Source organism: Saimiri boliviensis, chromosome 11 (assembly GCF_048565385.1).
Source record: "Saimiri boliviensis isolate mSaiBol1 chromosome 11, mSaiBol1.pri, whole genome shotgun sequence".
NCBI classification, from domain to species: Eukaryota; Metazoa; Chordata; class Mammalia; order Primates; family Cebidae; genus Saimiri; species Saimiri boliviensis.
The window spans coordinates 30,679,938-30,746,828 of record NC_133459.1 but is presented as its reverse complement, the minus strand read 5'-3'; the positions used below and the strand labels follow the sequence as shown (position 1 = coordinate 30,746,828).

At 44.3% G+C, this 66,891-nt stretch overlaps 1 protein-coding gene across 1 annotated transcript; it reads right to left on the bottom strand.

The window, feature by feature from the left end:
• Window positions 1-7,779: 7,779 nt before the first annotated feature.
• KHDRBS1 (KH RNA binding domain containing, signal transduction associated 1) lies at window positions 7,780-55,219 on the bottom strand. Its single transcript, XM_003937576.4, has 10 exons — window positions 54,672-55,219; window positions 39,904-40,028; window positions 38,704-38,820; window positions 36,592-36,738; window positions 33,554-33,687; window positions 31,921-32,122; window positions 31,345-31,412; window positions 30,085-30,143; window positions 23,885-26,749; window positions 7,780-8,457 (listed from the first exon to the last, which is right to left on the bottom strand). Exons 1-9 carry the CDS (start codon window positions 55,051-55,053, stop codon window positions 26,652-26,654), a joined length of 1,332 nt encoding a protein of 443 aa, XP_003937625.2. The 5' UTR covers window positions 55,054-55,219; the 3' UTR covers window positions 7,780-8,457; window positions 23,885-26,651.
• Window positions 55,220-66,891: the final 11,672 nt, after the last annotated feature.

The window sequence follows — 66,891 nt, the reverse complement described above, 5'->3', positions numbered from 1 at the left end:
GTGGGAGACTGAGGTGGGAGGTTCACTGAGCCCAGGAATTTGAGACCAGCCCAGGCAACATAGGGAGACTCTGTCTCTACAGAAAATTAGCCAGGAATGGTGGGTGCCTGCCTGTAGTCCTAGTTATTAGGGAGGCTAAGGAGAAATAAATCACTTGAGCCCAGGAGTTTGAGATGACAGTGAGACCATTGCACCACTGCCTTCATCTTGGGTGACAGAGTGTGACCCTGTTTCAAAAAAGAAAAAAGGTAGGGAGTAAGTCCACCTGTATGGATTACCATGAATGTGACCCACCCATTACCTGTGGCTGCAGCCCACCTGGTAGTGGTGGACTCCTGATTTTGCCTGCTCCACAGCTATTCTTCCTCCTTCTGGTAAGAACACTGATTTTTACAGACAAGTTAAAAGAAAAAAAAAAAAAGTTAAAAAAAAAAAACACTGTTTTTTTTCCCTTGAGGAACTACTCTTCCTCTGAGTCTCTCAGTCCATGTGGTTTGGTGGGGTTGCCTTATTTTGCATTTCCTTTGTGGGCAGAAGACTCAGGCTTGGCAAATCAAAGCATTCCAATATGCCTGCCTCCTCAGGCTAGTGACTGGTTTGGGTTGTTTCGGGGTAGAAGGGGTTTAGTGACCTGTCAGCTCAACTGAGATGCAATCCTAGATCTTTGATAAAACTATGGGGAAGGAAATTTTTATTCCCCTCTGGGTTTGCTAAGCAAGTAAGTTATACACTTGAAGGTCTTGGTGGCCATTTTGCCATCTTTTGGGAATAATTGAGCTGACAATGAAGGAAACGCAGAAGAATCAAGAAACGCCTGGCTGCAGTGGCTTATGCCAGCAATCCCAGTGCTTTGGGAGGTGGATGCAGGAGGATCACTTGAGCCCAGGAATTCAAGATCCATCTCTACAAAAGTTTTTAAAAATTAGCTGGGCATGGTGGTGCATACCTGTAGTCCCAACTATTCAGGAGGCTGAGGCTGGAAGATTCCTTGAGCCCAGGTGTTTGAGGCTGCACTCTGGCCTGGGCAACAGAGACTTTATCTCAAAAGGGGAAAAAAAAAGGTCAAGAGATCAGTAGACTTTTCTTTTTCAAGATAGAGTTTTGCTTTGTCACCCAAGCTAGAGTGCAGTTGTGTGTTCATGGTTTACTGCAGCCTCTACCTTTTGGGCTCAAGTGATCCTCCCACCTTAGCCCCCAGAGTTTCTGGGACTACAGGTGCACACCACGACACCCAGCTAGTTTTTTGTTTTTTTTTTTAGATGGCATTTTGCTCGTTGCCCAGGTCGAAGTGCAATGGCGTGATCTTGGCTCACCGCAACCTCGTGTCTCGCGGGTTCAAGTGATTCTTTTGCCTCAGCCTCCTGAGTAGCTGCGATTAGAGGCATGCGCCACAACACCCGGCTAATTTTGTATTTTTAGTAGAGACAGTGTTTCTCCATGTTGGTCAGGCTGGTCTCAAACTCCCGACCTCTGTTGATCTGCCTGCCTCAGCCTCCCAAACTGCTGGGATTACAGGCGTGAGCCACCGTGCCCCCCAGCCTACACCCAGCTAATTAAAAAAAAATTTTTTTTTTCTTTGTAGAGACAGGCTCTGTGTTGCCCAGGCTGATCTTGAACTCAGGCTCAAGTCATCCTTCTGCCTTGGCCTCCCAAAATGCTGAATTACAGGTGTGAGTGACCATGCCCAGCCAAGACTTTGTTGATGGCATCAGTTGAATCCTGGATCCAAACATACCTGAAGGTTTTATGAATTTTTCTGTTGCAGAAAACCAATTTGTGGCTGGTGTTTGACAACTGCAACTTACATAATCTAGAATCTACAATTCTATTCTAGAATCTACCCGAAACACCTAGGGTTTTTGTCCTTTTCAAATCTGCCTCCTACAGGTTCCCCGGAGAAAATATTTATCTTTTATTTTGTAAAAACTATTTTTATGTTCCACATACAATCATTCCCAATGCCTGGAGAAAATAATAAGATGGCAGGATTTTGTCTAGGCTGTCTTCCAGACCTGTGGCCACATGTCTGCTATTTTGTAACTTTGAAATCCTGACTTCCCCTCTCTGAGCCTTCATTTCCTGATAAACTTGCTACTATTGGCCCTTCTAGGAGTCTTAGGTTTTTGAGGAAATGCCACTGGCTCTAAGCCAATCCTGACACTGGGTGCTGGGAACTGAGATCTCCTTTTTGGTCATGTTATTCTGGGACCATGCCCAAAAGCTGGCAAATCTGTCCTGGTTTTTTTTTTTTTTTTTTTTTTTGAGACGGAGTTTCGCTCTTGTTACCCAGGCTGGAGTGCAATGGCGCGATCTCGGCTCACCGCAACCTCTGCCTCCTGGGTTCAGGCAATTCTCCTGCCTCAGCCTCCTGAGTAGCTGGGATTATAGGCACGCACCACCATGCCCGGCTAATTTTTTGTATTTTTAGTAGAGACGGGGTTTCACCATGTTGACCAAGTTGGTCTCGATCTCTCGACCTCGTGATCCACCCGTCTCGGCCTCCCAAAGTGCTGGGATTACAGGCTTGAGCCACTGCGCCCAGCTATCTGTCCTGTTTTTTAGAGAGACAGCCTCACTCTGTCACCCAGGCTGCAGTGCAGTGGTGCAATCATTGCTCACTTCAGCCTCCAACTCTTGGGCTCAAGTTATCCTCCTACCTAAGCCTCAAGAGTAGCTAGGACTATAGACAGGTACACACTACCATGCCTAGCTAAAAAAAAAAAAAAAAATTTACCAGTGCAGTGGCTCACACCTGTAATCCTAGCACTTTAAAAGGCCTAGGTGGGCGGATCATCAGTTTGAGACCAGCCTGGCCAACATAGTGAAACCCTATCTCTACTTAAAAAAAAAAAATTACCCAAGCGTGGTGGTGTGCACCTGTAATTCCAGCTACTCAGAGGGCTGAGGCAGGAGAATTGCCGTGAACCTGCGAGGCAGAGGTTATCAGTGAGCTGAGACTGCACCATTGCACTCCAGCCTGGGTGACAGTGCAAGGCTCCGTCTCAGAAAACAGAACATATGTGTTTTTTGTTTTCTTTTGTAGAGACAGGGTCTCACTACATTACCCATGCTAGTCTTTAACTCCTGAGCTCAAATGATCCTCTTGCCTGGGCTTCCCAAATCGCTTGATTTACAAAATTGAGCCATCACACCTGGCCCAAATCTGTCCTATGAATCAGCAATTTTTTTTTTTTTTTTTTTTTTTGAGACAGACTTTTGCTGGTCGCCCAGGCTGGAGTGCAATGGCACAATGTCGGCTCACTGCGGCCTCTGCCTCCCGGGTTCAAGCAATTCTCCTGCCTTAGCCTCTCGAGTAGCCGGAATTTTAGGTGCCTGCCACCACACCTGCTAATTTCCATATTTTTACTAGAGTTGGGATTTTACCATGTTGGCCAGGCTGGTCTCAAACTCCTGAACCTTAAGTGATCCACCTGCCTCGACCTCCCAAAGTCGAGGATTACAAATGCTGGGATTACACGTGTCAGCCACTGTGCCCAGCCTTAAATCAGCAGTTTTCAACCCAGACTGTGCAGACCTCTGGTGGTACACAGAAGTGATGAAACTGCAGGATAAAACACAATGCAGCTTTCTGGAATGTCAGTTTTACTCAACGGAAATATAAGGCAGAATTTTAAATATTAAAACGCAGTCATTAAGAACACCTTCTCTGGAGCTAGACTTCCTAGCTCCATCACTTATTGGCTGCATGATGTTAGCAAGTTACTTAACCTCTTTGGGTTTCACTTTCCTCTGTGTAAAGCTTTATGGGTTTGAAAGTCTATGTAAAGTATTTAGACTAGTACCTGGCATATATTCAGTGCCGTTGAAGCATTAGCTATTATCATTAAAACATGAATATATATATATATATATATAAAGATAAAACATGGATATGTTGTGAAGCACAAAATAAACTAATGTGGGCCGGGCACGGTGGCTCACATCTGTAATCCCAGCACTTTGGGAGGCCAAGGCAGACAAATCGCTTGAGGCCAGGAGTTCCAGACCAGCCTGACCAACATGGTGAAACCCCACCTTTACTAAAAATACAAAAATTCACCAGGTATGGTGTCGTACACCTGTAATCCTAGCTACTCCGGAGGCTGAGGCAGGAGAATCACGTGAACCTAGAAAGTGCAGGTTGCAGTGAGCTGAGATTGTACCACTGCACTCCATCCTGGGCAACAGAGCAAGACCCTGTGACAAAAACAAAAAACAAGCCGGGTACAGCAGCTCATGCCTATAATCCCAGCACTTTGGGAGGCTGAGGCAGGTGGATCACTTGAGGTTGGAAGTTTGAGACCAGCCTGAGTAACATGGAGAAATCCCCATCTCTACTAAAAATACAAAATTACCCAGGCGTGGTGGCACATGTCTGTAATCACAGCTACTCAGGAGGCTGAGGCAGGAGAATCACTTGAACCCGGGAGGCGGAGGTTGCGGTGAACTGAGATGGTGCCATTGCACTCCAGCCTGGGCAGTGAGGGCAAAACTCCGTCTCAACAACAAACTAATGTGAATTTTGAAGTCACCTACAGCCCTGTCCCAGCCCACCAGGGATTTGCTTTCACCTCTTGCCAGCAAGAATACTTGCATCTGATTTTCAGTACCAGAGAATTCAGGTGTCTTCATGTTCTTCAAGTTTTCTGGGCCATTCTCACTCCATGTATACATTAGTCTCCCCACACACACCTTCCCACCTCTCATGGTAATCGCCTCACCCCCATCCTCATCCAGACATTTGTCTTCCCACATCTTTTATTTATTATAAATACATGCGAACTATAGAAAACTCAGAAAGTACCGTATTTCTTTAGTTTAAAAGGATTTTGACAGGTAATGTATTTAAGGTAATTAAGATAGAGGGACTGTCAAGAAATAGGCTATGTTCCAGAAGGGTGAGTCCAGTTTGGCTTGAGAGCAACTGAAGAGGAGGTTGGAAAAATAGGCTCAATTCAGATCACTTGATGATCCTGAATGTTACACACAGTAAAGAATTTGGACTTGACAACTCTCTAAGCTTGTTTCATCTGTAAAATTAGGAAAATTAGTATTTTGTGAGCATTAATGGAGAGAAGCAAACACATGGGAGAGAGATCCTATGTGACAAATGGAGTGGATGTTACTAGAAGTTGGAGACACAGATTCTTTTCCTTGCTGTAAACTATCCCCACCTCTCAGGGTGACCTAAAATTCAGTCTCTCATTTATCTTATTTTTCTGCAATGCGCATCTTAACCACCAGAGAGAGCCTGATACAAAGGAATCTGAACTCCAAGTAAAACAGGGAAATTAAGCTGGGCATGGCTGGACAGAAGATGTGGAATCCTGGATACAATTGCAGCAATTCTCAATGGTAGGGTAGGGAATGGATCCCAGTGTGCCCTCTATGGGCCGCCTTAGACCCACCCCAAGGAGAAGAGGTGGGGCATGCTGCCATGATCAAATTTAGCAGGTAGCCAGGTGTAAGGTCTCCAGGAAGGAGGTGAGGTGGGTAAGGATGAGGGCCAGATCTAGTTTGGGGGCCTGAATTTCTATATCTCAAGCGAAAAAGACTCTTAACTCTGCGTATAGCCACCAGGCCCAACTCCTTCTGGGGCTACCCCATGCCAGGCCAGGTCATCTAGCTAGACCTGGGAACTTTAGAAAAAAGAACAGGGGAAGTATTGTGAGGAAGGAGGAAGGGGAGAATGGCGTATCTGAGCGTTGTCTTTAGGGTGACATCCACATGGCATCAAGGCCTCCTAAGCCTAAGCCAAAGTCTAGCAGAAAGGGCAGTGGGACCTAGCTTCTCCAATCATGATTCAGTAGCCTTGCATCTTAGTATTTTTACAAAATCTCCTTTGCTTTCTTGGATTTCTGTTACAGGTGTTAAAATGAAAGCCTAGGGACACTGAACAATTTACCTAAGGTTGAACAGCAGCAGCCGAAGACAAAAGTGGGCCTGTAAGCAACAGGAGTGGCTCCAAGGGGCTGAGAAAGGGAAGGCAGGTAGGCAGAGCAAACAGGCTGCTTCTCAGAGCTGCAAGCACTGGCTCTTGGCCAGGCCTCATACCTGTTCCTCCAGGGCCAGTTCTGCTGCCAGGCCCCAGGCTGCCAGCCCCACTTCCATACTCCCATCCCAGTCCTCTGAGAGCCTATCACCTTGGCAACAGCCAAAGCCCCAGCTAAAATATTTATGGCTCAAAACAGCCTAGAGGCTCGGAAGGAGGGAAGAGGGAAAGGCTGATGTCATCTCTTCTCAGCTTTCAGGGGAGGTGATGGACATACAGGGCAGCTGGGTGGGTGGGCCAAGCCCACTAGATCAGGTCTCTCAAAGGAAGAGCCCCAGGACCCTAAGTGTTAAGAGGAGGATGAAGGCTGTGACAGGTGACAGGACTGGGTAAGACTCACAAGCCTGGGAAAAACGGAGGAGGGAAACTTAAGGGTTGAGCTCGTGTCTAGACCCCTTGCCAGGCATTTCAAACACATCATTTGCTACTCAGATCCCATTCAGTAGGTAGCAATTCTTATCTTACTTAGATGGAGTAAACAGGCCCTACAGCTCTTCTTAAAGCAAAAAGCAAAAAAAAAAAAGTTAAAACAGGCTCTGGAAATACACAAGTGATGAGCTGGGATTTGAATTCAGACCTGTTTGGCTTCAGCCCTGTAAGCTGGGCGGCCCCGAGGCCATTTATCTGGCCCCCCGCCGCACTTCAGGAAGGGGCACCTCTTTCATTGGTGGTTAGTGAGAGGAGCACAGTATGTGGCAGCCCTCCAATGGTCTGAGGGACAGTGAACTGGCCCCCTGTGTAAAAAGTTTGGGAACGCCTGCTGTAAGCTTTCTTTAATTCCATGGCTCCCAAGTAGAAGTCCTAGTGGACTGAGGGTAGCTGTCTAGGAACCTAACAGTGACTCAGGTTCTGTGCCTCCATCAATCTGATTCCCTAATTCCCTACCCCAAACTCCTCCCGTGTCAGTCCTGGACTCAAGAGCATCCAACTGTAAACACAGGGTGACAAACTCATTGAGGCTGGCCTTTGACTTTACTAGTTTTAGCACTTAAAGTCCCATATCCCAGAAACTGTCTTGGGTACACACCTAGATGATCTGTCATCCTAGATGAACCCCTCATCCAAACGTAATACTTTAATATTTCAAAGCACTTGTGGCTGTGAGAAATACAAAGAGGTCAAAAGCATAGACCATGAAGTCTGATCGTATAGACCATGGAGTCTTTTTCTAACCATAGACAAGTTTTTTTTTTATCTTCCTTGAGTCTCAGTTTTTCTCATTTTCCTGGTACATATTAAGAAATCAGTAAATTATTAGCTCTTATTTATAGTAATCAACAATGAAGATAGAAACAGGCTCAGAAATTAGTTTGCCCACTTTAAATCAACTTATTTAAAGGAATCCCTTTCCATTATACTTCTGTTCCTGCTAAGGATGAATCTAAGCTCACTAGAGCCCCAGGCACAGTTAAAATGCAGATAGGCTCTTTCCTCTCTCTAAAATCAGTCTTCCCCTTGTTCCTTTGTTAGAATAAATAACCAGAAGGCATTAGGGAAGAGTACAGTATCAGAGGTCCCTAGCCTCTCAGGAAGCTGAATATATATCAACCTAGAAATAGGCCAGAGGAAACCAGAAGCCTATCAAAGGCTGACTTCCCAATCCTTCAAGAGAAAATGTTAGAACAAATAGCTGCCCTAGTATAGCTGGAAGGAAAGTGGAAGCTAGACAGGGGCGCTTTGGCTCTCTCCCAAAGCTGATAGAAGCTACCAGAATGGGACCATTCATCACTTGACCAAATCTTTATTGAGCTCCTCAGGGGTAGATACTTGTTGGGGAGAAATATGGTACAGAGGTGGAATAGAAAAAGCTCTACCCTTTATAAGCTTTTTGGAAAAGGTAAGTAATAATAAAGAGAAAAACAGGTTCAGATGTTAAATAACTTGCCCAAATTAACTGAATCTTCTCACTTGGCTTTCCTTAGCCTTTTATGCAGGAGACAGTGATCACCCTCTCTTGGGAGCCCTCTGGAAGTATTTCCAAGGACTCCCCGGCTGACACTCATAAGGCAGATGTGGTGGGGGAAAACAGAAAATGGTGGCAGGGTATTTCAGACAATACTATGGGAAGCTAAAGGGAAGCAAACAACTGGGAATGGCACAGTAGGGGTTGCCAGTTCATTCCTAGGAGGCCATGCTAGGGATACCATTAGTCCCTTCAACTCTTTAAAGTCTTGAACAGTTTAACTGTTAGCATCACAGTCCCCTGCAGCCCTGAGGACTCCATTCTGGGCCTAAAGACTCTTAGGGATCCTGACTGGCTTTCTGTGGGTAAATCAGACAGATCAAGAAGTGGAGGGAAAGAAAACTGCTGATCTCCTCTCCTGGTTTCTCTGTGTTCAGCAAATGCCCTCAGGCCAGCCTTTATACAGCAGGTAGCTCTCCAGGTTTCCGGAGTCCTCTGACAGCTGCAAAGACACAAGGTGGAAAAATTAAGAAAGCTCCCCTAACGGGGCTTCCCAGCCTCCCACCTGGCCAGGCTGCTGCCCTTACAATCTCCCCATCCCACAGCACAACTCTAGTTGTTTCATTCAGTACACAGGTTTCTTGGGTACACAGATAGGTAGAAAATAGAAGTCCACAGCCTATGAATTCTCTTTTTGCTGTCAGTCAGGTAATGAAAATGCAGTCTCACATCCAGTACCTGCTGTCCTTGGTCATACCTCAGCTAAGTGATCCAGGGAAGAATCAATAAAACCTTTTGGGGGGGCCTATCCAAGCTTTGGAGCCTCCAGCTAAACAAAGGGGAAAATGCTTTCTGCTCTCCTAGAGATGTGAAAAAGATGAACAAAAATCTTTAAAGTCTTTTGGAAGAATGGAAGTCAGAAAATAGGCATTTTCTTATCACTATTATTAGTAACTCAATGTTAGGCTCAAAGGGCCATGGATTTATGAATGGTTCATCCCAGCACCGAATACTCAGTGTGGGCTAGAGGAGACATATTTTAAATCTGGGGTACAGGGAAGGAGCTTTATCTCATGCTAAAACCTCTGGCAATGTTTTTTTTTTTTTTTTTTTTTTAAAGAGGGGGTCTTGCTTTGTCACTCAGGCTAGAGTACAGTGACACCATCATGGCTCACTTTAGCCTCGATCTCCTGGGCTGAAGTGATCCTCCAACCTCAGCCTTCAAGTAGGATCATAGGCACACAGCAACATCCCTTGCTAAGTTTTAAATTTTTGTCTCTGTATGTTGCCCAGACTGCTCTCAAACTCCTGTGATCCTCTTAATGGGCTCCCAAAGTACTGGGATTACAGGTGTGAGCCACCACGCCTGGCCAATGCTTCCTTTCTTTTTTTTTTTTTTTTTTTTTTTTGAGACAGAGTTTCACTTTTGTTACCCAGGCTGGAGTACAATGGCGTGACCTCGGCTCACCGCAACCTCCGCCTCCTGGATTCAGGCAATTCTCCTGCCTCAGCCTCCTGAGTAGCTGGGATTACAGGCATGTGCCACCATGCCCAGCTAATTTTTTGTATTTTTAGTAGAGACAGGGTTTCACCATGTTGACCAGGATGGTCTCGATCTCTTGACCTCATGATCCACCCGCCTCGGCCTCCCAAAGTGCTGGAATTACAGGCTTGAGCCACCGCGCCCAGCCGCTTCCTTTCTTTTAAATGGCACAACCATCCCCCTAGTTGTTCCAGTCAGTAACGTGGAACCTGTGTTCATCCTATTTCCTAAAAGTTTTTTTGTTTTTTTTTTTTTCCCCTGAGACGAAGTCTCATTCTTGTCACCCAGGCTGGAGTGCATGTGATCTCAGCTCACTGCAACCTCTGACTCCCAGGTTCAAGTGATTCTCCTGCTTCAGCCTCCCCAACAGCTGGGATTACAGGAGCCTGCCACCATGCCTGCTAAGAATCGCTTGAACCCGAGAGGTGGAGAATGTGGTAAACCGAGATTGAGCCATTGCACTCCAGCCTAGACGACAAAAGCAAAACTCCATCTTAAAAAAAAAAAAAAAAAAAAAAAGCCAGGTGCAGTGGCTGTCACACCTATAATCCTAGCACTTCTGGATGCCAAGGTGGAAGGACTGCTTGAGGCCAGAAGTTCAAGACCAGCCTGGGCAACACAGTGATACCCTGCCTCTACAAAAAATTAAAAAATTAGTTGGGTATGGTGGCACATGCCTACAGTCCCAGCTACTCTGGAGACTGAGGTGACAGGATGGCTTGAGGCCAGGAGGTAGAGGCTGCAGTGAGCTATGATCACACCATTGCACTCCACCCTGGGTGTCAGAGTGAGACCCCATCTCTTTAAAAAAAAAAAAAAAAAAAAAAAAAGAATAAGGCCCAGCTAGGCATGGTGGCTCACACCTATAATCCCAACGCTCTGGGAGGTTAACACAGGCGGATCAATTTTTGTATTTTTGTATTTTTAGTAGAGCTAGTGTTTCACCATGTTGGCCAGGCTGGTCTTATGACAGGTAATCCACCTGCCTCGGCCTCCCAAAGTTCTGGGATTACAGGCATGAGCCACCAAGCCTGGCCAAAAGTTCTTTTTTCTCAGATGGAGTATCACTCCGTTGTTCAGGCTGGAGTGCAGTGGTGCAATCTCGGTTCACTACACCCTCCACCTCCTCAGTTCCAGTGATTCTCCTGCCTCAGTCTCCCAAGTAGCTGGGATTACAGGCGTGTGCCACCATGCCCGGCTATGTTTGTATTTTTAGCAGAGACGGGGCTTCACCACGTTGGCTGGGCTGGTCATAAACTCCTGACCTCAGGTGATCTGCCCGCCTCAGTCTCCTTAAGTGCTAGGATTATAGGCATGAACCACCGCTCCTGGCAAAAGTTCTTGAATTCATTTACTTCTCTACATTTTCAGTATTACTCTACTATAGACCTCTTTTGTTACTGTTGAGACAGTCTCACTCTGTCACTCGGGCTGCAGTGCAGTGGCACAATCTCAGCTCACTGCAACCTCTGCCTCCTGGGCTCAAGCAATCCTCCTGCTTTTGCCTCCCAAGTAGCTGGGATTACAGGTGCATGCTACCATGCCCAGCTAGACCTTTCTTATTTCTTGTCTAGACTAGCAAGTTTCCTAACAGGTCTCCATAACCATTCTCCAAATCAGACACTGAATCATTTCATTTTGCACACCCCCCTCCTCCCATTCAATTGTCTTCAGTGAGTAGGACATCAAGACTGCCATTTTTTTTTTTTTTTTTTTTTTTTGAGACGGAGTTTCGCTCTTGTTACCCAGGCTGGAGTGCAATGGCGCAATCTCGGCTCACCGCAACCTCCACCTCCTGGGTTCAGGCAATTCTACTGCCTTAGCCTCCTGAGTAGCTGGGATTACAGGCATGCGCCACCACGCCCAGCTAGTTTTTTTGTATTTTTAGTAGAGACGGGGTTTCACCATGTTGACCAGGATGGTCTCGATCTCTCGACCTCGTGATCCACCCGCCTCGGCCTCCCAAAGTGCTGGAATTACAGGCTTGAGCCACCGCGCCCGGCGACTGCCATTTGTTAAGAGAATTTCCTCATATCCTATTCCTTTCACCTGCCCTCTTAATCAGAAACAAAAACTCTATGAAATTGCTTTTTTTTTTTTTTTTTAATCCTGATAGTTCTTAGCATGAAGAAAACTTTGCTTTTTAAGGTCAGCCAGAGGCCGGGTGTGATGGTTCATGCCTATAATCCCAGCACTTTGGGAAACCAAGACGGGCGGGTCATCTGAGGTCAGGAGTTTGATACTAGCCTGACCAACATGGAGAAACCCCTTCTCTACTAAAAATACAAAATTAGCTGGGCATGGTGGCGCATGCCTGTAGTCCCAGCTACTCAGGAGGCTGAGGCAGGAGAACCGCTTGAACCTGAGAGGTGGAGGATGTGGTAAACCGAGATTGAGCCATTGCACTCCAGCCTAGACAACAAAAGCAAAACTCCATCTTAAAAAAAAAAAAAAAAGCCAAGTGCAGTAGCTGTCACACTTATAATCCTAGCACTTTTGGATGCCAAGGTAGGAGGACTACTTGAGGCCAGAAGTTCAAGACCAGCCTGGGCAGCACAGTGATACCCTGCCTCTACAAAAAATTAAAAAATTAAGCCGGGCGCGGTGGCTCAAGCCTGTAATCCCAGCACTTTGGGAGGCTGAGGCGGGTGGATCACGAGGTCGAGAGATCGAGACTATCCTGGTCAACATGGTGAAACCCCGTCTCTACTAAAAATACAAAAAAAAAAAACTAGCTGGGCGTGGCGGTGCGTGCCTGTAATCCCAGTTACTTAGGAGGCTGAGGCAGGAGAATTGCCTGAGCCCAGGAGGTGGAGGTTGCGGTGAGCTGAGATCGCGCCATTGCACTCCAGCCTGGGTAACAAGAGCGAAACTCCGTCTCAAAAAAAAAAAAAAAAAAAAAAAATTAAAAAATTAGTTGGGCATGGTGGCACATGCCTACAGTCCCAGTTACTCTGGAGACTGAGGTGAGAGGATGGCTTGAGGCCAGGAGGTAGAGGCTGCAGTGAGCTATGATCACACCATTGCACTCTGCCCTGGATGTCAGAGTGAGAACCCATCTCTCTCTCTTTTTTTTTTTTTTTTTTGAGACGGAGTTTCGCTCTTGTTACCCAGGCTGGAGTGCAATGGCGCGATCTCGGCTCACCACAACCTCCACCTCCTGGGTTCAGGCAATTCTCCTGCCTCAGCCTCCTGAGTAGCTGGGATTACAGGCACGCGCCACCATGCCCAGCTAATGTTTTGTATTTTTAGTAGAGACGGGGTTTCACCATGTTGACCAGGATGGTCTCGATCTCTTGACCTTGTGATCCACCCGCCTCGGCCTCCCAAAGTGCTGGGATTACAGGCTTGAGCCACCGTGCCTGGCCGAGAACCCATCTCTTAAAAAAAAAAAAAGAATAAGGCCCAGCTAGGCATGGTGGCCCACACCTATAATCCCAGCACTTTGGGAGGTTAACACAGGAGGATCAATTTTGCCCAAGAGTTTGAAACCAGCCTAGGCAACAGAGTGAGATCTTGTCTCTACAAAAAAGTAGAAAAAATTAGCCACCTGCCTATAGTCCCAGTTACTCAGGAGACTGAGGTGGAGGATTGCTTGAGCCTGGGAAGTCAAGGGTATAATGAACCATCTTTTTTTTTTTTTTTTTTTTTTTTTTGAGATGGAGTCTCACTCTGTTGCCAGGCTGGAGTGCAGTGGTGCTATCTTGGCTTACCACAACCTCTGCCTCCCAGGTTCAAGTAACTCTCCTGCCTCAGCTTCCTGAGTAGCTGGGACTACAGGTGCATACCACCACGGGCAGCTAATTTTTGTATTTTTAGTAGAGACGGGGTTTCACCATGTTGGCCAGGATGGTCTCGATCTCTTGACCTTGGGATCTCCCCGCCCTGGCCTCACAAAGTGCTGGGATTACAGGCGTGAGCCACCGCGCCTGGCCAAGCCATCTTCTTGATACTGTGCTCCAGTCTGGATGACAAAAGAAGACCCTGTCTCAAAAATAAAAATAAGTAAGGTCCAGATTCTTACCTGGCCTTCAACCTGCTTCAGTCTTATCCTCTGCCTATAATGTGCTACTCTATGTCCCTTCCCCAAGCCCTCTGCGTAGCTAAGTCTTCCTTTAGATGTTAAACATCATTTCCTCAAGGAAAACCACGGTATTAGGTTACATACCCTCATAGCACCCTGTTCTTTTCTTTATAAAACTTTACACCAGGCGTCCCCAAACTACAGCCCGCGGGCCACATGCGGCCCTCTGAGGCCATTTATCCGGCCCCCCGCCGCACTTGAGGAAGGGGCACCTCTTTCACTGGTGGTCAGTGAGAGGAGCACAGTATGTGGCGGCCCTCCAACGGTCTGAGGGACAGTGAATTGGCCCCCTGTGTAAAAAGTTTGGGGACGCCTGCTTTACACAATTGAAATTTTTTATGCTATTTGAGATTATCTGTTTAGTGTCTGTTTCTAGAAATGGACTATAAGCTCCAAGAAGCCATGGACCATTTTATATTGTTCACCAGCCACTGGATCCCCAGTGTCTAGGATACAGTAGGTGTTCTAATGTACAATAAATAGTGAATGCATTTTAAAAAAGAATGAAAGGAGATATTTGTACTGATTTCTAAAGAGAAGCTTATAAAGAATCACATTGGAGGCCGGGCACGGTGGCCCACGTCTGTAATCCCAGCACTTTGGGAAGCTGAGGCGGGTGGATCACAAGGTCAAGAGATCGAGACCATTCTGGTCAACATGGTGAAACCCTGTCTCTACTAAAAATACAAAAATTAGCTGGGCATGGTGGCACGTGCCTGTAATCCCAGCTACTCAGGAGGCTGAGGCAGGAGAATTGCCTGAACTCAGGAGGCGGAGGTTGCGGCGAGCTGAGATGGCGCCATTACCTCCAGCCTGGGTAACAAGAGCGAAACTCCATCTCAAAAAAAAAAAAAGAATCACATCAGAACATGAGATATTTCTGTTTCTCAAAGGCAGATGCAGAGTTTATTCGCTACATTCCAACCCCAGATAGCCTGAGAGATGAGGAGCAACTATCTTACACCTAAAGCTAGGCCATGAATAGGAACCATGAAGGCTGCTGAAGTTAGAAGATCCCTGGAAATAATTAACCCTGTATCTGAACCCAAATTCTTCTATCTCAAGTTTTCATACCCATCACAGTGCCTAGAAGAGAGACTGACTACTCTAAGGTAAGCACCAGAGGTTGACAAGGGAATAGCCCATTCTGGCATCTTAATGCACAATATAGATCAGAAATAGCACCCAAATTTCTGGCATTGTGCCCTATTTAGCTGATTAATCTGGGCTGATAGATTGGCTGGGCCTCACACTCCATCTAGAAACATCTCAAATAATCTGTCTTTTCAGGAATCTCTTGACGACCCCCCCACCAAATTTGCCCTGGAAGTGACAAGGCCTCCTTAAAGCAAGATGCTCCCCAAGGTCTAAGGAAGCATGAGGTTAGCTTGTATACATGAGTACTCCCATCTGCCCATTCCCTGGCTGAGATGCAAAGACAATCACCACAGTACAGGCTAGCAATGAGAAGTACACTTACTGCTGAGAGGCTAGTTTGAATCTGTGATTAAGGAATGCCAAGAAGCTAAACCTCAGCAACACAGCTATGAAATTCACATTCCTTTCAGATACACGTCTCCCTCCTTTTAGAAAAGAGAGCTGTATACAAAAGCAGAAAGTACATTCAAAACAAACAGACAAAAAGCAGAGAGAGCTGCAGTTTGCAGAACAGTAGATGAGACTGCATCCTTAGCTTCAGAGCCAGAATAGACTAGAGGAGAAGACCTCCAGCCCTGGAACTGGAAAATGGATTCTACAGGTCAGTGAGCATTATTCCCCATTACCTCCCCAAAAGGGTTGAGTCTCCTGCTTGAATGTAGCCTCCTGGGGAGCCCAGGGCAGCAATCAGGCTACAATAGAATTAGGGTGCAGTGCCCACCACAGGCTTGTGCTCCTAAGGGGCCTTGAAGAGCCAGGCCTATTTTCTAGGCCAGGAAACAAAAGAACGGGTAGTTAAGGCAGTGCAGTACACTTCCTCCCCTCCCCTCCAGCAGCTGCTGTCTCAGACAGCTGTTTCCAGCCTGTCTGCTCAATGCTATTAAATATTCATCAGATGCTTGCTAGCTTTAAACATGCAACGACTATTAATCTAGGGAGCTGGAGGTCTGAAGAGAAGAGGGGAGGGCTCATAAAGATCCAAGTCTTTTTTTTTTTTTGAGACTGAATCTTGTTCTTGTCACCCAGGCTAGAGTGCAATGGCAGGATCTTGGCTCACTGCAACCTCCGCCCACTGGGTTCAAGCAATTTTTGTGCCTCAGCCTCCTGAGTAGCTGGGATTACAGATGGCCGCCACCATGACTGGCTATTTTTGTATTTTTAGCAGAGACAGGGTTTCACCATGTTGGCTAGGATAGTCTTGAACTCCTGACCTTGTGATCCACCCATCTCAGCCTCCCAAATGGATTACAGATGTTAGCCACCGTGCTCAGTCCAGGATCCAACTCTTTTTAACTTCAGGAATCTAGAAACCAAGCCAGAGGTACCAGTCCTATACACCAAATCCAGAAACTAAAGTATAAGCTGATCCTGTGGCCACCCTAGGATCAGAGGAGACCAGCAGGCAGCTAAGGAGAAACAGAAAGACTTCAGTCTAAACTCCATCTCTTGGACCCTAACTTCTAGATACAAATTTCTCACTCTGCATCATTGCTTCACAGGGTTATGAGAATTAAATGAGATGCTGTATCAGGTGTGTCCAATCTTATGGCTTCCCTGGGCCACATTGGAAGAACTATCTTGGGCCACACATAAAATACACTAATGACAGCTGATGAGCTTAAAAAAAAAAAATCGTAGAAAAATCTCATAATATTTTAAGAAAGTTTATGAATTTGTGTTAGGCAATAGTCAAAGCTGTCCTGGGCCATAGGATGGACAAGCTTGCTGTATATGATACTCCCAGCACAGAGTTAGCATGTAATTTAAGAGCTTAAAATGGAGGCAGGGACCTCATCCACTGAGGACTTCTAGTGGTAAAGCAAAGCCTTGCTTAACACTCCCTTAAGAGCAAATTTTCTTTTTTTTGTTTTTTTTCTTTTTTTTTTTGCTCTGTTGAGTGGAATGGCATAACTTCAACTCACTGCAACCTCTGCCTCCTGGATTCAAGTGATTCTCCTGCATCAGCCTCCTGAGTAGCTGTGATTATAGGTATGTGCCACGACGCCTGGCTAATTTTTGCATTTAGTAGAGACATGGTCTCACCATGTTGGTCAGGCTGGTCTCGAACTCCTGACCTCATGACCTACCTGCCTCGGCCTCCGAAAGTGCTGGGATTACCGATGTGAGCCACCGAGCCCAGCCAAGAACAAAATTTCTATTAGTGGACACTCAAGAATTTTGTTTTCCATTTCACAGGGTGGTTGAAAGGAGTATGACATGAGGACATTCCCTTAACACGGGGCAGTCCAGACATCTCATCCTCAACCCAAGTACCAGATAGGAGAGATGAGTCTCCTTCTGAAAAAGGTAGGAATTAAAAGGCCTTCAGGCAGGAGGCAAGGCAGGGGAGAGAATATCCCTTTCATTCTCCCACAAAGTAGTAGTGCCACTTTATAGAAGGCTTCCTTCCCTCATTTTCCCTACCTTGCCAGCACAATGGTAAACAGATATAAGTCACTCTCATGCTGAAGGCATTAAATAGCTCAAACTTTAGCTGAAGTCCAAATTTCTTGACTAATGCCTAGCTTCCAAAATCAGCACTAACTTATTCTTCCAATCTCTATTTATAGCTAATATTTGAGTGCTTACTAAATATCATGCTGATTTTTTTTTTTTGAGACAGTTTTGCTCTTGTTGCATGCAATGGCATGATCTTGGCTCACTGCAACCTCCCCCTCCGGGGTTCAAGCGACTTTCCTGCCTCAGTCTCCCAAGTAGCTGGGATTATAGCCATGCACGATCACACCCACCAAATTTTTTTAATTTTAGTAGAAACTGGGTTTTTCCATGTTGGTCAGGCTGGTCTTGAACTCCCAACCTCAGGTGATTCACCTGCCTTGGCTTTCCAAAGTGCTAGGATTACAGGCATGAGCCATGGCACCTGGCCTGTTGAATGTTTTATATGCATTAGCTCACTCGATCTTCCCAACAACATCGTGAAGTAAATATTATCCCCATTTTATAAATAATGAAATTGAGCCTTGAAACTGAGGCAGAATTTGAAAGTAGTCTGCTTAGGAAGGGTATGGTGGCTTATACCTGTAATCCCCACCACTCTAGGAGGATGCTTGGGGTCAGGAGTTTGAATCCAGCTTGGGCAACATAGAGACACTGTTTCTATAAAAAAATAAAGTCAGGGCCGGGCGCGGTGGCTCAAGCCTGTAATCCCAGCACTTTGGGAGGCCGAGGCGGGTGGATCACGAGGTCGAGAGATCGAGACCATCCTGGTCAACAAGGTGAAACCCTGTCTCTACTAAAAATACAAAAAGTTAGCTGGGCATGGTGGTGCGTGCCTGTAATCCCAGCTACTTAGGAGGCTGAGGCAGGAGAATTGCCTGAGCCCAGGAGGCGGAGGTTGTGGTGAGCCGAGATCACGCCATTGCACTCCAGCCTGGGTAACAAGAGCGAAACTCCGTCTCAAAAAAAAAAATAAATTAATTAATTAAATAAATAAATAAAGTCAAGTAGGCATGGTGGCCCTATAGTCCTAGCTACTTGGAAGGTTGAGGAAGGAAGACAGCTTGAGCCCAGAAGTCTACAGTGAGCTATTATCACACCACTGCACTCCAGCTTGGGTGGTAAAGCAAGACCTCACCTCTAATTAATTAATTAATTAAATTAGTCTGCTTAAAGCTATAATGAAGTATTATTATGCTAAGCTATCCATTTATCTGCCTGGCAAATTCTTGGTTATCATTTAAGATGTAACTTAAATGCTATCTGTCCCCCTTTCTCTGGCATTCCCTGAGCCTTTCCCAGGCAGCTTCTCCAAGCTCCCTGGTATTCAGTTCAGCAAGAGAATGTGATGATACATTATTGTAACTATTTTTAAATTTATTATTTTATAGATATATTATTTTTTGAGACAGAGTCTTGCTGTCACCCAGGCTGGAGTACAGTGATGTGATCACAGCTCACTGCAGCCGTGACCTCCTGGGGTGAAGTGATCTTCCTGACTCAGCCCCCTGCATAGCTGGGACTACAAGTGCGCACCACAACTGGCTTTTTTTCTCTTTTTTTGGTAAAGACGGGAGTTCCACTATGTTGCCCAGGCTGGTCCTAAACCCCTGGCCTCAAGCAATCCTCCAGCCTTGGAGTTTCAGGGGTGAGCCACCATGCCTGGCCTATTTAAAATTTTCTGGTCTCTGTTTCATCATGTGTAAAAATACGATAATAACATCTACCTTACTGGTAGAGAAAACTACATGCCACAGAATACTCAATATATATCTGAATTCACAAAATACAGTAATAACTATGACTTTTTTTTCAGTATGAATCTTGTCTTTGATGTGTAAAGAAACCGCTATGTCAGCTTAATTGGCAGCTTTTTTTTTCTTTCTTTATGGCACTTCAAGATACAACTTACAATAAGCAGTCTCTTAGGGTCAGTGAAATTTAGAATTATAGAAGCAGCAAGCTTTCAGCACAGAGAATGGATTTTGCTGTACAAAAAATGTTGATATGCACCGTCATTACTTGCTATGCAACCATGGTAAATTAACTCACCTCTTCTAGTGTCAGTTGCCTAATCCATAAAAATAGGGACACACAGCCGGGCGCGGTGGCTCAAGCCTGTAATCCCAGCACTTTGGGAGGCTGAGGCGGGTGGATCACGAGGTCGAGAGATCGAGACCATCCTGGTCAACATGGTGAAACCCCGTCTCTACTAAAAATACAAAAAATTAGCTGGGCATGGTGGCGCGTGCCTATAATCCCAGCTACTCAGGAGGCTGAGGCAGGAGAATTGCCTGAGCCCAGGAGGCGGAGGTTGCGGTGAGCCGAGATCACGCCATTGCACTCCCACCTGGGTAACAAGAGTGAAACTCCGTCTCAAAAAAAAAAAAAAAAAAAAAAAATAGGGACACACAGTAGGCATTCAAATTGAGCTCTTCTCACTTAGCCAAGCAAAGCTGCCTATTTTCCCCATCTTACTTTCCTCTTCTTTTAAATGTGGTCAAGATCAGTGGATGGGATAGATTGAGAATAAAATGAGGGAAAAATATGAAAATGACTGCTTATAGTAGCACTGCCAGCAAACAGCAGTCTCTATAGGGTCATACAAAGTATAGGAACATATCAGAAGACAGTGAGCGCATGTGTTGCCTAACACACTCTAATCTAGAAAAGATATTTGGTGGCCACAAAGTCCTAGATGGTGTTAATACCTCTCTAACTTCATTCTTAGCCTGGGACAGGAGGTGGGATTTGGTGGAAGAGTGCAAACATGGGACAAACCCTAAGCCTGTATCCATAGGTAAGGAAAGGTGGAGTATTCCCTCAGTAGTAACTGTTAGGACAAACGTCCACCCTGGTGACTCTGTGGAAACTGTGGTGGAAGAAGAGCGAGCTAGGAAGAGAGGAAGTTGATGGTGGGAGATGGGCATGCTGGAGCGCAGCCTCTGAGCTTCTGGAAAACCACCAGATTTCATGATTTGCATGAAATCATACAGTAAGTGGTCTTTTGTGACTGGCTAAACCCTTGGACTTAGCCTTCTGGAGGCTAAACCCTTGTCATCTTTAGTGCGTGTCCACAACAGGCAAATGTACAGAGACAGAAAGCAGAGTAGCAGCCTAGGGCTGGAGAGGTAAGTTGATTGGTAGGAGAGAGACAAAAGGCATGGGGTTTGTTTCTTTTTTGGATGATAATTTCAAATGGACTGTAGTGATGACTGAATGACTCTGTGTATATACTAAAAACCACTGAATTGTACACTTTAATAAAGTGAGAGAACAGTATGGTATATGAATTATATCTCAATAAAATCTTCCCCAAAACTCTAGACTTCTTTGCAACTACGACAGTTAAGTCTGCCCAAAAAGAATCACTTAAAAATACTCACATACCCTTTAATTTATACTAACAGAAGCTAACCAGAGGCTGCAAACTGGTAGGCTAAAAGCCACATTTGGGATGCAGCAAATGTATGTTACTGGGACCAATAGTATTTTTTTTAAATCTGAGCAATTCCACGATTTGAAGAAGAAAAAAAAATCTGAGGAAATATTAAATGACTGTATACATAATCCACATTTCTAGTTTCTCTTGAAAATCAGATCTTCCAAGTCCAACAAAAAAATTTTCTACACAGGCTGGAGTGCAGTGTTGTGATCATAGTTTACTGTAACCTCAAACTCCTAGACTCAAGTGATCCTCCTGCCTCTGCTTCCTGAGTAGCTAGGATTAGAGGCACAAGTCATCATGCCCAGCTAATTTTTTTACTTTTTGTAGAGATAGTCTGCTATGTTGCCCAGGATGGTCTTGAACTCCTGGTCTCAAGTGATCCTCCCACCTCAGCCTCCTCAGGTGTTGGGATTACAGGCATGAGCTTCCGTGTACAGTCAAGAAAATTTTTAAAGATGGGAAAGACACAAGAATGAAAACAATCTTCAAATATCTGAAAGGATATTGCTTCTGGGGTCCAAAGCAGAGTTAATTTAAATTACTGAGGTACAGGTCTCATTCAAAATGAGAGAGAGAATACTTAGAGCTGTCTCCAATGAAATGGGCTGGTTTTGGAAGTAATGTTTCCTATGACTAGTATCAAGTACTATGTTACATGCTATAACCTGAATGAACCTTGGAAATACTATGCAAAGTCAAAGAAACCAATTCCAAAAAGCATGTACAATTCCATTTATATGAATGCTCAGAACAGGCAAACCCACAGAAACAGAAAGATTAGTGGCTGCCAACATCTGGGGAGAGAGTGGAGTTGGGAGTGACTACTAGCAGATATAAGATTTCTTTTTAGAAAAAAAAAAAAAAAAAGATTTCTTTTTAGAGTGATGGAAATATTCTGGAATTAAATAATGGGAATGGTTGCACAGTACAAATATACTAAAAACTACTACATTGTACACTTTACAATTGTAAATTTTATGCTATGTGAATTTTCTCTCGAAATAGAAACAAAGGTAGAAAGGGACTGAATGAGATACTTATTAACTCTGTTAGGATATTATGATGCACCTAGGGATAAATGTCAGCTATTATCATCAACTTCATTTGATGATAAATGAGGCACTGAAAGAGGTTAAAGGTTTTGTTTCTGACTAAGGTAACAAAGGCTCACATGAAGCAGAGCCTGGACAGATACCCAATCTTGCCTGTCTCTAGAGCTTACAGAACTGTAATAAAAGTTCACAGGTCGGCTGGGTGCAATGGTTCATGCCTGTGATCCTAGCACTTTGGGAGGCTGATGTGGGCAGATCACTTGAAGCCTGGAGTTCAAGACTAACCTGAACATGGTGAAACTCTCTCTCTACTAAAAATATAAAAATTAGCCAGGCATGGTGTTGTGTGCCTATAATCCCAGCTACTCAGGAGGCTGACACATGAGAATTGCTTGAACCCGGGAGGAAGAGGTTGCAGTAAGCCAAAATTGCACCACGACACTCCAGCCTGGGCAACAGAGTGAGACTCTGTCTTAAAAAAAAAAAAAAAAAAAAGTTCTCAGGTAGTGAGTGATAAAACGTTACAGAAAACATTTGGATCAATGGGTGAAGCTACACGTCCAGAACAGGCACATCATCAGCAGGCCTGGATCCACAAACAACAGAACCTGCCTTTCAAAGCACAGTTCACAATTCAAATGAAAAGTTTCCCCAAACTTCTAATCCATTTTTGTTGACTACCCTAGGAAGACTTGAGACTAAATTCTCTGCATTCAGGGATTCTCCCCTCCTAATTTCCTGGCCATTCATGTGACCAGTATTAAACTTAGGGCTTGCCAGGTACCCAGAATCTTCCTCAGTACACATGCCCCTCCTTAAAACTTCCAGATCTCTGAGACTGAGAGGCAGGTTTGGGAGAAAAAAAAATTCCAAGAAACCAAATTTCACTGTGAAAGGTTCTATGTGCCTTTGGATTACCTAGTTAGGCCTTTCTCCTTAGTGTCATCCTAATCCTAACACCTCACTCAGGACAAAGAGAAATACTAGCCACTTTAGTTACTTAATGGCTTCAATTAACAGGAAAGCTCACTGTTGTCACAGCCCCCAAATTCACAAACCAGGGAATTAAACTTTAGGAAAAAGTGTTCTTTAGGCTCCATGTCCTTGATTCTATACCACAATTATCCCTATGAAGGATCTCCTAAGTATAAGAAATACCCTTTCCCTAGATTAAGGGCAGTATAGTACAGGGTTAAGATGACAGGTTTGGGCAACACAAAACTTGGGCTTGAATACCAGTCATACTCATTAGGTCTAAGTTACTTCTGTAAAATACAGATATTACTGGACACTTCTAGGCTGCCAAGCATCCACTTCTCTTTCCTAATAACTCCCCAGCTGCCTTGTGAGGAATCTGTTGCTTCTTACGCATGTGACTCAGCTAATCCAGTCTGACATTCCCTCTCTAAAATCTGAATTTTGAGTAGAGGCAGAGATTTTGAGTTGTGCCCAAGGAGCCAGTCCTTGTTTCAGGATAGTTCCTGTGGTCTATCACTGTTGTCCCAGTTCACTGCAGCTACTATGGTTCTCATACCAGATTTTCCAGGCTTAACCCTAAATGTGAGTCCCTAACATCTTTCTTTTTGAGACAGTGTTTCGCTCTCGTTACCCAGGCTGGAGTGCAATGGCGCGATCTCGGCTCACTGCAACCTCCGCCTCCTGGGCTCAGGCAATTCTCCTGCCTCAGCCTCCCAAGTAGCTGGGATTACAGGCACGCGCCACCACACCCAGCTAGTTTTTTGTATTTTTAGTAGAGACGGGGTTTCGCCATGTTGACCAGGATGGTCTCGATCTCTCGACCTCGTGATCCACCCGCCTCGGCCTCCCAAAGTGCTGGGATTACAGGCTTGAGCCACCGCGCCTGGCCTTCTTTAGTTTCTTTTACTTACATGAGCCATTTTGTTGCTTGCAACCAATGAACTCCAAGTGGAACACCGCCTCATTAGGTTATTAACAGGATAAACAGAGTGAGATTCAACAGATCTAAGTTGATACTGTCTGACCTTATCAACCATTAGAAGTAAATTCAGTATGGACATGTAAGTGTGGTCATGTTGTAAATAAAGTTCAAATGACCACAAAAAAAGATTAATCCATTGACCATCTTATGGGCCACCTCCTGGCATAACTGTTTTACAGTTACGAGAAAAGGCCCATGGTCCTTAATAGCAAGCCACCTTAACATACCTGACATGGGTCTTCACTACCCATTCTAGTCCAGGAAATGCCTCAGGAGGTTTCAATTACCTGAAAGTGGAGAAATAACAGATCAGTCTTTTGAAGAGGAATTTTTAAAGACATAAAAAATAAAAGATAGAGATCCTGCATGCAGTTTACACAATACAGGAGAAACATGCAACTTTTAAGAAATTTTTAAGTAAAGTTTCACTGTGAATATCAATATGGGGACCTACAGGGACTAATCCTTACACATTTTTAAATAGCTGAGCAGAAAGCTTTACTTTGGGGTGCAGCAGGAGGTCTAATCTACAGTCATTGAAATTTTACAATGTGTCATTTAAGATGTCAGACTTTGTGCCCAGGTTACATTACAATTCACTTGTGATGGGCAGGATTATTAAGAGTTATGGCTAATTTATGCGGCAACATATGGTTTTTCTTTTTACAGCTATTTTTATTAAACAAGTTTTGCAAAGTTTTAACATTAAAATTAACAGCTAAAGAATTGTTTATGCAAGTTGCTGTCACAGTTTATGTAAAAGAGAAATATGTGCTATTAAAATCAGACATTTAGGTTACCTTTGGTTTTTTGCGATGCATGTTAGCTTTACACATCCTGATTCTCTTGCGATAATTTTCCTTTAAAAAGGGGGGTATAGAGTGATCTCTTTTCATCAAAACAAGACATAATGCCCTGAAAGCTGACTTCAAACCATGGTTGAAAATTCAGTTATTTACACTTTATCACAATCTACAAATACATTTTTTTGTTGGTGTGTTTTAAAAAGAAAAAAAAAATGTCCATCATGCACTGCTGCAGGCAGCTTGGCACTTCAATACAAGAGGATTTTTCACCCCCGAGCAGTTTAGGTGGCTCTAAGAGGGAAGCCAGGAAAACAACCCTGAGAATCAACATAGAGTAGAAATGGGACCAACCAATTCCATCACTTCCTCTCTTGGTCTCTTAGGAGGGGGTTCAGAGCCAGCCTATCATGCCAAATCCTGCTCCAGCCCAGCTAATTTTTCAGTATTTCTGGGTTTGAAAGAGAAACCGTCAAGGGCATCCAAAGTTGGCTGAACTGTGATGCCTAAAGCAGGTGTGCGTCCCCTTCTGAGCTCACAAATTACTTGGTGTCACACTTTAGAGCCACCTAGGGGCTCTATAGAAGGTGCAAACCAGGCTGGCTTACACTTCTAAATACTGAGACCTATGTATAGAAACCAATCCAAGTTTCAGCTCAGCTGAGTTGAAAACTCTCCACAAATTAGAATTTTTGATAGGATTGGATACAACTGCTTCCAACAACTTCCAGGGGGTGAAAAAGCTTTGGTTATTTTTAAACTAAAACTTAACAACTCCATCAACTTTTTTTTTGGTAAACTTAAAATAAAATCCCCCCCACCACTTTTAAGAATGTTTCCAACTTTTAACAAGCCCATTAACTTTAGAGTTAATTTAAGTTTATTTGAAAGAGAAAACTATTTTATGGTCCACCCAAAAAAATGACAATTCATCACATTTACTTTGATTAAAAAAGGACTAAACTTTATTGACAAACTGCTGCAGACATTTTGACATAAGTTTAAGCTACCTATTTAGGCAGACTTACACATGTAGCATTTAATCTTCCGAGAACAAAATGGGAGGACGGTACAAATCCAATTAGGACTTTAACTTATGTACAAAGTGGATTTTGATTCCTTTTTCATTCAGCTGCAGTGTCCCTTTTTATATCATGCTAGTGTTGAGACATACTTGACTACCTTGGGAACAGTTCAATATTGACAACCGTCAACTTAAGAAAATCATCGGCTTTTGGCCCCAGCGTCCAAGTGAGCTTTTCATGGAGTGCAGAATCTCAAATGGACAAAATACTTTGTCTTTTTAAATACTGAAATTTTAATTATTAGTACTGTGACTGAAAGATTCTTCATGGCTAAAAAGCTCTGCATCAAACTCAATTCAGGAGGCCTACCTTCCCACCACCATCAACCTCTTCAAAACCTACTCCCACCCCTAAGTATCTCTCAACACAGTATGTCTGGGGCTAGATTTCAAAACCCACGTAATGAAAAAGTCAGTTTTACAAGCCTAATTTTGTTGTTGTTGTTGTTTTATATCAATTAACGTTAAAAATTGCATCAACTATTTAATTCATGAGGATCTTTCATATTAAAATTTAACCTTAAGATTCAACCGCCATGTGCTTTTATAAAGGAAACATTTTTTTAGAGACATCTGAGCTCACTTTTACATGGTGGTGCCTACTGCCGTTAACGTTTGTGATTTTAAATCTTAAACAGCCCTGAATTTTGAAATGTAGCCTAGTTTGGGATTCTGCAACTACAACTTTACGGGATGCCTCAAATCAAAACTAAGAGAAAGTTAACAAGCCTTTACTTCAGAACCTTTAAGCAAGCAATGTCACTTTCGAAACTAACAGGTTTGTGTGTGTTTTTTTACTCAACTTCTTTTTTTTATTATAAAAGGTACACTTCTGTTTATATTTAAACAACAAAGAAAAAAGCATCTACACACTTAAAAAATTAATTCAATATTCCTAAATCTATTTTAACTCATTTTAAAATACTACATACAGAAGCCAGAATGCAGAGTTAAGAATGGAATAAGGTGGGGAGAAGAAGGGTATCACGAAGAAAAACACTTAGACAATTACTTGTCTGTTGTGGGTAAAGCAACAGGAATCCTGGGAGATACAAGAAATCAGTAACAACTTTGCTCATAATTGATATTTTCCCCTCATGTTTGTTTTTAATAACGTCCATATGGGTGCTCTCTGTATGCTCCCTTCACTGGCCTAGCTGGAGGGGCCTTCAGTGATGGCCTGGTCCCATTCCAGTCGTCCTGGCCTGTGGGGAAAACAAACACAGTTTATAAACCATGTTCCAACAGCACTTAGGGATGAGCAGGGATAGGTCACACAGTAAAGATCACCAAAAACACTGCTTTTCTTCTAATGTCTTGACATTTTCCCTGGTGTTCCTTGCTCTCTACTGGGTTTGACCCTGTTGGACAGCCTAGGCAAATTTTCAGTTTTGAGTCGAAGGACAGAAGGGAACAAATCCAAAAGGGCTGCCGTTGACTCTGGAGTAATCTCCCACTATGAGGTTCTTCATAGACAAACATGATCTGTACTTTAGTCCCCAAACCTGGAGATACCCAACACCTTGCTTGAGATAGTGAGGAAGTCATTAATCTTAGTGAGTCTGCAATGGCCTTTCCAGTTCTCAAAACAATATGGCAGGCAGCCTCAGGTAAGGTAGGAAAACTTCTGGAAGTCTTTCAGATTGGAAGCAGGCAGCCAGCCCCACTTTGACGCAACAGCAAATCATGTTTCCTCATGGAGGAGTATCCTCTGGCTCTCTGGGAAAAGCAAGCAAGGGCCACTTTTCATGAGGCCCTCCACCAGCAGAGCTGATACTGCTCTCTCTGGTAGAGGGGTGTGCAATCAAATGTTGGACTGACAGCACTGTTTGAAATAGTTCCAAGGCTGGGCAAGGTGGCTCATGCCTGTATTCCCAGCACTTTGGGAGGCAGAGGTGGGTAGATCATGAGGTCAGGAGTTCAAGACCAGCCTGGCCTACATGGTGAAACTCCGTATCTACTAAAAATACAAAAATTAGCCGGATGTGGTGGCATGCTTGTATTGTAATCCCAGATACTTAGGAGGCATCGCTTGAACTCGGGAGGCAGAGGTTACAGTGACCTGAGACTGTGCCACTGCACTATAGCCTGAGCAACAGATCCAGACTCCATCTCAAGACAGAACAAAACAAAAGATAATTCCTGATCTGTTTTCTTTTTATTTTTTAAATATTTTCTTAGTGGTTTCATAGTATCGCCTAACCTTATCTCTTTTCTTAAGTCAACAGTTGAGAGAATCCAGATGTGGTTCACATCTTCAAATGGTTCTTTGTGACAGAGAAAAGCCTGAGGGATATGATCACGTATTTCTAGAAGTGACTTCATGAAAACAAACTGCATTTAAACTTATTCTTCCCACACCTTACACAGACCAGTTTATTCCTGAAGTATTTTTCCAGCTGCCTGTATTGACAAATATCTGCGTCTATCACTATTGGCCTCAAACTCTATATAGATCTAAGTCACACAGAACGCTAATTAAATCCCTAGTATAACACACATGTCCATCACTTTCCAAGTGGCTTCTGGGTATCAACAAGACAGTTTTTCTTTTTTTCCTGAAGTATACAGATCATCCTGGACAGTTTATTTTTCTAATTCTGTTAATCAAAGCAGAGATCAGATCAGATTAACTGTGGCAACATCATATCAGGGGCACAAAGAGAAGCCTGCCTCTTTCAGTTTGGTCTTTTCTTCAGCAAAACAGAAATGCAATTTAGTCAAACACATACAGAGGCCCCACTGTACTGCCTCAATGATGGAGGGAAATACTTGCGTGCAATCACACTGCCCTTCTAAATAGTGGTATATGAGCAGAGCAAAGCAGTGTTAGTGACTGGCAACTATCCAGTCCCATTTCGTTAAAACTGGTAGTAAGTTTCCTTGGGCAAGAAGCTGATTGGCTACTTCATACTGTGTTGAGTTGGGCTCAGCTTGTCTGTCTCTGGGAGGCCCAAAGGGGTTCCTCTTTTTCAACTAGGGATAAGAGAAGATTGTCAACCAAGTATCTCAGCATGAATTGTCAATTGCTGAGCCCCTGCCAAGGACTCTCTGGAAGTCCCTTAGGTATGCTGAAAACACCTCACACTGAAAAGGTAGCTCTTGCTGCATCCACTGCCATACAGTATTCCCACTGAGGCCTATTAATACAGGGCCACAACTGGCTGTTGAGGACACACTTGAGCAGTGTGTTTTTAACCAAACCTCGGGGAAGGCGGCCTGGTCCTGCTGCTATTGCAGGATCCATAGCTCTCTTGGGATCAATGACTGTGTTGAGATGTCTTCAAGCCAATAAGGAGCTCAGTGCCTGAACTGTCCTGAACTGGCTCTAGCCCCTATAGCCTCTAATCCGATTCTAATAGGCACTATTCTTTTTTTTTTAAGGTGGAGTTTTGTTCTTGTTGTCTAGGCAGGAGTGCAATGGTGAGGCCTTGGCTCACTGCAACCTCCACTTCCTGGGTTCAAATGATTCTCGTGCTTCAGCCTTCCAAGTACCTGGGATTATTGGAGCCTGTCACCACATCTGGCTTTTTTTTGTGTGTGTATTTTTATTTTTATGTATTATTATTATTTTTGAGATGGAGTTTTGCTCTTGTTGCCCAGGCTGGAGTGCAATGGCACAATCTTGGCTCACAGCAACCTCTGCCTCCCGGGTTCGTACAATTCTCCTGCCTCAGCCTCCCAAATAGCTGGGATTACAGGCATGCAACACCATGCCCGGCTACTTTATAAAATATTTTTAGTAGAGACGGGGTTTCTCCATGTCGGTCAGACTTACCTCGAACTCCTGACCTCAGGTGATCTACCCACCTCAGCCTCCCAAAGTGTTGGGATTACAGGTGTGAGCCACAGCATACGCCTTTTTTTGGTATTTTCAGTAGAGATGGGGTTTCACCATGTTGGCCAGGCTGGTCTCGAACTCCTGACCTCAGGTGATCTGCCCACCTTGGCCTCCAGAAGTGCTGGGATTACCGGTATAAGCTAGCATGCTTGGCCCTAATAGGCACTTTTCTTGCCCCCCAGCCTGCTCTGGCTACCAACCAGCCATCTAGGACCCTTTCAGCTGACATTTCCTTTACAATGACATTATCTTCAATGAGATTTAATTTTTTAATGAAATGGGGCAGATGAGTACAGTTGTACATGATTAAGTCCTTGTTATCTGCCAAAGTGCCCTAGATATCAGCAGCAAAGGCCCAGAAATACAACCTAGGTCTAGCTATTTCCCTGTCCGAAGTAGAAAAATAATCAACATTAGCTTATAAGTCTGCTCCAACCAGGCCAACCTTGTCTTGAGCCCTAGGGTAAGACATGTACTACCCTTCCAAGAGTAACAATACCCCATCTCACTTTAGCAGTCCCTTTCTACCATGTACCACAAAATGTAAGACCAGAACTCCTGCTGTCACATCTAGCAACATCTTGGCCTTCTAAAGGTTTATCCTTAGGTGTGTTTGTCTGACTCTCAATACTTCAGGCACCAGCATTCTCCAAGGCACTTACTTGTACATTCTGCCCCACCACAGAGATAAAGACATACCATAAGCTTCATAAGAATCTTGAACCTCCCCATGTCCATAGTCATAATATTCTGAGTCCCTGAAAGCCAAAGATAAGAATGTTAGGAAGCTACAGAGTAACTATGTTTTAGTTTCACCTTTTTTTCAAATACTTTCGTATTTCAATTATTTTACTATGTGTATTAATACAGGAAAATACTCATTCTAACCTATCTCTAGATGCCAAAATATTTCCAAAATACATATATATTTACTTATAAAATAATTATGACAACTATAGCAAAGAAAAATGGATATCACAGAATATAAAGTAAAAAAGCACAATCCTAAATTAACCCTCTTAATATAGCATACATATACATGTATTCCTAGGGCTCACCAGAAGGAAAAAAGAACTGTTTTATTACTACCATAGAACTGAGACTCTTTTTCAATCAATTCACAGGTAAGCTATATATAGGAACACAGAAGAAAATGGTCTTAAAGAGAAATACAGAAGTGGGGAAGGGCAGGGAAGAGAAATACAGAAAAGAACCTAAGTTATGGTAATGGAATTCAAGTTTCTTGTAAAATGTTATGCAACTTCAATGTGGTTTTGATATTTTAAAACAGGCGTCCCCAAACTTTTTACACAGGGGGCCAGTTCACTGTCCCTCAGACCGTTGGAGGGCCGCCACATACTGTGGTCCTCTCACTGATCACCAATGAAAGAGGTGCCCCTTCCTGAAGTGCGGCGGAGGGCGGGATAAATGGCCTCAGGGGGCCAGATAAATGGCCTCAGGGGGCCGCATGCGGCCCGCAGGCCGTAGTTTGAGGATGCTTGTTTTAAAACAATAAATCAAAATAATGTAAAGGTATTTCTCCTTGTTTCCATGTAGTCATAGCTCGGAAATTTTTCTTATTTTTATTTATTTATTTTTTATTTTTTATTTTTATTTTTTGTGTAGCTCGGAAATTTTTCATCTGCTACTCTCAGGTTCTAAATTATAACTGAAGTTTTAGAGTTACACAAATTTACAAATCCAAGTGTGTGCTTCACAGATGTCAAAAGCAGAGGAAAGCCTTGCATGGTGGCATGTGCCTGTAATACCAACTATTAGAGAGGGCTAAAGTGGTAGGATTGCTTGAGCTCAAGATCAAGACTAGTCGGGTTTGGGTGGGGAGTACAGAGGCGATACCCTCAAAATGTGAATAATTCTGCTCCTTAGGGTTGTGCTGTCTAAATCTCTCTGTTCCTCCATCCTTAGGACACAAAACAGTGCTTATATTGCCTGACTCACCCTTGACTCTGGCTATAATAGCCTTCATAGCCTTCGTAACTTTGTTCTGCATATGTATCATCATATCCCTAGAAGAGAAAAATAAATAAATAAAAGATCAAAATCATAGAGAGTAGGAAAGGTAATTATATCCCATGGGAGTAGGTAGTCTTCTGGATTAAAAAAGGACATAACATTTCCCTCCAAAATGTTAATGCCTACTGTAGAATAGTCAAAAGACAAAAGGATTACTAAACAAAGAAAACCCAAACAAATATATGCCGTAGAACAAGTGTGGTCAGGAAAAGTTACAAAAATCAAGCTTTAGTATTATCGGTACTAGTGGTTAAGAAATTTGTTATCAAACATTACATTAAGGTATATTTTATTTCCTGTTTAATCTACAGACATATAGAATATCAAGCCTAAAATGGAAAAATCTTCTAATAGTTCAGCATGCACTGCAAGAGAAGAGGTCAGCTTCCAAATCTTACAGGTAGCCCATGACACCTACATAAAGGACCGAGGCCCTATCATTTTACTTCCTTTGGCAACCTTCTAGGTATTGGGAAATGGCACACTGTTCAAATTTCTTACATATTCTTCATATGTTTCTGGTGCAGGAGGTGGAGGCAAAGGTATCCTCTGGATGCCCGCTGTCCGTGCTCTTGGTGCTGGAGCTCCCCTCACAGTAGGTGGGGGTGGCACGCCTCGAGTCACAGTGGCACCTCTGGTAATGGCTCCCCTTACTGGTGTACCACGTACCAAAGCCCCCCGAGGTGGTCCAACACCACGGCCCCTACAAAATGAAAGTTTACTTTAAATGGAGCTTTTTATAAACAGGCTACTTTTATGTTCTGATTTGTTTTCAAATTCTGGAGTTAGGCAGATTTTATGAAGCCTTAACTAGGCTATTATTAAAGCACAGAGGAATGCAAAGGGCAAAGAACCCACACTCAAAGACTCCCCGGGTCCTACAGTGGACCAATTCATCACAGCACTGCCTTGGGTAGGTCTGGAGAGTCTGAACACTCCATAAAGGTCAGTCACAAAAGGTAGAACTTTAAAGTTAGACCATTAAAAAAATGCTAGGACTGGCTGGGCGCAGTGGCTCATACCTGTAATCCCAGCACTTTGGGAGGCTGAGGTGGGTGGGAGGTCAGGAGTTCAAGACTAGCCTGATCAACAAGGAGAAGAGAAACCCCATCTCTACTAAAAATACAAAATTAGCCAGGCATGGTGGCACATGCCTGTGATCCCAGCTACTCGAAGGCTGAGGCAGGAGAATTGCTTAAACCTGGGAGGCAGAGATTGTAGTGGGCCAAGATCACGCCATTGCACTCCAGCCTGGGCAACAAGAGCAAAAACTCCATCTCAAAAAAAAAAAAAAATGCTAGGCCTGTCCAAAATTAGAAAACCAAAAGTCTCAGTGAGACTATAGCACTTGGCTATGGTCAAAGTGCCCAAGATCAAGAATTATATATATATATATATATTTTTAGACTTAGTCTCGCTCTGTTACCAGGCTGGGGTGCAGTGGCGCAATCTCAGCTCACTGCAACCTCTGCCTCCTGGGTTCAAGTGATTCTCCTGCCTCAGCCTCCCGAGTAGCTGGGAATAGAGGCACACACCGCCATGCCCAGCTAATTTTTGTATTTTTTTTAGTGGAGACAGGGTTTCACTATGTTGGCCAGGATGGTCTTGATCTCCTGACCTTGTGATCCACCCACCTCAGCTTCCCAACGTGCTGGAATTACAGGTGTGAAACACTGAACCCGGCCAAGAATTTTTTGTGTGTGTGTGTGTGTGTGTGTGGAAATGGAATCTTGCTCTGTCACCCAGGATGGGAGTACAGTGGCATGATCTCAGCTCACTGCAACCTCCGTCTCCTGGGTTCAAGCAATTCTCCTGCCTTGGCCTCCCAAGTAGCTGGGATTATAGGTGTGTGCCATCACACAGGGCTAAGTTTTGTATTTTTAGTAGAAACAGGGTTTTGCCACGTTGGCCAGGCTGGTCTCGAACTCCTGATCTCAGGTGATCCACCCACCTCAGCCTCCCAAAGTGCTGGGATTATAGGCATGAGCCACCACGCCTGGCTTGAGAATTCTATTGTTGATGCAATATATAAATCCTGAGACCCTTCCTATGCTAGACATAAGAGCACCAGCAAAAGAGATGATACTAGTAATCAAATTTACACCCTATTTCTGGGTGTCTCCATTATTTTTACCTGGGAACAGGTGGTGGAGGAGGTGCAGCTCCCCGGCCTCTCACTGGCACCCCACGTCCACGAGAGGGTTCAGGTACTCCATTCAAGTAGGACAGCTCTAGAAATTGCTCCTGGCAGATATCATCCATCATATCCTGGGAATGAAAGATACAGGGAGTACTGTGTGATATCTACACTTTCAACTGAGAAACCATCTGGCTCACAGGAGTCTTGAATTCTAAGAACAGCTTTGAGAGCTCAGATGAGGTCTCAGGTCATTCATTCTCTGAAGTCAAATGGCACCATACCTGTCACCTCTTTGAAAAAGTCTTGATGGCAGACCCCTCATTATTCATAATGTGATCCCTGCCTAGCTTTCTGGATCACTTCCATTCTCTCTCTATATAACCTCCTCATGAGCTAGGCTGAACAACTTGTAGTTCAGAGCCTGGCATACTCTTACACATCCATTCTTTGCAAATAGTTCCTTTTCCTGGAGTAATAAAAGCCACTACCATTAACAGAGCTGTATGTACTTGGCTGTATATAATAAGCTTTATATAAATTTTTCAGTTTAATCCTCAAAATGACCTTGAAGTAGGCAGATCACATTTTACAGTTAGGAAAACAGACTGAAGAAGTATACATCAACCAGCCTAAGAACATAGAGCTAATAAATGGCAGACTCTAGATGTGAATTCAGAATTACCTGTTTCAAAATCTAGGTGTTGCATCAACAGGCTACATTTTCTTTTTTGTCCACCTGAGGGACTCTTAACTCATCCTTACAAGACTTGTCTAAATAAGTGTCTCTTAAAAAAACTTTCTCTTTTTTTTTCTTTTGAGACGGAGTTTCACTCTTGTTACCCAGGCTGGAGTGCAATGGCGCGATCCTGGCTCACCGCAACCTCTGCCTCCTGGGTTCAGGCAATTCTGCCTCAGCCTCCTGAGTAGCTGGGATTACAGGCACGCACCACCATGCCCAGCTAAGTTTTTGTATTTTTAGTAGAGACGGGGTTTCACCATGTTGACCAGGATGGTCTCGATCTCTTGACCTCGTGATCCACCCGCCTCGGCCTCCCAAAGTGCTGGGATGACAGGCGTGAGCCACTGTGCCCGGCCTGAAAAACTATCTCTTGATGCCACCCCTACAACACCTCTTCTCCCAAAGTGCCATGTAATTCCCTGTACCCAAGCACTTACCATATCATTTTAGAATTGTCTGTCACACATTGTAAGCTCTTCAGGAGCCATTTTTGTACCTTTATACCCAGGCATAGTATCAGACATCTGCCAGATATTTAACAAATGTTTGGGATGAATAAGGAACCTGAAGCTCAGAAAAGTAAAATAATAACCTGTCCAGGAAGACACAGAAAGAGAGACATATGTAGTCCTGTGTTCTTCCTACTGCACTGTGAAGCATTCCTGGTGCAATTAATGGTTCTAAGGAGAAAATGGAGGGCTCTGGTTACAGATGCAAAAATAGCCTCACTTTTTTTCTCCACGAGAAGGAAGAATTAAGCCAAATGCCATTTGTAAATCTTTTCACTATTCCTCTTGAGAGCCAGTCTTAACACTTTATGCATTATCATATATCCCAGGCGTATACAGCTTCAATAGATGATTCTAGTCTCTGATGGCTCCCTCAACTCTCCAACTCCTCCTACTTTACACTCTACCTCCTCCTACCTTACACTGTGCATCTCAAATCAAGCATTACTGCTGCTTGAGATGCACACCTTGGAGACTCAAGTAACTATTGCCAGACCACTGCTCACACTCCTCCAACTACCACATCAACACTGAGGAAACCCAGATCTCCCCAGCAGGCATCTTTTTCAAAGGACTGACTTACACGGAAGCCTCATAAACCTAACACTTCTGAGGAATATGCTGGAGACTAACAGTAAAGAGGAGATGGGCATTCTGTCTGCAGTCCTTTGGAAATTGAATGGCTTGGGTGTTCAGTAGAACACCCCAAAAAGAGTAAAAAGAATTCCCCTGAGGAAAGATTAACCAGCTGTGTTTTTCTCTAGGATATTTTCAATAGTCTGTTTCATGTTGAACATTCTAATGAAGATGAGGTACTTGAAAATAAAGCAGCTGCTAAGACATTTGAAACTACTGGACTCGGAGTTCGGCATAAATTTTTGCTCTGTCAACTTTCATATCCTCTGACACCACATTTAGTTGCAACTCCCTCATTTAACATTCAGGAAGGACTGTATCTTATCTCCTCTTAGTTTAATGATGAACACATGATACTTAATTCTAGTTGAGTAATATTCTAAATCCTTCATAAGGTTCCAGATTCATCCTTGTCATTAAATATTCAACAGTAGTATGTTAACTGGCAACAACCAAGCCTTGCTAAAAGGCAAAAATAGTACCATTTCCTATTTATTCAAAGTAATATTCTGACCAGGTGGTAATAAGCAAGATAAACTGGCCTGTCCCATCTCTATCTAGTCCTCAGTTACAGTCTGAAAAAAGCTGCACAACAATCTGTTAAACATCGACAGTCAAGCCTACAACAATCATGCCTCTTCCAAAGCAAACTCCTCCAGGAGAGAAATCCCTGAGTGTGCTCAGGTCACAATTTAATCCAATAACACTAAATGCTATAAGCTTCTCGTTGCTAGCCTATACTCTCTACAGCATAAATTTATTGAGTACAGGGACCCACCTTAGTCATGTTTTTAACACAATCTCCTTGTTCCACACTACTACCAAAATACTCAGCTAGGTAAAGACCCTGTTAAACCTTAGTTAACCAAATATCAGAAAGCAGACACACTGTGGACCCAAGATACTGACAACAGATACTGGTACACAATGAAAACCACATTAGACAAGGAGGGATAGAGTGGCCTTGGAGCATAATGCTTTGAGAACTAGGTACAAGTAATGAACTACCTCAGGAAAATGAACATAAACGAAGAATTTGGTATACATACAGGTTATACAGAGATCTTAGTTAAGAACCCCTACCTTCACAACAGCCTAAAATTCCAGTTCTCTTTTGCTCAGAAGACACAGAATATGGATTTCCTTACCGGTACCAGAAATTTCTTGACTTCCTCCATGGCATGGGCCATAAGAGCATAAGCCTCACATGGAGGTCCAAAGACTTCAATGAAGACATGCAGATCCATATTCAAGTGGGCATATTTGGGGTCTCCACCTTTGCGCAGCTCTTCCTCCTATGGAAAAATGCAGAGAAATGTCATATCACATGGACTAGGGAGAAAACAACACTTCTACCTCTAACCCAAAGGAACAGAAAGAAATAACCCTAATGCAGGTGTCCCCAAACTGCGGCCCCCTGAGGCCATTTATCCGGCCCCCCGCCGCACTTCAGGAAGGGGCACCTCTTTCATTGGTGGTCAGTGAGAAGAGCACAGTATGTGGCAGCCCTCCAACGGTCTGAGGGACAGTGAACTGGCCCCCTGTGTAAAAAGTTTGGGGACGCCTGCCCTAATGTCTAAGAAAAACAGCAAAGTTTAATTGGTATGAGCTGAGAAGAGTTAAAAAAAAAAAACAACAAAAAACAAAAAACAGAAAAACAGAAAAGTTTAAGAAAGTGAAACAAGAGGCCAGGTGCAGTGGCTCACATCTCTAATCCCAGCACTTCGGGAGGCCGAGGTGGGTGGATCGTGAAGTCAGGAGTTTTGAGACCAGCCTGACCAACATGGTAAAACCCCATCTCTACTAAAAATACAAAAATTAGCCGAGTGTGATGGGTGTGGTGGCGTGCGCTTATAATCCCAGATATTCAGGAGGCTGAGGCACGAGAATTGCTTGAGCCCAGGAGGCAGAGGTTGCAGTGAGCCGAGATTGCACCACTTCACTCCAGCTGGGGCAACAGAGCAAGACTCTGTCTCAAAAAAACAAACAAAAAAAAGAGTAAAACAAGCTCTGAAAGTAAAATAAGTGCTAAAGAACAGTAATTTGCACAACCTGCTAAATGTGCTGGTGGTCTGCTGCTAACAGTTAATTGTTGTCTTAAATCACTGAGATATCCACTGGAGCTCTTATTAAAAGCATAAAGAAGAAAAACTTAACTCTGGTCTCTATTAAGAGAATAGCTGTTTGCCAAGCATTTGTTTTTAAACCTCAGGTAGAGCTGTTAATCAGCACAAGCTCTGCTTATCTGCTTATATCAGGCGTCCCCAAACTTTTTACACAGGGGGCCAGTTCACTGTCCCTCAGACCGTTGGGAGGGCCGCCACATACTGTGCTCCTCTCACTGACCACCAATGAAAGAGGTGCCCCTTCCTGAAGTGCAGCGGGGGGCCGGATAAATGGCCTCACGGGGCCGCATGCGGGCTGTAGTTTGGGGACTTCTTTCCTGAAAGAAGTCAGGATAGAGAGAATAAAAGCTCAAGTAAATCTCATTAGCTAGAACAACATACTGCAGCCCTAACTATATTCATCTGGTTAGGAACAGCTTGAGAAAACAAAACACGTTTCCATTAGGCTATATAAAAGGAGGATTGAAAGAACAGGTTTTCGGACTGTAGCAGGTATATTTCATCTAATAAGGTGACCCCGGAAGGCTAAGACTATTCTGTTTTGGTGGGAAGTTTCTTGGCATTTACAGAGTACACAGCATATGTGGCTATGGCATGGGGAAAAAAAGACGCATTAGATTCTGTAGTCAGGATTACTCATGGTTCCTTTCGGAATACATTCTTTTAGTGAGCCTCACATTCCAGCTGGCTGTAAAACAAAACCAACTAATCCTCAAACTCATCTGCTCTCACAACACTATTGTTCTCACTTTTCCAGGTTACAAGAAAGGGGGTGTGCTGTTTGCATTTTAGTGTCTTTTGTCTGCTTAGACTAAGTTTTCGTATATCCAGCTCCCCTTTGAAGTTTTGAAATTTTCACAGATAATCCTACCAATGTGCAAGATGCTACTGCTGTTTCCATTACTATGCAGTCAAAAGTCCAAAAGAAAATTATCACTAGGTCACACCTAGGCTCTTCCAGGGTTGCCAAGCAAGTAAATTAACTTGGTGTACAATCTCTTGTATCCAATGCAAACTTAAAGGAGCTACATTCTGTATATATACAAAATTCTTGCTTCCATAAGGCATTCATACTGGATTCTGGGCAAGTAGAAGGCATTAGGATGTCCTCTTGCCTCACTAATGTGAGCTTACCTTGGCTTTGTCTCTCATTGAGCCCTTTCCCAACACAGAGATCTTTGCACCAGTCTCTTCCTGTAGTCTTTTGATTGTATTCCCTTGCGGTCCAAGAATCTTCCCCACAAAATTGAACTGACAGAAAATAAAGAATTTCTAAATATACTTGCTACTATATAAAAACATTTCCACGTAAATTACCTCATTTGATTTTAAACAACTCTGCAAAGGTAGAGTATTACCATTCCCATTTTACTGAAGGACACTGGAGCCATATTAATAAAGCGATTAGCTTAAGGTTATGAAACTAGAAAGTGGTAGTTCCTAGATTTGAATTCGGCTTTTCTGATGTATTCTGGCGCTCTTCCATAGTACACTAAGACCTTTACTATTTTATTTTTTACTTTATTTTGAGACAGGCTCTTACTCTGTTGCCCAGATCAAAGTATAATGACACAATCACAGCTCACTGCAGCCTTGACTTCCTGGGCTCAAGGGATCCTCCTGCCTCAGCCTCCCAAGTAGCTGGGATTACAGGTGCATACCACCACACCAGGCTAATTTTTGTATTTTTTGTAGAGATGAGGTTTCACTATGTTGCTCAAGCTGTAACTGAACTTCTGGGCTCAAGTGATCTGCCTGTATTGGCCTCCCAAAGTGCTGGCATTACAGGCATGAGCCACTGTGCCTGGTCTAGCACTTATCATACATAAACATTTTTAAGGCAGTGACCTCAGAAGAGACTATAGCACCCCTCTTTGATAGCACGCTTGATAAACTAAATGTAACTAATTGCTTTCCTTAAAGAAGAAAAAAAGCATTTACTTAAAAGTAAACTTTTAATAAGAAAAAATTAACTTCATCCACTGAGGATTTGTGTTATATTTCCTTTTATTTAGATTTCATATTAGTCTTTTGACAGAGAGCAACTCTTCAGTTTTTAATTTTTTTCTTTGAACTTGGAGCCTGAACAATCATTTGAGAAGTAAACTTTTTGATAATAAAAATATGATTCTATTTCCTTCCTGGCTACAGCTATGTTATTAGTTAAGGACTTAGATATTTCAATTACTACAAACAGGTACTGCAACCATGAAAGAGAAGCTTCACAGGCTGAAGTTTCTAAAGCATCACAATCCCCAGGAGTCTTTATTATAGCCCATGACTCTCTCATAACTATAAAGGTAACTCAAAGATGCAAGGTACTCTCTGCCTTACCTTGGGATACTGCTTGACAGGTATCAGCACTCGTTCTTTCAGTTTCATGTTCTTATGAGAAAATAAATCCAAGTAATTCTCCTCATCATCCTTTTTTGAGTCTCCTTTCTGAATCTTTTCAATTTCTGAATAGGAAAAACAATTTATTTTTGCTCTGGTAAATAAATGGAAATTTTGAAGTCTGTTTAAAGCAATAACATGGAGTACCATATAGTGAGGCCAAACAGTTCACATGAATGTGCCAATTTCAGAAATAAACTAGCTGTAAGCACTAGAGTTATATGAGGTTGACTAAAAAACCCAAAGCCTGCATCTAATAAAAGCAGTGGGCTCTTCCACCCTCACCTGAAGCCTTGACAACAGAGACATTTAAATGTTTCTTAAATCACTTTAACAAAATTAATTGGGTAAGATGGGAAGAAAAAAAAACAAAGAAACAAAAAATCAAAATCTACATCAAGACAAAGTATAATCTTATCTTGATGAAAAAAACAAGTCAATAATCTAAACATACAATGTATAATTCCATTAAATTTCACAGTGACATTTGTGCTCTAGATACTAGTCCTTAAGAGTCTGAAAGACCTTGTTCTTACTCTGCTACTTACCAGTCGTGTGACCTAAGACAAGCTAATAAAATAACATGTAGATATGCCTAATTAAAGCAACTTTTTCATAAAGTACCTAATATACAGTCACCATTATCTAACCCAAATTCAGCCAATGCCTAAATGATACAAAAAATGCACCAAATACTTTTTTTGTTGCGACAGAGTTTCTCTCTTGTTGCCCAGGCTGAAGTGCAATGGCACGATCTCGGCTCACCGCAACCTCCGCCTCCTGGCTTCAAGCAACTCTCCTGCCTCAACTTCCTGAGTAGCTGGGGCATGTGCCACCATGCCTGACTAATTTTGTGTTTTTAGTAGAAACAGGGTTTCTCCATGTTGGTCAGGCTGGTCTTGAACTCGCAACCTCAGGTGATCCGCCACCTCAGCCTCCCAAAGTGCTGGGATTACGGGCATGAGCCACTGTGCCTGGCCACCAGATATTTTTTTAAAAACTATTTTATTGAGGTACAAATGACATGTAAAAAGCTGTACATAATTAATGTATACAATGATGAGTTTGGAAATAAGTATACACCCAATGAAACCATCACCACCATCATGGCCACAGACATATCCATTATCACCCCAAAGTACTCTCAATTCACAGGTTAAGACAGTTTCATTAGATAAAAACTTGGCATATAAAAAGATTTCTTATCATTAAGGAACTTCATTCACTGAGTGACTGCAAGTGTTTGAGTGCTTCCTATGGCATGAAGAGGCAAATGAAAGGAGAACTATAATAGGTACGATCATTAACCAATGTGGAGGACTTACGAAGAGCGAGGCATCTATCTTGCAAAGCACAGGCACAGGAGATACAACAGAGCAGGTTAGACAGGTCTCTGTCTTCACTGTTTATATACTGGAGTTCCCAGACTACAGGGGTTGCAATGAAGTATACAATTGAGTGCTATCACAGGAGTTCTAATAGAGATGAGGGCAGAGTGCCCAAGGAATGAGGAGCAACTGAAAGCTTATGTGGTCCACTGAGAATAGTAAAAAAAAAAAAAAAAAAAAAAAAAAGTTATACTCCCTAAAATCTGTGGAATATTCTAAACATCAGAGATTACACCGTAACAGAACATTACATAGTATTCCCATATTGTATTCCTATCTTCTATAATTTTAACACAGGGGTTCTCAAAATTGTTCATGCATCAGAATCACCTAGAAAAGGGCTTACTATGGGCCCTAAACCCAGTGTGGGATTTGTGTTAAGAATTTGCATTTCCAACAAGTTCCCAGGTGATGCTGATATTGCTGGTCCAGAAACTATACTGTGAGAACTATTGGCTTCAAGTATCTCTGCTCACTGGAACCTCCGCCTCCCAGGTTCAAGTGATTCTCCTGCCTCAACTTTCCGAGTAGCTGGGGCTACAGGCATGCACCATCACGGCTGGCTAATTTTTTTTTTTTTTTTTTAGTAGAGATTGGGTTTCACCATATTGGCCAGGCTGGTCTTGAACTCCTGACCTCAGGTGAGCCACCCGCCTTGGCCTCTTAAAGTGCCGGGATTACAGGTGTGAGCCACTGTACCAACCTAACAGTTTTTAATATGTTTTGAAAAAACGAAAAAAAAAAAGTTTTGAGAGGTGCAACTGTGAAATATATAGATGAAGGGAAGTAACTTTGACTCTGACATGCTTTATAGAACTTAGAATTTCACACTGAAGGCTTGCTTGCTAAAAAGCCTAACTTCAGATGCTATACTATACCATGAACAGCACATACTCACTGGCTTTCTGACAATTAAAATTGCTAACAATTGTAAATATCCTTAATTAAAACCTTTACTCCTATGAGAAAAGCTGTAAATGACAGTGCTCTTCACAATCCTATGTTTCACTGCCTCATATAGAAAACAAACATGACCTCACAATTAATGGACTAATGCTTCATTCAACACTACTTGTGAGGGTAACCCTAACCTTTACTGTTTGGGAGCAGATCCTGACTTCTACACCTTTCGCCCTACTGCTATTATTAACTTCTTCTGATCACTCTTTTGGAGCCTAATGTACCTGACTACACTACTTTCTAAATTCTCAGACTGGAAAACTTAGGCACTCAATTCTCAAAGTCCTAGAAGAACAAAGATGTCACAATTCTAATCTGAGAACATCACCAAGGAACTTTTAAGAATGTGGAACAGGCTGGGAGCGGTGGCTCACATCTGTAATCCCAGCACTTTGGGAGGTCGAGGCAGGTGGATCACCTGCAGTCAGGAGTTTGAGACCAGCCTGGCCAACATGGTGAAACCCTCTATCTACTAAAAACACAAAAATTAGCCAGTCGCGGTGGTGGGCACCTGTAATCCCAGATACTGGGAAGGCTGAAGCACAGGAATGGCTTGAACCCGGGTGGCGGAGGTTGCAGTGGGCTGAGATTGTGCCATTGCACTCCAGCCTGGGCAACAGAGCACGGCTCTGTCACACACACACTAAAAAAGAATGTGAAACAAATTACATACTTTGTTTTATCTATGTTGCTTTGTGCTTCCTAGGGCTACCATCTAGGTCAGACCTTTCAGCTGTATTTTATACCACCTTGCAGAAACTTTGGTCAGTGCAAGACTCAAAGTCTGTTAATCTATTATACTCCTACAAGAAAGTGTGTTTATATGCAATGTAATGCACTCTGTGAATTTAAGGTCTTTCATTTTCTCTTTTTATTTATTTTTTTTCTGAGACGGAGTTTCACTCTTGTTACCCAGGCTGGAGTGCAATGGCGCGATCTCGGCTCACCGCAACCTCCGCCTCCTGGGTTCAGGCAATTCTCCTGTCTCAGCCTCCTGAGTAGCTGGGATTACAGGCATGCACAACCATGCCCAGCTAATTTTTTGTATTTTTAGTAGAGACGGGGTTTCACCTCGTTGACCAGGATGGTCTCGATCTCTTGACCTTGTGATCCACCCGCCTCGGCCTCCCAAAGTGCTGGGATTACAGGATTGAGCCACCGCGCCCGGCTCTCTTTTTATTTCTTAAAGACCAGTGTGATAGTATAAGGCCTTTCTGTAACATTGATTCTTCTATTTTTTAAACTAATCAGATCTTAGAATCCTTTTGTCCAACTATTTCACAACTTTTTAAAGAATAGCAGTGGCCAGACATGGTGGCTCACATCTGTAATCTCGGCATTTGGGGAAGCTAAGGCAGGAGGATCACTGGAGCCCAGGAGTTTGGGACCAGATTGAGCAACACAGTGAGACCCCTTCTCTACAAAAAATAACATTAGTCGGGCATGCCGGTATGTGTCTGTGGTCCCAGCTACTTGGGATACTGAGTCAAGAGGACTTGGAGGCTGTAGTGAGCCATGATCATGCTACTGCACTCCAGCCTGAGTAACAGAGTAAGACCATCCAAAAAAAGAAAAGAAAAGCATTTTTAGATAATTCAGAGAAGAATTATTTAAATAAAACAGAGTTGAAAAGACAAAGAGAATCAGAATTTTAAACTAGAAAGCAAAAGACTGGTTGGGCACAGTGACACATGTGCTTGCAATCCCAGTGCTTTGGGAGGCCGAGGCAGGATGATTCTTTTGGACCCAGAAGCTTGAGACCAGCCTGAGTAACAGTGAAAAAAAGAAAATGTTTTGGGGAATAGAAGGGAAGGGGAGGGAGAAGCGGGGAGGGAGAAATGAGGGAGAGGGAGAGGAAGAGGTGGAGGGAGGGAGAGGTGGAGGGAGAAGGCGGGAGGGAAATGAAGGGAAGGAGACGGAGAAGAGAGAGGGAAGAAAAGCAAGCAAGCAGACTGAGAAGCTACTTGAGCTTTCAAGAAGGGTGGAGGGAGCTGGGTGTTGTGGCTCATGACTATAATCCCAGCCCTTTGAGAAGCTGAGGTGGGCGGATCACCTGAGGTCAGGAGTTAAGAGACCAGCCTGATCAATATGGTGAAACCCTGTATCTACTAAAAGTACAAAAATGAGCTGGGCATGGTGGTGTGCGCCTGAAGTCCCAACTACTCAGAAGGCTTAGGCAGGAGAACTGCTTGAACCAAGGAGGTGGGGATCACAGTGAGCTGAGATCACAACATTGCACTACAGCCTGGGTGACAAAGTGAGACCCCCTCTCAAAAAAAAAAAAAAAAAAAAAAAAAGTGGAAGGACTTAGAATTTATAGATACACGTATTTTTTATTGAGACAGGGTCTCACCTTGTCACCCAATCTCGAGTGACTGGAACAATCATGGCTCACTGCAGTCTCAACCTCCTGGGTTCAGGCGATCCTCCCACCTTAGCCCCTCTCCCCGAATAGCTCGGACCATCGGCATGTGCCACTATGCCTGGCTATTTCTTTTGTAGAGATGGGGGTCTCCCTATTTTCGCCAGGCTGGTCTCGAACTCCTGGGCTCAAGCGATCCTTCCACTTCTGCCTTCCAAACTGCTAGGATTATAGGTGTGAACTACCGTACCCAGCCCCCCTACCCCCGCCTTTTTTTTTTTTAAAAGAGATGGGTTCTCTACTGCCCAGCTAAAGTACAGTGGTACCATCTTAGTTCACTGCAGCCTCCAACACCTGAGCTCAAGGGAACTGCCCACCTTAGCCTCCCCAGTAGCTAGGACCACAGGTGCGTGCCACCTTACCCAGCTGGGGCTAAAAATATTTATTTGGTGCCTACTATACATCAGATAGTATACAACTATTACTTCATTAATCTTCAAAAATAACTCAGTGAACTGAGTTACTTAAACCTGAGGAAATGAAAACTCAAAGACGTTGAATAACTATCTTCAGGTCATAAAATTGTTAAAGTAACAGAATAAGAATTAAAATCCCAGGCCTGGCTGGGCACAGGGGCTCATGCCTATAATCCCAGAACTTTGGAAGGCCAAAGTGGGAGGACTGCTCGAGCCCAGGAACTTGGGACCTGCCTGGGCAACAGAGTGAGACCCTATCTCTACTAAAATGTAAAAATAAATAAATAAATTATATTAACTCAGTACGGTGGTATATACCTGTTGTCCCAGTTATTAGAGACGCTGAGGCAGAAAGATCACTTGAGCCCAGGAGCTGAAGGCTGCAGTGAGCTATAATGGCGTCACTGCATTCCAGCCTGGGTGACAGAGAGACCCTGCCTCTAAAAAAAAAAAAAAAAAAAAAATCTTAATCCCCAAAACCTAGCCTTCAGGTCTTCTCTGACTTTTTTTTTTTTTTTTGTGGAAACTTTTCTAACTCTGTCACCCAGGCTGGAGGGCAGTGGTGCCATCTCAGCTCACTGCAACCTCTACCTCCCAAATTCAAGCAATTCTCCCTGCCTTAGCCTATGGAGTAGCTGGGATTAATGCCACCATGTCCAGCTTGGCTAACTTTTTATTTTTAGTAGAGATGGGGTTTCACAATGTTGGCCAGGATGGTCCTTAACTCCTGATCTCAGGTGATCTGCCTACCTTGGCCTCCCAAAGTACTGGGATTACAGGTGTGAGCCACTGTGCCAGGCCTTTAACTTCTAATTTCATGCTTTTACTATTGCCTCTCGATGGATGTGTGTCTGTGGGAAGCACACTTTACACAAGGAAGAGCTGATTTTTATGAAATTTGGAAAGTACAGTTTATACCCTCAGATTCTGGCATACGACCTAAAGGTAATGAAAGGGCTTTATGGGCGTCTCAGATGTTCAGTTGCCTGATGATCTTTCCTTCTTCTTTTTTTCTTTTAATAACTTTTTTTTTCTTTTTTATAGACGAGGTTTCACCATGTTGGTCAGGCTGGTCTTGAACTCCTGACCTCAGGTGATCCGCCTGCCTTGGTCTCCAAAGTGCTTGGATTATAGGCGTGAGCCACCACGCTCGGCCCCTTCTTTTTCTTTTTCAACTCTGTATTTCTTTCCTTGTCCTTGCTTTCCCTGGAGAGCTAGAGTAGACTGAAACAGGAAGAAAAAAAAATCGAAGAGCTTCCTAAAAATGGCTTCACCTCAGGCAGAAGTACTTTCTAGACAACCCTTTTGGAACTGACTCCTTTAAATAATCTTTGCTTGGGTCTCTGGAGATCCTGGACGTCACAAGAGCCAAAGAAAACAAAGCTGAGGTATAAACAACACAAGAGATGACCCATTTGTTTCCTGGCCAGACACTTAGAATAATCATGTCTTATATCCAATGCCTTCTATGTGTCAGGAATTTTGTATTTATTGTTTCACTTTGTCTTTGTAACCACTATTATCTTCATTCGACATATGAAGAAATCTGGGCTCAGAAAAGTTATATAACTTGTCCAAGATCTCAAAACTAATTAGTGACATAGCAGATATTTAAACCCAAGTCACTACTTATACCAAAGAGAGTAAATTCAATTAACCTTTTGACAGTTCCTTCATTTTTTACTATAACTTAACCTTCCCCACCTCCTACTTTATTTTCTTTCTTTCTTTTTTTTTTTTTTTTCCTGGTAGATTGTATCCCAACCAGATTATAAGCTTCCATGTTTCTTAATATGTCTTAGAGGAGAAAACATGGGTTTTTTTTTTTTTTTTTTTTTGAGACGGAGTTTTCGCTCTTGTTACCCAGGCTGGAGTGAAATGGCGCGATCTCGGCTCACCGCAACCTCCGCCTCCTGGGCTCAGGCAATTCTCCTGTCTCAGCCTCTTAAGTAGCTGGGATTACAGGCACGCGCCACCATGCCCAGCTAGTTTTTTGTATTTTTAGTAGAGACGGCGTTTCACCATGTTGACCAGGATGGTCTCGATCTCTCGACCTCGTGATCCACCTGCCTCGGCCTCCCAAAGTGCTGGGATTACAGGCTTGAGCCACCGCGCCCGGCCTGAAAACATGGGTTTTGAAGCTAGACAAAATGGGTCTGATTCCTAGCCCTCCTATATGCTTGGTATATGACTTCAGGGGCTCAATTTTTATATTCCAGGACAGTAGAAAACTCTGTCATATTGACTATAGTCTCCCAAATCTCTTCCTTAGTACACAATTTAGAGCATAGAGCTTTGCATCTTTGAAAAAAATTTTTTTAATGTTAAGGCAATTGTAGATTTATATGCAGTTGTAAGAAATAACAGAGATCCTATATACTTCACCCAGTTTTCCCCATAACATCTTGCATATCTATATCAAAATCAGAAAATTAACATTAAAAGAAATAAGAAAATTTGTTGTATAGTCCAAAAAGTGCAGAATTGACAATTCGTTGACTTTATTCCGATTTCACCAGCTTTACATGCCCTTATTTGTTTGCTTAGTTCTATGGAATTTATTTATTTATTTATTTAATTTTTTATTTTTTTTTATTTTTTTGAGACAGAGTTTCGCTCTTGTTACCCAGGCTGGAGTGCAATGGCTCGATCTCGGCTCACCGCAACCTCCGCCTCCTGGGTTCAGGCAATTCTCCTGCCTCAGCCTCCTGAGTAGCTGGGATTACAAGTATGTGCCACCATGCCCAGCTAATTTTTTTGTATTTTTAGTAGAGACGGGGTTTCACCATGTTGACCAGGATGGTCTCGATCTCTTGACCTCGTGATCCACCTGCCTCGGCCTCCCAAAGTGCTGGGATTACAGGCATGAGCCACCGCGCCCAGCCAGTTCTATGGAATTTAATCAGATTCATGTGACCACCACAGTCAAGATACAGAACAATTCCATCATGAGGATCCTTACCTTACCCTCTGATGGCCAGTCACCTTCTTCCCTCATCCCTCACCACTGGCAACCACCAACCTGTTCTTCATCTCCACTATTGTTTCTTCAAGAATGTTATATTAATGAAATTATATAGTATATAACCTTTAGAGATTAGCTTTTTACTTTTTTTTTTTTGAGACGGAGTTTCGCTCTTGTTATCCAGGCTGGAGTGCAATGGCGCGAGCTCGGCTCACCCAACCTCCACCTCCTGGGTTCAGGCAATTCTCCTGCCTCAGCCTCCTGAGTAGCTGGGATTACAGGCACGCGCCACCATACCCAGCTAATTTTTTGTATTTTTAGTAGAGACGGGGTTTCACCATGTTGACCAGGATGGTCTCAATCTCTTGACCTCGTGATCCACCCGCCTCGGCCTCCCAAAGTGCTGGGATTACAGGCTTGAGCCACCACGCCTGGCTAGATTAGCTTTTTTCACTCATCTTAATTCTCTTGTGATCAATCAAGCTGCTGCATTTATCAACAGTTCATTTTTTAAAACTACAAAATACTGTTCCATGGTATGGGTACGCCAGTTTATTTGCCTATTGGAGGCATTTGGTCTGTTTCCAGTTTTGGCCATTATGAATAAAGCTGCCGTGAACACTCATGTACAGGTTTTGTGTTGACTTGAGTTTTAATTTCCCTGAAACACCCAAGAATGCAACTGGTGAACTGAATGGTAAGCACATTTATTCATTTTTTTGAGACAGGGTGTCACTATTGCCCAGGCTGAAGTGCAGTTGTACGATCTCAGCTCAAGGCAGCCTTGACCTCCTGGGTTCAAGAAATTCTTCCACCTCAGCCTAAGACCAATCTCCTGAGCTCAAGCGATCCTTCTGCCTCAGGCTCTGGAGTAGGTGGGACTATGGGTGTATACTGCCATTCTCAGCTAATTTTTAAACTTTCTGTAGAGACAAGATCTCACTAGGGCTGAAACAGTCCTCCCACCTTGGCCTCCCAAAGTTCTGGGATTACAGTCATGAGGCACCAAGCCCAGCCAATAAGCACATTTAGTTTTGTAAAACAAAAGCAAAAACCTTCATTATCACAGAAAATGCATAATGATATTCTGCTTAATCTTGCTAGGCTTTGTTTTATAGAAATAGTATTATACTGTAGTCTTATGGGACATACTTTCTTCATATAACATTAGTTTTCGAGATTTCTCCATGTTGTTGCCTGTAGCTGTAGATGTAGATTACCCATTTTCACTGTTATATAAATCTTTTCTTTTCTTTCTTTTTTTTTTTTTTTTTTTTGAGAGAGCTTCACTTGTTGCCCAGGCTGGAGTGCAATGGCTCGATCTAGGCTCACCGCAACCTCTGGTTCCCAGGTTCCAGCAATTCTCCTGCCGCAGCCTCCCAAGTAGCTGAGATTACAGGCACCTACCACCACGTCCAGCTGATTTTTGTATTTCTAGTAGAGACGGAGGTTCGTCATGTTGGTCAGGCTGGTCTCGAACCCCTGACCTCAGGTGATCCACCTGCCTCAGCCTCCCAAAATGCTGGTATTACAGGCGTGAGCCACCGTGCCCAGCCAAATATGTTCTGTTGTAAATCTATCACATTATCCAATGGATGGTGAAACAAGTTGCAACATTTTGTAAACATGGCACACCATTTTATGAATCAGGTGCTCATATGCAAGTTTCTTTGAGCACATTCCTAGGAAAGGTGTTGCTGAGTTTTAAGGAATCTGAATGTTCAGCTTTCAGATGAAATACCAAACTGCTATCCAAAAGGTGATTGTATAATTCACACTTCCAGCAGCAATGTGTAACAATTCCTTCTAACTCATATTCTCTCAAACCCTACTTCTTGAGTCAATTTTTGTCAAGGTACCACGTTTGCATTATTTTCCTCCCTCTAAAAAAACCATTTTTTTAAAACGACTTCAATCCTTTTAGCTACTTTATATTAAACTTGTCGTCGAAAAAATAAATCCAGTTGGAAACAGTTTGGAAAATGCAAAAGTCCAGCAGGTTAAGAGTACTGTCCTCTTTATACTGTTAGTTTCCCCTCCCCTGCAAGGACAGGCATAAGATAGCCAGGAGGATAAACAGTGACTATAAAATGAGTAGCATACCTCATGGTACATGTTACATGCTCTGCAAAGGTTAAATATTGTTATTGTTGTTGCTTATGATTACTCACATACATTTTTAATTAATTTTTATTGCTTATCCCAAGGCATTTTATTTTATTCTAAGAATGAGGGGCCAGGAGCAGCCACAAAATGAATGAGGTCATTTTGCCAATTCTTTTCTAACTGGCAATACTGCTTGCCTATCAGAAACCTAGCAATTTGAACATCTTTTTTTTCTTTTTTTTTTGAGACGGGGTTTCACTATGTTGGTCAGGCTAGTCTCGAACTCCTGACCTCACGTGATCCACCTGCCTCAGCCTCCCAAAGTGTGGGATTACAGGTGTGAGCCACTGCACCTGGCTTTTTGTTTTTTTTTTTTTTTCAGATGGAGTTTTGCTCTGGTTGCCCAAGCTAGAGTGCAATGGCACAATCTCGGCTCACCGCAACCTCCACCTCCTGGGTTCAGGCAATTCTCCTGCCTCAGCCTCCTGAGTAGCTGGGATTACAGGCATACACCACCATGCCCAGCTAATTTTTTTTGTATTTTTAGTATAGACACGGTTTCACCATGTTGACCAGGATGGTCTCGATCTCTTGACCTCATGATCCACCAGCCTCGGCCTCCCAAAGTGCTGGGATTACAGGCTTGAGCCACCGCGCCCTGCCCACTGTATGCTTCTGAAGGATGGATTTCTGAGTATCTTTTCAAGATCTTTTGCAGATTGCTAATCTATTGAAAATGTTTATTCTTGAGTAATTTATACTAACGTATATTTTCCTAATTGTAGAAAGCAGAAAAAGAACACTGACATACGTAATAGTATTTTACTTAGTATATATTAACATAATAAGGTAAATTATTTCTCTTCCAGAAAACAAACATAGATGATTGAATCCATATGTCTGCAAATACATTCAATTGTCAACACACCTGAATATCAATCTGGCTAATATAGAAATCTATATTCAAAATTTTTATCCCTCAAAATTTTGTCATTTTTCTTTTCTTTGAGACGGAGTCTTGCTTCTTTGCCCAGGCTGGAGTGCAATGGCATGATCTTGGTTCACTGGAACCTCTGCCTCCCAGGTTCAAGTGATTCTCCTGCCTCAGCCTCCCCAGTACCTGGGATTACAGGTGTGTGCCACCACGCCCGGCAAATTTTTGTATTTTTAATAGAGACAGGGTTTCACCATGTGGGCCAGACTGGTCTCAAACTCCCAACCTCAAGTAATCGGCCTGCCTCAGCCTCCCAAAGTGTCAGGATTACAGGCGTGAGCCACTGTGTCCGCTGTCATCATTTTTTCATCACTCCCATCTTCAATGAAGACAAATACGTATTATTTCATGAAATATTTAGTAGGAGGCCACTCTGCGCAGCACTCTTCAAGGCACCGGAGATAAAGCGGTCAACAAAGCAGACAAAAGATTCCTACGCTCTGGTGGAGGTGACATTCTAGCCATGAAGGAGAATGGGTGATCAACAAACAAATACTGTACATAATGACAATATATAGTGCAAGACACTGGTAAGTGCAAAGTAAAGTGAACCCAGGAAAAGAAGAGGGGAGCTGCATGGGTGGTATAGAAGAGTGCTTAGGGTCTTATGGTACTTTACAGGGAATGGGCAAGTTACAGTTCTACAGTTCTAAGCAGTAGACTCTGCTCTCTGGTTTCCTTCTTCTGTATCTCATTTATCTTCACCACCCTGTTAACATTGTGATACTTTCAGACTTTTCTTTTCTTTTTTTTTGAGACGGAGTTTCGCTCTTGTTACCCAGGCTGGAGTGCAATGGCGGCGTGATCTCGGCTCACCGCAACCTCCGCCTCCTGGGTTCAGGCAATTCTCCTGCCTCAGCCTCCTGAGTAGCTGGGATTATAGGCACGCACCACCACGCCCAGCTAATTTTTTTGTATTTTTAGTAGAGACGGGGTTTCACCATGTTGACCAGGATGGTCTCGATCTCTCGACCTTGTGATCCACCTGCCTCGGCCTCCCAAAGTGCTGGGATTACAGGCTTGAGCCACCGCGCCCGGCCTCAGACTTTTCTTTTTTGTCCTTTATTATCTCAGGTGGACTTTAATATTTTGTCCAATTATAGCTAATTTTTAAAGTACAATTTGCAGCAGGCACTATGGTGAGGGAAGTGGGGAGGTATGTAGACTGACCAAAAAATCCTGGTTATGCTGCTTACTAATTTGGTTATCTCAGGCAAATTATTAAACTCTGGGTGCCTTGGTTTCCTCATCTGTAAAAATGAGAATAAAAGCAAGTTCTCATTTCATTTCATTCTAAAGGTTAAATATTTAATGTAAAGTGCTCAGACGCCAAACATTAAAGTTTACCTATATTTTTCTTCCATGTTTTTATTTTATTTTTTTGAGATAGGGTTTCACTTTTGTTGCCCAGGTGGTGTGCAATGGCAAGATCTGGGCTCACCGCAACCTCCATTTCCCAGGTTCAAGTGATTCTCTTGCCTCGGCCTCCCAAGTAGCTGGGATTACAGGTGTGTGTCACCATGCCTGGCTAATTTTGTATTTTTAATTTTTAATATAGACGGGGTTTCACCATGTTGGTCAGGTTGGTCTCAAACTTCTGACCTCAAGTGATCCACCCTCCTCAGCCTCCCAAAGTAAGCTACCGGCGCCTGGCCCTTCCATATGTTCTTACCAGAGCTTAAATATTACTATTCTACCTTCCCGTAGTCTCACTTCTTCACAGTGGGTTGTGACTTCGCTGCAATTCCTTTGCAAGATAATTCAGAAATACCTTAAAAGCCAGTGAGCGGATCATCTGAGGTCAGGAGTTCGAGACCAGCCTGAGCAAGAGGTGAAACCCGGTGTCTACTAAAAATACAAAAACTAGGCAGGCATGGTGGCACTCGCCTGTAACCCCAGCTACTCCGGAGGCTGAGGCAGGAGAATCCCTTGAACCCTGGAGGTGGAGGTTACAGTGAGTTGAGCTCGTGCCACTACATTCCAGCCTGGGTGACAGTGAAACTCTGTCTCAGAAAAAATAAAAAAATAAAAAGCCAGGCTCAATATATATTAACACTTACCAATGCTACAAAGAATCCATACATCCCGATTTCATTCTTTCAATGAACCAACATTACCTCAATCACACTTCCCAATTTGTTTGGTTTAAAGAAAAAAAAAAAAATCTAGAAAGCTGAAGTTAAAAATAAAGAGCACTCTCTTAGTTAAGCAGTGAGGGGAGACTGAAAATCACAGGGAACTTTTAAGGATCAATAGTTTTTGACAGTTATCCTAAAAAAAAGCATAAAAGATGAGCACCACATTGGTAAAGAGCCCTTAACTTACAGTGTTGGGAGACAGAGAACAAAAGGAAGGAGGTAATATTTTCATAACGAATTGTTCATTATATTAACGTTGCCAAAGAGTCCAACTACTCATTCAGTGTTGAATGACAGGAATTTTTACTTGCTTACTAAAATTTAGGTATCATAAGAAATATTTATTAAAATAATTTTTTAACTGGAGGTCAGACAGCTTTAGGGAAAAATTAGGGCGACTAGGTGATCAGAAAAAGAGCGCTAATCTACAGAACAAAGACTCATTTCTTTTTCACTACTGAATAAAAAATGTAAAACAAAGCAACAAAAAGACCAAGACTTTCAGTACAAGCATCATGCAACGTCTCTTCCATTTCTGTCCATCTCGTTGGGGAACGTCATGCGAACTACGCGGCAGTCCCTATCGTCCCATTTCAATGTCTCTAGGGTTATTTCACTCCTTCTTCAATGATGGTGAACCCACGGTGTAAAATGAAAAGACAACCTTCAAGCTCAGTATAGCAATTCTTATTTTATCAGCCTTAGTCGGAAATCTGATTCGAAAACCTCAAGCTCCGATCCCCATAAATCGCTCCTTCCTCCCAGCAACTTAAGCTGCCGTTACCGCTAAGTCCGGCTCGGCCCCAGAGACAGCGACGCGCTGGACAGGGCATTCCAGCCTCACCCCACATCACCTCGGCCTCTCCTCCCACGGCCCCTCCCCGCTCTGGCTGTCTTCACCTCCCACACCTCGGTCGAGGCGCTCACTGCCACCCGCGATCAAAAAGGCTTTCCCTTTGGGGAAAGGAGGAGATACAGGTTTATTTCTGGAAGAATCTGCGCGCCCGGAGCGCGGGGCAGCCGCAGGAGGAGGGAGGAGAGAAGAGTCGGGAAAGGGGCGGGGAGCTCAGCACTATCCATCAAGATGTTAGCGCTAGGAGATCGCAAAGTCGCCTTTGGGCCTGCACTGCAGCCTAGAAATTCTCTCGCACTCCGGACTGAGGTGGGAACGTGGACTCCAGGGTCCCAATGATGAGGATGAGACCGGAGCTCCCGACTGCCTCGGTCCCGAGGGGGCGGGAAGTGAGAGGAACAAAGCCAGGGCCACTCATGCCCTGGGATGGCCGGGCGACCCAGAGGGACCCGGGAGGCCCCCTTACCTGCCGTCAGCAGCTGCATGGCGTGAGTGAAGGACGGGTCGAGTGAGTCCTTCTCGGCCATGAGTTCGGGCAGGTACTTGTTCTCCGGCTCCATCTTGACCGAGGCTGTGGCTGAGGGGGGCAGCAGCGGGGTCGGAGCTGGCCCGCCCACTGTCGCGTCGGGACCCGTGGCCGAAGGCGGCAGCAGCGGTGGTGGCTGCGTGGCGGGCGAAGCGCGGGCGCCCCCGCGGGATCCCCCTCCGCCTCCCCGGGACCGGTGAGGCAGCGGCGGCTGCCGAGACGGCGTCTGACGCACCGAGGGGTGGGCACCTGAGGGGTCCATGGAGCCGCTGCGGCCCGAGGACCGGCTCATGCGCGCGGCGGGGTCGTCCCGGCGCTGCATCGGGGAAGATGTGCGATCGAAGGAGTGAGAAAGCGACGCGGTAGCGGCGGAGGCCCGGGCGGCGGTTGGCGGGGGTGGGAGAGCGGGAGCGGCAGCGACCGAAGCCGACCCTAGCGACCCAGCGAGAGAGAGCACCGGAAATGAGGCGGCGCGCGTGCGCAGCCAGTCACCGGCACCGCCCTTGGGTTTCTCCGCGGAGAACAAAGTCCCCAGTCCAGCCACGGCGCCTGCGCACCACCGCGCCGTACGAAGAAGTCGCCTCCCGACTCCGGCTTTCCCTCCGCGCCCGCCTGGCCAGAATTTGGCGCGCATGCGCGGGAGGCTACCGGCCCCGTTCGTTTCCTTTTCCACGTGACTAGGCGCTAGCGGGACACGTGGGTCCTCCCCCTTCTGGTCCAGTGGGCGGAGGGGGCGGGGGCTGTGGAATGTCTTTGTCTGCGCGCGGGCCCGCGGAGTGTGGGGCGGGAGACCTGTTACTCGCCGGGCCCCGCCCTCTCCAACGGCCGAACGGCGGGGAGATAGGGCGCCATGGGGTGGGGTGGGGAGGGAGTGGGATGGGGGCGGTCACTGAAGTGAGAAACTAAAAGGAGACTACCGTGGGGGACCCGGAAAAGGGAGGGAGAGAGGAGGGGGAGAGACAGAGACTGCACAGGGAGAAAGGAAGACTAAGGGAGAGTCTGATGACGAAATAGCGGGGGAGATGGGGAAGGGAAACCTGGAGGGAGAAATTGAGGAAGGACGGCTCGGTGGAAACACTAAAGGCTATTGGAGGACTTGAACTAAGAGGGAGGGTTCGGATCAGAGACTTGAAGGCTAGCAAAGAAAAGGGCCCCAGACAGCAGGGAACACGAGAAGTCGTTTCCAGTATTAGATATATATATTTCCAGTATTACATATATTGCAGTCGGTTCTAAAACGGTTGCCATTGCTGGTCAGGGAAATCTTAAAAGAAGCAGCATTTTAGCTCTTTTTACATATTTTACTGCTTTCTGTGACTTACGTTTTGTTTCGCCGTCATTATTGCCAATTAAATGTTTCTTCCGTCAAAAAGTGGTCTAGAGACCAGATGCCTAATCGACGTTGGTTGCATCATTAGGATGGCTCCTTCTGCCGTTCCAGACTGGCTCAGAGAGACCCTTGCCATTACTCTCAAGGCCAAGGCACATACATAGTGGACAGTCTTCGACGGCGTTCTCCACATCCTGGAGTGCTATATGCAGGTGGAGCCTTAGGTTCCTACTTGTCCCATAAACCATCAAAAGCCTAGTGCCCTAATTTTTCCTTAACTCCACAGATTTTTTCCTTCTCTCATTTAAAGCACTCGAGACTCCCATCTCTTTTGCTTCTGGATCATTTCTCCTATTGAGCCCACACTTTTCAAAAGTCTTTGGGGACGGGTGCATTGGCTCATGCCTGTAATCCCAGCACTTTGGGAGGCCTAGGCGGGAGGATTGCTTGAGGATAGGAGTTTTAGGCCAGCTTGGACAATATAATGAGACCTCATCTCTACAATTAAAAAGTTTCAGGCCAGGCGTAGTGGCTCACGCCTGTAGCCCAGCTACTCAGGAGGCTGAGCAGGAGAATCGCTTCAACCCGGGAGGCAGAGGTTACAGTGAGCCAAGATCGTGCCACTGCACTCCAGCCTGGGCGACTCCATCTCAAAAAAAAAAAAAAAAAAGTTTATTTGGAAGTTGTCTTTTGAGTACCTGGAAACTGTTGATTTTTGTATGTGAAACTTAGAACCCTTAGAGAACATAAAGGCCTTCTTCAGGTTAAGGGAGAGGATTTACCAAGTTATCCACAGAAATGAAAACACATATCTATATATATGTGTGTGTGTATATATGTATCTCCAATGTCTGGTGGAGTACTTTGAGGTCCCAAGAATTGACTCGTCTTCAGTCAAATAGGAATAAAAATATTTTTGAATAATTGTAGTGAATGAAATATGATAAATGTCAAAAAGACAAAAAGATACTTGAAAATTAAGTGCAGGCCAGGCACAGTGTCTCATGCCTATAATCCCAAGGAAGGAGGATCGCTTGCATCCTGGAGTTTGAGGCCAGCTGGGCAACATAGTGAGTCCTCCTCTCTACAAATAATAACAAAATTAGGCCGGGCGTGGTGGCTCAAGCCTGTAATCCCAGCACTTTGGGAGGCCGAGGCAGGTGGATCACGACGAGGTCGAGAGATCGAGACCATCCTGGTCAACATGGTGAAACCCCGTCTCTACTAAAAATACTAAAAATTAGCTGGGCATGGTGGCACGTGCCTGTAATCCCAGCTACTCAGGAGGCTGAGGCAGGAGAATTGCCTGAACCCAGGAGGCGGAGGTTGCGGTGAGCCGAGATCATGCCATTGCACTCCAGCCTGGGTAACAAGAGCGAAACTCTGTCTCAAATAATAATAATAATAATAATAATAATAATAATAATAATAATAAAATTAGCTGGGTGTGGTGGCGTGCACTTGGTGTCCCAGCTACTTGAGAGACTGAGGTGGGAAGATTGCTGCTTGAGGCTGTGAGATTGAGGCCGCAGTGAGCCACGATTGCCCCACTACACTCAGCTTGGATGAGAGTGAGACCTTGTCTCAAATAAAATGAAGGCCAGTGCAGTGGCTCACTCCTGTAATCCCAGCACTTTGGGAGGCCAAGGTGGGCAGATCACCTGAGGTCAGAAGTTTGCGACCAGCCTGGCCAATACAATGAAACCCCATCTCTACTAAAAACACACAAAAAGTTAGCTGAACATGGTGGTGTGTGCCTGTAATGCCGGCCACTTGGGAGGCTGAGGCAGGAAAATCACTTGAACCTGGGAGATGGAGGTTGCAGTGAGCTGAGTTGTGCCACACTGCACTCCAGCCTGGGCAACAGAGTGAGACTTCATGTCAAAAAGAGAAAAGAAACGAAAAAAATTAAGTGCTATTGGAGTTCAATGCAGAAGATAGATTTTGGCCAAGGGAGAATAAGTTCCGGGCAAAGGGAAGTGCAATAAATGAGCAGAGATGAGAATGTGAGAAATGTGTTCAGGGAATGGGAGTAATCCAGTGTCAAACGTGAAGGAATAGGTGAGTTGAGAGAGCAACTGCATGAAGAGGGGAAAGGGGCAAGGAGGATTTATACTTCCCGTGCAACTCATTTCCACTGCTGCCCTTGAAGAGCCTGCTTGAGTGGTGGTGTTACAAATAGCTGAAGTGTCCTTGCTCCGTAATGAGATGCCCAAATAGAGATCCCTTGAGCTGAGGCTAATAAAACTTTGATAAAGGTGTGCCTGAGAAGGAGCTGAGTAGTGGCGTTTATGGCCCTTCTAGACTAGAATCAACAGCTACTGCATATGTATATCAAAACATGTTGTAGCCATAGCTATATACAATTTGAAAATACTGGCAACAAAACAAAAAATAACCCTTAGTCTTTCTGGGTGCTTGCCAGACCTTTATTTGCTTTCCCTGAGAGTAGGGCTGAGCAGGGAGAGATGCACTCTTCTTCCAGGTGAGAACCCTAAAGGTAATATCAGGCCATGAGTGGTTGAGGTTGCAGTGTATGTACCAACTAAATGATGCAGCAGCTTCTATTTTGGGGGCCCTTCTCAGGGGGTAGGGAAGAGTAATTTCTGCCCTGAGAGCCTAGAAGTCTGAAGTTTAGTTTGTTTTGACCATTGTATGCTGCCCTGGATCCACCTGAAGGTTAACAGCCTTGTGAAAAGACTGACTTTGGAGTGAGGCAGCTTCAAACAACCTGGCATTGCCTTGTCCTCACTGTGTATTATTTGGAAAACCTCCGAAACTTAGTTTCCTCTTCTGTAAAGTGTGGTAATGAGATCTACCTTGAAGGCTTGTGAAAATTTAACAAATACCAGTGTAAACCTCCTGATAGTAGGGTTTGTAAACCAAAGGAATCATTATTATGCCGTTTCGTGCCTGATGAAGATTTTTGGGTGCTTAATACTGGCTGTGGATCTGAAAGTCCTACTCTAATCTGTATCATTTTCACTGAGTATAGCTAGGCTTATTTTGAGGGGAAGAGGAGGTTCCAAAAAGAGAAAGTTTATTCTACCCTTAATCCATTTGCTATAGTGTAGGGTATAGCAGCAGTGCATAATAGTTCACACAGATGTCAGTAGGCTCTGCCTCTTACCTACTGAATGATTGAGTACAGTGCTTTGCTTTGCTGCATTAGTCAGGATTCTTCTTTTTTTTTTTTTTTTTCTTTTCTTTTTTTTTTTTTTTTTAATGGAGTTTTCACTCTTGTTGCCCAGGCTGGAGTACAATGGCGTGATCTCGGCTCACTGCAACCTCTGCCTCCTGAGTTCAAGTGATTCTCCTGCCTCAGCTTCCCAAGTAGCTGGGATTACAGACATGCCCCACCACGCCTGGCTAATTTTTTGTATTTTTAGTAGAGATGGGGTTTCACTATATTGGTCAGCTGGTCTTGAACTCCTGATCTCATGATCTGCCCGTCTCGGCCTTCCAAAATGCTGGGATTACAGGCATGAGCCACCGCGCCCAACTAGTCAGAATTCTTTTGAGAGACAAAATACGTACGGTATATAGTTAGATATAGACATTTGAGAAGGGATTTGTGAGGGCAGTTGGTTCACAATTAGGATTATTGAAGCTGAGAAGTCCCATTGGAGGCCTTCTGCAAGCTGGAGACCTTGGAATGCCAGTGGTGTGGCTAAGTCCAAGTCTGAGATCCTCAGAACCAGAGAAGCCAGTGGTGTGATTCTCAGAGGCTGAAGGCCTGAGAACCCAGGGGCTACTGGTGTTAAGTCTTGGAGTCCAAAGGCTGAAGAGCCTAGAGATCTAATGTCTATGGACAGGAGAATAAGAGTGTCCTAGCTCCAGGAGAGACAGGAAATCCCTTCTTTGCCTTTTGTGTTAATTCTGGGTCCTAGCCCATTAGATGGTGCCCGCCCACTTTGAGGGTGGATCTGTACCACTCAGTCCACTCACAGGCCACTCTCATTTGGGAACACAAAGACACATCCAGAAATAATGCTTTACCAGTCCCCTGGGTATTCCTTAATCTAGTGAGGTTGACACCTAAAATTAACCATCACACTAGCTCAGATTCCTCTTCCTTCTCCTTGATAAAACAGAGGAGATAACAATGCCTGCCCCAGGGCTATTAGGGTTAGTGGTTAAAGCACAGTGGATGGCAATTAGTAGGTGCTTGATAAGCAGTGTTGACCATTGTTATGATCACCACACACATTTATCGAGTACCTTACTGCAGACTTTCACTTTCACATGAATCCCTAAGAGAAAGGCTAGAAGATTGAAGTTTGCCTAGAGCACCTGACCTGTGTGATCTCAGCAGGTGGGAGATCTGGAGGCCCCAACTACCTCCCCTGCATTGCAGCCTGTTCCAGGAGACAAAAGGCACCAAGAGTTTCTCTTCTAAGAGTGTAGTTCATTTGTTCAATTGTAAACACCTACTTGGTGCCAAATATGTGGAGGGAAGGGGAAGGAGATGGAGATGGGGAGACCAAAATTCAACATTAAGAGAAAGTCCCTGCTCTCAAGGAGACAAATATGTAAACCAAGTTGCCACGTAGAATGAAAGGTGTTGTAATAGAAGCCTGTGCAGAGAGCCATGTGAATGCATAGGAGAGAGTGACTGACCAACTGCCCAGATGAGGTAGGAAAGCCGGGTATTTGGGGAGCGGCCAGGTGGAGGGAGGGCCACTGCATTTAAATGTTTAGAGTTCAGCAAAGCTTGGTCCTGGACCTGTGCTCCCTTCTTCACGTTTACAGCCCTGGAATTCAGATCTCGAACTCAAGACTTCTGATTTTCAAATCCAGAAAGCCAGTTGCATCCCTGATATCCTCATCTTGATGTCTCAGAGGCTCCTCAAACTCAACATGTCCCCAATAACACTCAAACTGCAGGCACTAGCAGTGCTGCTCTGTGCCCAGCTCCTCTCTCTGGCCTGTTCTAGCACAGAAAGAGAGAAAACTTGGGGCCAGCAGAATTGAAGGAGTCACTCACTTTGAGGCTTGCCTTTTGCCTGCCTCATAATAGTCCGAGCTCTGTTCACAGGGTCATCAGACATTCCCACACCTTTGTAGGCACCTTTGGTAGAGGCAGAGGGGATCAGAGCAAGGCTGATGTGACCAGTGGCAGCCCTGTGTGAAAAGTCCCTAGAGAAATCCCAGAAATACTTGAAGGAGACTTTGCTGGGGCAAGAACAGGAACTTGGGATGATTATCATTCACATGGCTTTGAATCCACAGACCACTGAGGCTTGCGTGATGTTTGGATTATAATCATATTTTTTTCCCAGCCTGTCCTGTTAACCAGAAAGTGAGCTGCTTGCCAGGTGCAGTGGCTCACATCTATAATCCCAGCATTTTGGGAGGCCGAGGCAGGCGAATCACCTGAGGTCAGGAGTTTGAGACCAGCCTGGCCAACATGGCAGAAACTGTCACTACTAAAAACACAAAAATTAGTAGGGCATGGTGGTGGGTGCCTGTAGTCCCAGCTACTTGGGAGGCTGAGGCAGAAGAATCACTTGAACCTGGGAGGCAGAGGTTGCAGTGAACCGAGATAGAGCCGCAGCGCTCCAGCCTGGGCAACAGAGAGGGACTGTCTCAAAATAAATAATAAATAAACAAACTTGGCTGGGCATAGTGGCTCACACCTGTAACCCCAGCACTTCCGGAGGCTGGGGCGGGCGGATCACAAGGTCAAGAGATCGAGACCATCCTGGCCAACATGGTGAAACCCCGTCTCTACTAAAATACAAAAATTAGCTGGGCTTGGTGGTGTGCACCTGTAGTCCCAGCTACTTGGGAGGCTGAGGCAGGAGAATTGCTTGAACCCGGGAGGCGGAGGTTGCAGTGAGCTGAGATCACACCACCGCACTCTAGCCTGGTGCCTAGCAACAGAGCGAGACTTTGTCTCAAAATAAATAAATAAATATAAAAACAAACTCCCATTCTACCCTTTACCTTCGCCACTGACCTGCTCCTCCTCAGTGTCTATATCGTAGGGAACAGCACCCGTAACTCACTGTACATGCTGGATATCTGAGAGTTGTTCTAACTTCCCTCCTCTGCCTCATCGCTCTACCCCCACCACATACAAACCATTCTTAAGTCCTTTGTTGCTTAACGCACAAATATTGAAAATCCCATCCACATTTTTCTGTCTCCCCTGTCTCTGCCTCCATCTAAAGTATGATTATGCCTCACTTGGACTTCTGCCACCTCTGAGCTGGTCCCCTACTTCTACCCCTGTACCCCTTTTCTATTTTCAACCCAGAAGCCAAAATAGTATTTTTGCTATTGCCTTTAGGATAAAGACCCGAGTCCTGCTAACATATCTGACCTGCCCCTACCTGCATGCCTTACTTTCTTTTCTTTTTTGTAGAGTTTGGGTCTCACTATGTTGCCCAGGCTGGAGTGCAGTGGCGCCATCATAGCTCACTGCAGCCTCCAATTCCTGACCTCAAATGATCCTCCTTCCTCAGCCTCCCAAGCAGCTGGGACTACAGGTGCCACTGTGCCCAGCTACACCTGGCTTTCTTACCTCATCTCATGCCATTTTCCTCCCTGGTTCCTGTGGTCAGCAACCCTGGCCTTTTTCAATTTCTCAAATAAGCCAGACTCCTGCTTCCTCCCAACCACACCCATCTGGCTCCTTAGCCTAAAACTCCAATCCAGTGCCTTGTCTTTTCTTTCTTTAGCACCTCCTCTTTTCTTTAGCTACTGTAATTCCTATTACAGATGTAGTCAAATGCTACTTCTTCAGGGAAGGTGTGCAGGCCCCCAGGGCAGGTCAGCTTAGTTTCCTTTGTTACATGCTTTCATGGCTCCTTCCTTAAATGTTACCTTTTTTTTTTTTTTTTTTTTAAGATGGGGTTTCAGCATGATGGCCAGGCTGGTCTTGAACTCCTGACCTCAGGTGATCCACCCACCTCAGCCTCCCAAAGTGCTAGGATTACAGGCGTGAGCCACCACGCCCAGCAAACATTACCTTTTAAATTCACCTCTTTTGGGCTGGATGTGGTGGCTCATGTCTGTAATCCCAGCATTTTGGGAGGCCAAGGCGGTAAGATCAGTTGAGTTGAGGAGTTCGAGACTAGTCTGGGCAACATGGTGAAACCCTGTCTCTACCAGAAAAAAAAAAAAAAATGAAAAAATTGCTGGGCCTGGTGTTGTGAGCCTGTGGTCCCAGCTAATTGGGAGGCTGAGGTGGGAGGGTTGCTTGAGCCTGGGAGGTGGAGGTTGCAGTGAGCCAAGATCATGCCACTGCACTCCATCCGGGGTGAAAAAGTAAGACCACATCTCAAAAAAAAAAAAAAAAAAAAAAAAATTACCTCATTGTGATTATTTGAGTAACCTCCATCTCTGCAACTTAAACGTAAGCTCTTTGAAGGCAGGGATTTTGTTTCTGGTGTTTAAGGCTATGTCCCTAGCACAGAGCTGGGCTGGATTGGCTGATTAGTAAATATTTGTTGACTCAATGACTATCAATAGGAACAGCACGTGCAGAGACAACAATACATTACAAAACTTGGCATGGGTCCCTGGAATGGCAAGTTGTGGGATATGATCTAGCTTTCAGTGAGTGGGGAGGGGCACATTGGAGATGGCAGGAGATAAGGCCAAAAGGTAGTCTCAGTCTTGATCCTCAAATAAGGAAACAGTGGAGAACAGTGAGATACCATGGTCAGAGGCCTAAAGCAAGGAAGAACACCATGGCTCCCGGGTTAGATTTAGTCTGTGCATATGTTTTAAAATTAGGCCTACCTAATTTAAAAAATTGAATTAGTTGCCAGTACTTAAACATTGGGAGATTTCATATGTTTTGAAAGTTCTGGATTTCTAGTTTTTCTTGAAACATCAGCTGTTTTAGGGAAGTACAGAAGCTCTGGGCTCACATTCCTCCAAGCAATAATTCGCTTCTGCCTTTAGGTGGCACTGCCTCGAACTCTCCAGGCGTTTATGCTACCAGCCTGCCTCCTTAAGCGTTTGCGATAGTGATCCTGTTCTGGATCATTCTGGTGGTGGAATGGGAGAGAAGACTGCAATGGCAGTCAGAAGAGCCCAGGGAGAAAAGGGAATTCACCCTCAATTTGGAGATAGGTAGACCCAAGGGATACTACATTTGGGCTGTCAGGCTTAGGCCTGGGGCTGGGGAGGGGGATAATATTCAGAACTTTGGGCCACCCTTTACATCAGAAGCTTAGTTTGGGATCAAAGAGAATATAAAAGCAAAGAAATCCACTGTGATGCTGGCTTATCTGAGAGCAAACTGGAATTTTAGCAAATAAATGCCACCTTCGCCAGGCATGATGCCTCATGCCAGTAATGCCAGCACTTTGGGAGGCCAAGGTGGGCGGATCATGAGTTCAAGAGATGGAGACCATCCTGGCTAACATGGTGAAACCTGTCTCTACTAAAAATATGAAAATGAACTGGGTGTGGTGGCGTGCACCTGTAGTCTCAGCTACTCGGGAGGCTGAGGCAGAACTGCTTGAACCCGGGAGGGCAGAGCTTACAGTGAGCCGAGACCACACCACTGCTCTGCAGCCTGGTGACAGAGTGAGACTCCATCTCAAAAAAAAAAAAAAAACAAAAAACAAAAAACAAAAAAAACCACCTTCTGGGCCCAGACTCATCTCTGTCCTCTTCATGCCTCAGAGAGATAAATGATGAATAAGGTTGTGGGCCTCACTATAGAAGAAAATGGCAGTCTTGAGGGGAAGGAAGACATTGCAAGAACTAAATAATATATGCAAGATAATAGAATAAGAAGGAATTCATTCATTCAACAAATATATTTTGAACGTGTACCGTATGCCAGACACTGGGGACATAGTCATGAAGAAGACAGACATTGTACCTGCCCTCATAGTGCTTATACTAGGTGGTGTAGGAAGTAAGAGGATGATGGGATTTTTTTTTTTTTTTTTTTTTTTGAGACGGAGGCAGTCTCACTCTCTTTCCCAGGCTGGAGTGCAATGGTGTGATCTCAGCTCACTCCAGCCTTAACTCCCCAGATTCAAGTGATTATCATGCCTCAACCACCCAAGTAGCTAGGATTACAGGAGTGCACCACCACGCCTGGCTAATTTTTGTTTTTGTTTTTGTTTTTTTTTTTTGAGACGGAGTTTCGCTCTTGTTACCCAGGCTGGAGTGCAATGGCGCGATCTCGGCTCACCACAACCTCCGCCTCCTGGGCTCAGGCAATTCTCCTGCCTCAGCCTCCTAAGTAGCTGGGATTACAGGCACGCGCCACCGTGCCCAGCTAGTTGTTTTGTATTTTTAGTAGAGACGGGGTTTCACCATGTTGAACAGGATGGTCTTGATCGTTCGACCTCGTGATCCACCCGCCTTGGCCTCCCAAAGTGCTGGGATTACAGGCTTGCGCCACCGTGCCCGGCCTAATTTTTGTATTTTTTTTTTTTTTTTTTTTTAATGAGAGGGAGTTTCGCTCTTGTTACCCAGGCTGGAGTGCAATGGCGCGATCTCGGCTCACCGCAACCTCCGCCTCCTGGGTTCAGGCAATTCTCCTGCCTCAGCCTCCTGAGTAGCTGGGATTACAGGCACGCGCCACCATGCCCAGCTAATTTTTCGTATTTTTGGTAGAGACGGGGTTTCACCATGTTGACCAGGATGGTCTCGATCTCTTGACCTCGTGATCCACCTGCCTCGGCCTCCCAAAGTGCTGGGATTACAGGCTTGAGCCACCGAGCCCGGCCAATTTTTGTATTTTTAATAGAGACAAGGTTTCACCATATTGGCCAGGCTGGTCTTGAACTCCTGACCTCAAGTGATCCACCTGCCTCAGCCTCCCAAAGTGTTGGGATTACAGGTGTGAGCCACCATGCCCAACAAATGATGGAATTAATAATGAAGGAAGTTTACATGCGGTGGGAGTTCTGGAAGGCAAATGTTTGAGCTGGGCTTAGAAGGAAGAATACAATTTCGCTAGGGACTGGAGTGATGGATAAAGGGTCTATTCTGTCAGAGGAAAGAACAGAAAGAGGGGCGCAAACTGGTGAGAATGTGTGAGATGCTTCAGGAATAGCAAAGTTATCAGGTTGGAGTGATTCTTACAGAAGAGAAGGAAGCAATTGTTTAGACCCTGAGACTCCTTCTAACCTAAATACCATTGTATTTTTTTCCCCTAGAAATTGACTTCTTTGCAATGGAACTGTTTCAAAAATCACTAAAATGAGAAAGCAGCCCAAAAGTAAAAACACTGTTGTCTTAGTGTATAAAGTTTCACTGTAGGCTGGGCATGGTGGCTCATGTCTATAATCCCAGCACTTTGGGAGGCCGAGGCAGGTGGGGATTACCTGAGGTCAGGAGTCCGAGACCAGCCTGGACAACATGGTGAAACCCCATCTCTACTAAAAACACAAAAATTAGCTGGGTGTGGTGGTGTGCACCTGTAATCCCAGCAACTAGGGAGGCTGAATCACTTAAGCCCAAGAGGTGTAGGTTGCAGTGAGCCAAGATTGTACCACTGCACTCCAGCTTGGGCGACAGAGCGAGACTCCATCTCAAAAAAAAAAAAAAAAAAAAAAAGTTTCACTGTAAAACAAGGTGATCTTTTAGAATCAACATAATCTGGAGAACTTACATATCACAGTGAGAGATGCTTGAATTTCTCTTTGCAAATTCCCTTCAGTTTATTTTTTAGAATATTGACACAGGTGACAAATTTTATTTATTTTTCATTTTTGAGACAAAGTCTCACTCTGTTGCCCAGTCTGGAGTACAGTGGCGAAATCATGGCTCACAGCCTCAAACTCCTGGGTTCAAGCAATCCTCCTGCTTGAGCCACCCCAGCAGTTGGGACTACAGGCATGTACCATC

Coding starts and splice junctions, on each gene's coding strand:
- KHDRBS1 (XM_003937576.4), bottom strand. CDS start 55,053: ATGCAGCGCCGGGACGACCCCGCCGCGCGCATGAGCCGGTCCTCGGGC. Junction 36,739..38,703: donor CAATGAGAGACAAAGCCAAG/GTAAGCTCACAT, acceptor ATTTTTCCATAG/GAGGAAGAGCTGCGCAAAGG. Junction 30,144..31,344: donor TATTATAGCCAGAGTCAAGG/GTGAGTCAGGCA, acceptor TTTGGCTTTCAG/GGACTCAGAATATTATGACT.